The 67,456-nt window shown below is 38.4% G+C and overlaps 4 protein-coding genes across 4 annotated transcripts; all 4 read right to left on the bottom strand.

The window, feature by feature from the left end:
• Window positions 1-1,216: 1,216 nt before the first annotated feature.
• On the bottom strand, window positions 1,217-25,514 carry tacr3a (tachykinin receptor 3a). Its single transcript, XM_079338128.1, has 5 exons — window positions 24,912-25,514; window positions 21,293-21,481; window positions 18,706-18,856; window positions 2,985-3,181; window positions 1,217-2,169 (listed from the first exon to the last, which is right to left on the bottom strand). The coding sequence occupies exons 1-5, from the start codon at window positions 25,277-25,279 to the stop codon at window positions 1,836-1,838; spliced, it is 1,239 nt and encodes a 412-aa protein (XP_079194254.1). The 5' UTR covers window positions 25,280-25,514; the 3' UTR covers window positions 1,217-1,835.
• An 11,774-nt stretch (window positions 25,515-37,288) lies between these two features.
• On the bottom strand, window positions 37,289-44,279 carry cnga1a (cyclic nucleotide gated channel subunit alpha 1a). Its single transcript, XM_079334416.1, has 8 exons — window positions 44,146-44,279; window positions 42,814-42,912; window positions 42,647-42,706; window positions 42,271-42,411; window positions 42,077-42,181; window positions 41,638-41,744; window positions 38,901-39,511; window positions 37,289-38,248 (listed from the first exon to the last, which is right to left on the bottom strand). Exons 2-8 carry the CDS (start codon window positions 42,888-42,890, stop codon window positions 37,304-37,306), a joined length of 2,046 nt encoding a protein of 681 aa, XP_079190542.1. The 5' UTR covers window positions 42,891-42,912; window positions 44,146-44,279; the 3' UTR covers window positions 37,289-37,303.
• Window positions 44,280-45,553: 1,274 nt separating this feature from the next.
• enam (enamelin) lies at window positions 45,554-48,332 on the bottom strand. The gene is made up of 8 exons (XM_079337622.1): window positions 48,287-48,332; window positions 48,082-48,147; window positions 47,931-47,954; window positions 47,707-47,772; window positions 47,546-47,587; window positions 47,411-47,434; window positions 47,245-47,328; window positions 45,554-46,251 (listed from the first exon to the last, which is right to left on the bottom strand). Exons 2-8 carry the CDS (start codon window positions 48,136-48,138, stop codon window positions 45,808-45,810), a joined length of 741 nt encoding a protein of 246 aa, XP_079193748.1. The 5' UTR covers window positions 48,139-48,147; window positions 48,287-48,332; the 3' UTR covers window positions 45,554-45,807.
• A 7,654-nt stretch (window positions 48,333-55,986) lies between these two features.
• scpp7 (secretory calcium-binding phosphoprotein 7) lies at window positions 55,987-58,327 on the bottom strand. Its single transcript, XM_079334375.1, has 9 exons — window positions 58,291-58,327; window positions 58,096-58,175; window positions 57,748-57,792; window positions 57,492-57,539; window positions 57,361-57,402; window positions 57,061-57,120; window positions 56,779-56,985; window positions 56,301-56,377; window positions 55,987-56,167 (listed from the first exon to the last, which is right to left on the bottom strand). Exons 2-8 carry the CDS (start codon window positions 58,162-58,164, stop codon window positions 56,333-56,335), a joined length of 516 nt encoding a protein of 171 aa, XP_079190501.1. The 5' UTR covers window positions 58,165-58,175; window positions 58,291-58,327; the 3' UTR covers window positions 55,987-56,167; window positions 56,301-56,332.
• Window positions 58,328-67,456: the final 9,129 nt, after the last annotated feature.

Genomic DNA, 67,456 nt, shown 5'->3' on the forward strand with positions numbered 1-67,456 from the left:
GGGTGGTCGCGTTCCTGTGATGTCACACTCCAGTGTGGGAAGCTTAAATGTCATGTCTTTGTTCAGTCTCTTTCACAGAAGCAGTTTCATTTCACAGCTTCCAAAAGGAATACAACAACCCAAACAGTCAATGCTGAACATCTGGATGGACCCAGGGTCAACGTGATAACCAAGCGGCAACCTCTGGTCTGGAAAAATGAATCCAATGCGGAAGTGTCAAATCCTGCAGTTCCTCGAGTGTCTGATCAAGGCTGGCTCCAGGAACACTCAAAATCATATAAACATGACAAGCAAAAAAAGCCGTTTTACAGCATAAATTAACATTTTTATAACCCAGCACAAAAAAACTAGGTCTGATTAGTTAGTCATCACTTGAAAACACTTTACAGGGGTGATTTCTTTCTTCTTCTTTTTTTTAAACAGCTTTGTTTTGATTTTGAAAACTATACTTGTTATCCATAGTTAGGCGCGGAGCTGACACAATTGACAGGCAGAGAAATGTAACAGTTCCTGAAGAGGCTGAAACCCCACCTCAGCTAAGCCTGTTGTTAAGCTAACTGGAAGTTATAGGCTGTGACTGCATTTCCAGCATGGCGGTGGCTGCCGATGAGCCTCAGGTTCCCCCTGCTGTAACTGACGGCTGATGTCACTCAGGTTTCGTCCATTAATATTAACAGTCTATGGTGACAACCAATCAGAAGGCAAAAGAACACAGCTAACATGTATTGAGCCACTTCAGGGCTAAACATTTAAAAAGCATGGATACGAAATAAAGAGGATATATTAAATCTGGCATCTTGAACACATCAGAAGCCAGAAGGGAATGTCTTGTATTTTAAACTTTTAACCCTTCCCTTCTAACCCTAACCACCAAATATAAACTTAGCTCTCTCTAAGCTCCTCTGTTATTATCATTGCTGGGTAATAAAACAGTGTAGTAATGCAGTGTAGTACAATAATATTGTCAAGTTGATTTTAATGTTTGTACAAGCACATGTCTGTTTTATTAGCTGGCTTCTGAAGCTGTGCCTAGATTTTGTTTCTGATTATTGAGAACATTGCCGCTGTGTCATCGTGGTCCATATATAGTTCAATAAATTGAGATTCTGCATTTTCAATGTTTGTTCATGCTGGAAGTGTAAAGTGGCTTTATGAGTGTTTACCAAAGCACCCAGTTAAAATAAAAGCACTATCTTACCACATTTGCAAAAGTCAAGCTTTAGTTTGCAGCCACTAGATAAATTCTTCTCACGATTATAATTCTTTTTTATATTCAAAGCAAAACATTGTTGTTGCCAATGCACGAGGACAGAGGGGCCCTGAAGGAGTCAGAAATCTATCCAGAATATGCAAGCAACAGTCCTCCTGACGCTGCTGTCGTTTCCAATCTGCATGTTAACACTGCTCGTAAAAAAAAAACAACAACTAAAAAGCATTTATACTCGTCACATCAAAAATCACCAAAACACTTTTTATATTACATATTTGCCTCTGTGCAATGTGTTATGATAGAAAATTCACAATTTAAATACATTTGTATTTCACTCTGTATAAATAAAATAAACTGTCCTCACAAAAATATAAAATGACAAAGTGAATTTTGATGAAAACTGCTGAAACATTTGCTCTCCTTGGGGCCTCTGCGCACTAATCCTGCTCAGTAATCCATCTTTGACTTTATCCATGTGGCCCCTCTGTGTATGTTAAAGCATCCACACATCTGATTACTATGCACCTAAGTCTAAATTAAGCACACATGACATGCACTGTTTGTATGTACACCGGATTATGCATGAGAACACCTTTGCACGAGTGAAAGTCAACAGGATCAACCTTCAGGAGAACTCTTCTGATTGAGAGCTCGGAGCCTCTCCGTTTTGCATTTTTGCACTGCTGCCGTTGCATTTGCTGATCTCACTGTTGCGAGACGTGACGTAACTTATCTTCCTGGATGACTGAGAGTGCTTCCTTGAAGAGCCGCCACCAGCACTGCCGTCGCCCTCGGCCGGATCATAAACCACCATCACGGTGGTATCCATTCTTGACAGTGTATACATACTGCTCTGTTGTGTCGGGTGTAGCCGTGTGGAGCGTAGTTCCATCTCGTCATAGCTGGACACTTTGATGAATGGGCACCAGCGAAACGCTCGCTTGAAGCCTGCACGAAACCTGTGGTCATGTCGAGAAGAGGAAGAGGTAGAAGAGAGACAAACAGAGGGCAGAGCAGGAAAATAAGAAGTGGGGAATTACCACAAAGAAACCTGTCTTTACCTTCAGTTGTCTTTTTATAACCTTGAATGTTCTGTTAATGCTACTGCTTTTCTTTTCCAAGAATCAGATTGCATCTCTCTGGAATGTTCCTTCGAAAATGAGCTCTTTAAGTGAAAAAGGTGTCCTTGAAGGTTTTTCAAACCACATTACAAAATTCAGTGTTTCACACAGTGAAAAGTTAAGTGATTGAAGTACAATAATTATATGAGTTTTAACATCAGTTTAAAGTATTTCACACGATGTTGGTAGTTTGCTGGCTTGTTCTGGCTGGCTAAATGCATTAAGGGCTGCATTCACTGAAAGGCCACACAACTGGACAAGAGCAATATGTATTCAATAATGAATCAATTCCATTTTCACCGGTGACACAGACCAAAACATAAAATAGTTCCATAAAAAATGAAATTAACAGTAACATGCAAATAAGCTTAATAAACATGTATCTTCTAAAATGTCACATATATTGAACTTTTTATTATCTCTGCTTGGATTAAATCCCCACTGATGATTTGACCAGCTTTGACATGCCCACCTCTTTATCTCTTTTTACTCGAGGAGATAATCCAGTGCAAAGCATTATGGTCCTTAGACTTGCTGATGTAATGTGATGTAATAATGCAATTAAGTCAATCTTAGCTGCCTCGTTAAATACCAGCGTCAGAGTAAAGACGTTTTGGGGCAACTGGATCAGCGCCGGTCCTGATGGCACTCACCTGCTGTTGAGGCAGCAGTAGATGATGGGGTTGTACATGGTGGAGCTCATGGCCAGCCACATCACTGACAGGTAAACCTGCTGGATGTACTTCCACCTGCTCAGACTCTTGTTGAGACCCATTACGATGAAGTAGACGTGATAAGGCAGCCAGCAGAGGGCAAAGGTCACCACCACGATGATCATCATCTTCACCACCTGCAGCAGAGAGAGTCAATCATGATCACAGACATTCATGAGCTGTCAGAGAAGGACAGCTGTGTTTAATTTAGGAGGGAATTACAGAGAAAGGAAACAATATGGCTAACCCGTCATCACTGTGAAAGTGATGAATATTTTCGTGGTGGAGCGTGGTGTGTATAATTTCAGTCCTTTTCTTTATTCCATCATTTTGCACACACCTGCTGCCTCAGACCGAAAATAAGGGATTGCTTTGCAACAAGACGCTGTCTGAAGCCCCTTTCACGAGCGCATTCCCGACAACTTCGAGAAGATTTAAAAAAAAATCTCAGATAATAAAACATGTCTAATACAGGAGAATTACTTTGTTAAGTAGGAGCATCAAACATTAAAGAATGCTTTTTTACTCCAATTTTCTTAAAGTTAGTCTGTACTATAAAGTGGAGCTGATCAGAACACAACAGGGGATACAAGCTAGCATAGTGGACAACAAGTAATTTTCGGGTGAGTTAGATATTAATTTCAGTTGATATCAAAAAATCCTCTTGTGTCAAGCAGGAGCCATCTGAAAGCCAAATCATTGTGTAATCTTGGCAAAAAAAAGGAAAGTCCCCGGAGAAAGTCCTGCTGAGTCGGTTGTGTTTGACATTGAGAGGAAGAAGACTGTTTTTTAACTTGTTTTTTTTTTTTTTACTTTCTATTTCATGTGCTCAGTGATTGCTTTAAAAGTTGTATTAACTTTGTGGAGGTCGCAACCTTGAGAGTTTAGTGTCCTAACAGAAAACCTATAGCTTGGAACTGAAGGACAGCAAACTGTGTTCAGTTAAAATTACTTTAACAACTTTTTCTGAAAAGTGTCATGAATTCAATAGTTCAATCTCTCTGTCTGTTTGAGAGTGAACTGACTGAACTGCTGAGGATTTCCTCTGGGAACACAGTCCAGTTCACTGTGTGCGTCTTCTCAGGGAACAGGCCGAGGAGAGACATGCAAACAGAGACAAAACAGACCCGTACCCCTTTCTGAAATCCAAACACAGGTCCTTGCAATCCTTTGTGCTGAGTCCATGTTTCAAGTAAGTTTATGGTACATTGCAAGCTGTGCTGTAAACTTAGCTAGGTGGCTGCAAAGCAATGATGTGAAAATAACTTTCCTTGATACCATTGAGGGCTAAAATAAAGACTGTAATTCTCCTAGGAAGATACACTTCAAACTTTAAAAAGGATGTGACAGAACTAATTTAAGATGTAAATACCAGAGCAGTTTTCCTAAGTACTCTGTAAATGTTTCCTTGAATGTGACTTGCTCTATTGTCAGAGAGTCTTTCAGAGTATTACAGCAGTAAAAAGGGACAAAAGGGGAAGGTAAAGAGTCTAGTTTTGTGTTTTAATTTCCATATAAACACTCCTCAGACATCTGGCTACAGTTCAGAAGAAATGCAACTGAAATTCAGCTGCTATAACTCAAGTTTCAGGGATGTATAGCAACTTTTTTTTGTGCCATTTTGGAATTCTGGTCTGCGTCTTTTATTTCCAGTTGGTATTAAACAGCATTGTCTTGATATTTCTCACTTATTAATTTTTTACTAATATACATAAAAGTAAATATTCTTTGAATGTTACAGAAATGCCGTTTGCTGTTCTCATGTTATTGTTTGTAATAAAATAATCAAATCAATAGTACGTAAGTCAGTGCATCTCTTTGAAGTCTCTATGAAGTCGGCATTGAGTCAGAGACTAAAGACTTCATTTACATGATATGATAATACTACCACTTGGAAATACTCACCTCACCATTTAAGTTAACACTCTTTATACTGAGGAAACTCGTCTCTGCCTGTTGGACATCTCTGTCTTACTTATTATCCCAAATGTTCTTCCATCTAAGCGCAGCCATGAGCAGCTGTGCAGTTACACACGTCACACGAGAACTACAAGATCACGCGGGAATAAAGAAAAAAAAACATCGGACAACACGTTGCTGTGTCTTGATTTACTGTAACTCCCTTCTTTACTGTACATTCGGTGCCGGTTTTTGACCCAATGTTGAAAAAAAGTTATGGAAAATATTTAGTTGGTTTTTTTTAACTGACTGCGTTTACTAGTCTGACTTTCTGTCCGGCTCAATCAATTCAGTCTAGCTTGACGTGAGCTTTCAGCTAGCCACATTGCAAACAGACCCATAGCTTGTTTGAAACAGAGCAGAGCGCTGCTGGCACACTCGGAAGTTAGACCTCAGAGATCTCTGTGATCTGGCAGTGAACGGTGGTGGTAGTGGTTGTGAAAATTGGCAGTTCTTGATTACTTTGGGTTGCATGCTGTGATGCATGAGAGGTGCTATATGAATGCAGTTAAAGTGAGTTGAGTTATTGAGGTTAGTGGACTATATTCTGGGTATTAATGCACATTTGTTTGCATATGGCAGCAGGCAGCAGGATGGTGTATGTGAGAGTGACTCAAAATAAACTTCCAGGTTTCTCAACAACAACAAAAGGTCTTTGGCACACAGGGGTAAAGCCATAATGCATCTGCTTTTTGCACTTTCATGTTTGTGGGATCAACTTGAGTTCGACAAAGAAAGTGTTTGACATCCACTTATAGTCCTTGGTGTCCTATTAGCAAATATTTGAAAGGCTAAGCTGTCCTATTATTATAAAGGATGTCTCGTTTCTCAATAGGCTGGAAAGAGAAATAAACAAAAGGTGGAGAAACACTTTTCTATAGTGCTCTCGGGTCTTGTGCAGCCCATATTTGGACTGAATCTGAAACAATCCATACATTTTATTATGTAAACATTCACGATATATAAAGCTGACTTTAGAAACGTTTAAAGCACGGTCTGCTTTACAACAGTCTATATGGGACCTTTCAATTCGGCATATGCCCCAAGAACTATGAAAACAAAAACAGAGAAAGTACATCTATTTCTAAACTATCAAAAAAAAATAATCAATGAACCCTCTTAACTCTGAAACTGTGAACATGTCACCCTTCTTTGAAGATGTTGGTGCCTCAAACCAATTATTAAACGTTATTGTGACTGTGTTGTTAGCCAAACAATTCTACAATGAACACTCTCGGTGTTTTATGAAGGACGCATTATTTAAAGAAGATGACAGGTATGAGCGAAAACTTCTAAAGCACAAAACTGTGTTTTTTTGGCAGGGACAGATGGAGAGCTGAACAACAATTTTACAATGCACTGCACCACAGCATTTCTAATGCTAATTTCCAATGGCTGTCCCTAAAAGAGTTTAATCAATTTAGATAATGTATATATGGAGAGCTTGCTCACAAAAACCTAACAAGTTACATCTGGTTGACAGCTAATAGCACAAACAGGTACAAAACCGACACCGATGCCGTCATACACACATACACTCACATGTACAATACACATACAGTACATACATATACAGTAAAAATCTATACCCCCCCGACCCAATACACACACATGACTAAATAATTCACTTGGGTTTTTTTTAAATTCTTTCAATTCAATTTTTCCACCGTTCGCTGAGAAATGTGCACCTCAAGTCTTAAAAAAGTAGTGACACATCTTGATGTTCTGTGCAGTGATGACACACAGTTTAATTGGTGCTGTAGGGCAATCTTTATGGTTATATTTAAATCTACTCATCAGCAAAGCAAAAATTAGAGGTTGGCATCCAATCCATTTCTGAATCTACAGAGGCAACTTGTATTGTCCACTTTTCACCAAAACCAGACTAGGAAATAATATTAGCGTTTGACATTTGATAGGCATCGATGGTTTGAGAGACAAGAGAACACTTCAAAGGCACTGAATACACATCTATTTAGGACCCTGTAAGGTCATAAAGTGTAGTTTTGAAATATAAAAAAAGTACCAGTCAGTGTACTATACAGTTTGTGGGGGCTGTGACTCATCAAATGACAGAGAGACAGGGTTACACAGCTACATAAACAACACTGAAAGTATATCCTGCAAAGCACAGGAGGTTTAGGAAAAGCTGTGCAGTGGTTTATGTTAACATCATTGGACTCTTTTCATGGCTGTAAGCACACGCACACGCACACACACACACACACACACACACACACACACACACACACAAGCACACAAACACACACATTAAGACACAAAAACACTCAGATGTGGAAAGACTGACTGCGTGGCACTCACAGCATTTTCATTATGAGGGATAATGAAAAAGTCAGAGCCTATTATTAAAGAATTCCCATTTTCAACAATGATTACCTAATGTATATTATAATGGAATGTCTGCATGTAGTCAGTCCTCAACAGAACAAAGTGTGCGCTGACAACTAAAAAAACATTGGTGCAGTTATGTCTGTCGGCTGAAAAATGAAAAATGACTTCATTTTCACATTAAGATGTTGTGCAATGAGAGTGGTGCAAAAATATATTAATAATAATAATAATAATTGCTATATGGAATCCACAGCAACGAAAAGGAAGCCAAGTGAACTGAAAGAAGAATATAAAGACAGGAAACTGCATGCAATGGTCGTCCTTATTAGACAGTAATGAACAAACAAAGGAGAGTTGGAAGTTTCCAAAGGCAATGTTGTTCAAGAATTCAAATTGTTAAGTTATAAACATATTTTATATTTCCAAGTTTTTTTTTTACTGTTGGGTAGAACCATAGAAATCATTAAAGTGGTGTAAATGAGTATATTGAGAACCATTGATTACTACTTCCTTTTCTGTTTGCGCTTCTTTGTCTATTGTCCGCACCGTAACTTGAGCAGAGAGATGACCTCTAAGTGTGGATTGTTAGCTAGGTCATTTTGTTATCGCCTTTCAAAAATATCTAAGACTGTTAAAGCAGCTTTAATTATTCCCAAAACATTTCCAGCACGAAGAAAATGTCAAGGGTGCGTTTTAATATAAAGCAATATGTCCCTGAAGGTTGACACTTTGATTGAAATATATCAATATATTAATATACTGGGTCAATCTTAAAGGTCACATAGCCGATTATGCAAAACATGTGTGCCTAGTCTGTCTGCAAACAGCCTCGACCAACGCACATTTATAATATTTTATGATCTATTGGTGAACTTGCTGATATCCATCATTCAACAAGCAAGACTTGAGGAGTTCAATTAATCAATAAATAAATCATTTGTTGTGTGTGTGTGTGTGTGTGTGTGTGTGTGTGTAGCGCCAAATCCTCAGTATGGTGCAGGACACATCACAAAAAGAGCAGGTCTGGACCGTATTCTACTATTGAATTATCTAAAGAGAGAGCCAATATTTAGCCACCATGAGAAAGCACTTAGCAACAGTTGCAGTTTAAACTTTCTTTAACAAGCACAAGACTCGAGCAGAACCGAACTCATTAGTAAACAGCCATCTGCCCGACTGGATCCATGGTTCACTGTTATACACTTAAGAGATTTTGGGGGGCGGTAAATTTTTAACTACTTGAAATTCATTAAAAGAATATGAGGCAAGTTTGGTAGTTAAAAAGGTGCTCTCAAATATGACACATTCACATTATTCTGACTGAAACCATATGAAAGGTTCTTTCATTTTAAACATTCACAATGTCTTCTATTATTTCTACCTTTTGCCACGGCGCACTGACTACTGTTTTCTGAGGACACTGAGACCAGAGTAATTCCCTCTATATTTAATCAATGTTTGTAAGGTTGAAGGTTATTTTCCAGGGGGCAAGGCAGAAAGAAAAGGTCTGGCTACTTAAGGAAAACATACGATTGCATGTCACGTACAGAGACAATATCTTCCGTCTGCCTATGAAAAGGTATGCAGGTGCGGGACTGGAATAACAACTACCGTAAATTCCGGACTATAAGCCGCTACTTTTTTCTCACACTTCGAGCACTGCGGCTTCTACTCCGGTGCGGCTAATGCATGGATTTTTTATGGGGGACAATGAGCTTCTGCCGCAAAAACATTTGACTTCGTCACGTCGGATCTTAATATCAGTCATTTTGCGCTTCATGCACGCACCCTCATGATGGAAAACACACGGAGAAATACATATGATGCAGCTTTCAAGTTAAAGGCGATCGACCTGGCTGTCAAAGAAGCTAACAGAGCTGCTGCACGTTAAGATGACACTGACAGCGACAACAGAGACTGAGGAAGTGAGTAATGAAGTCATTCTGAGGCAGTGAATGGATGGACTTTTTCTTGTGAAATATATTACGGTCATCTTTTTCATCAGCCGTGTTACAGACACCGTCGGCTAGGCTTCGTATTGTAACGGTTCATGTTGTAAAGTCAGTAGTTGATAATGTGTTCATAATTCCGATTATGTGGAGAGTCAGTGAATGCACCAGCGAGAACGTGTTGAGTGGCTGTATGAGAGAACGCTGGGGGAGAGTATTTGCGGATGTTACTGGTAGCCTACGTCTGTGTAAATAGCTCTTGTTATAGCGTGGACACCTGCGGCTTATAATCAAGTGCGGCTTATATATGTACAAATACATTTATTTACTTATTTTTAGCCGGTGCGGCTTATATCCAGGTGCGCTCAATAGTACGGAATTTACGGTACAATAGAGCAACTGTGAGCAAAACAAAAAGCCTTTTTGAGTTTTCTTCTTGTACCTTTATGTCCTGAGCACTTTTGAGAAATGTGAAGTAAGGTTATGAAAAATTTATCTTGGCTGAGGTTTCTCTCCAGTCTGTTGGAGGACAGAGCTGTATTGATTGCAAGCAACAATCAAATAGTGTATCTAATGCTAGTGAATGATTATAGACTGAGATAAATTGAAAGAGAGTTACAAGATTTTTAAAAATTTGAAATATAAAATTTGTTCACCAATGCTTTTAAAAAAAGATTTAATGGGGGAATGAGACTCACAGAAAATAAGGACAAAAAAAATGCTCCATTAACCATATAATGGATTTCAAAATGGGTTCAGTGCAGAACCAGATGTACATTTTCATCAGGTGTTTAGGTTAATATGCTATGAAATATGTGGTTTTTCAAGTTTGTGTAATTGCATACTCAGAGAGACTTTGATGTTTATTGCATGGACTACCCTCAGAAATGGAATATAACAATGGCTCCACAATAGAAAAAGATGAGTAAAGATGAAATATGGACCATTCACTTAGAGCAGAGCAGAACAGACCTCAAAGGGAGGATATCTCACCGCTTTGGTGTTTCATAATTGCTGCTATATAAAAAAACAGTAAACCAACAACACACAAAGAAGAGAATCAGGGATGTGAACATAGGGGTGGTATGGGTCCCACTTAAAATCTGTTTGGCCACCCCAGGTGCTACCCCAAAATCCCAATCTATGATTGACTATTTGCTAAGTCGGAGGCAGGACTAAAGTACCACTTTACTATCCTGGCTGTTTTCAACAGGTCAATGGTAAATACTTTCAATTGTAAATAAATACGTTGCTCTTTTCATAGATAGACCTTATTGCCAAATTTGCAAGTTAGCCTGGCTAGCTAACCAGAGAGTGACTCCACACTAACTCTGACACTGACTCCACTCTCATATCTTTCTGTTTAATTTGCACTTGCAGGTAGCAACTGGTTTGCGTGGCTTATCAAGACAGGACAGGAAGATGTGAAATAAAAAGCTTATATCTAGCTTACGCCATCACTCAACTGGCACATCTAAAGTATAGAAATGAACACATCTACAAACAACAAAGGATTTTAATACATTATAATACTGTACATTTTTTCTGAGCTGAGCCTGGGGCAGAAGCCTAACTTACAGTGATCAAGCAGATAGTTGAGCACATTGCCAGGTGTAAAACAACTTGTGACATAAGATAGCGTTTCAAAAACTTCTCTGATAATTGAACGTGGAGAATCTAATTTACCATACAACTTTTTTTTAAAAACCCCATCTCAATTTCATCCTTTTTTGATCAACTTTGTATGTTGTTGCAAATTAAAGCAGGTCTCAATAAGGTCTCAATACGAATTCTAAGAAGTTTACACAACTCTATTGTCCGGGAGAGCACTCACATTAGTGATCATAGCAACAGATTCTTCTCTCCCTCCCCCACAGTTGTTGGCATAGTTTTGCAAAGCAAGATTGACTTATTCATTTGTATTTCAATTTGAATTGATTTTGTGAATGATTATATTGTTTTTTTGTAATAGCTTAAATTTACAATAATAATAAAATATTTATTTTCTTTCTTTTCACCGGTCCCACAAAAAGGCAGTTTATAGATTCAGCTTCATAAAAGCCTGGGCTATTCATCCAAGTTTCACAATATGCACATTTGATAAAAAGAAAACATATCTTACTCGTAAACTGGTTTAAGAAAGTAGAAAGAATGGACATAGATTCTCTGGAGCTCATTTTGATTTTCATCTACAATTATTTTAAGACAGAATACAAAACAAAATATTGTCTGTTTCGGCAAAGTGACAGCTGACTTTTCCTGCTGTAGTGTCATCAACCCGTGACACGGTTATTATTTTGCATATTTACTTGCAACAATCTGCAGCCATACTGTTACATTTGAATCATTTTCACTGCAATGGGAATTTACTTAACAGGGGCGTAATGTTGCTTCTGGGAGAATATCTCTGGAAGAGGGCATAATTCCATGTCTTCAAATTCGAAGAGGCAAATGTTCACAGGTGTTTTTTTGTCCTGTTAGAAGATACCAATATTAACCAGGACAGAGAAGCACAAGTAATTGGCTGAGCCCTGCAGTGACTTTTGTTAAAGAGGTTTCATAAGGGTTTGAGAGCAGAATGTGAAGTGCCTCCATGCACTCCCATTTAATACAAAAGCCTATCTGCACCAAACTGGCCCATGGAAACATGTCTGTGTAATTTAAAGGCTATTTCAGATCAATTTTCTGGCATGGGAGAAGGTGGAATAAAAGGAGAGGTTTTTTTGCAAACAAAATGTCAACTGGATTCAAGGGATTGTCTTGGTGCCTGGTTGGCAGGAAGCTTACAGGACGAGAAATGTGTGAAAGGCAGAAAATACCTCACTGACGCATGTGAAGGGCTGCCTGAAAGCACAATGTCACGCCTGAAAAACATCCTGCGAATCCTTAGATGTACAATACAGTATGCACAGGCTACAGTACTGGGAAACACTCGGTCTTGGTTCTAAGTGTTAATCATTTAAATGTTGATAATAGTGCTTTCACACTTGCACAAAATCCTGAAGTTTAAGGGTGAGCTGCATGTAAATGTATATCTGATCAAGAGTTTCACCTGCAGGCCCGCAACTATTTTAGGAAGAGAGAGAGCTGATGTGAGAAATACGCCGCAGAATCTAATTCTCCTCGAGCAAGCGTATGTGTGCGAGGTGATGACATTTTACTTGCAAGTCTCTAAAGACTCTTCAAGTGGTCCAAAATGCTACAGCTCATGTACTGACTAGAACAGGGGAAAGGGACCACATAACTCATGTATGGACAGTGCTCTGCACTGGCTCTCTATAAAATCCACTTAAGAATAGAAGTTAAATGAAGCGTTGTGTTTACATGAAGTCAACTATTGTAGATTAAATACATTTTGCAGATAAACTGAACAGGATGTTATGAAAAATGCAACCACCAAAAAGTATTTTCCGGCATTCTGATGAATTTCAGCGTTTCAATGTGTGCCTTATACTGCACCATTCGATACTCCTGTTTTAGTATTATGTCCTCTTTTGCTACTTTTGAAATTTCCTTGACTACATTTGGACTTTGGTTCTCATGTTTCAGCACTATTTTAGCGCTTCGATATAGCTATAGTTACTTACCTATGTCAAAGTAGCACATGTTCATTTGTGTGACATTGTGTGAGATTTGCTTTAGATGGCGAAAGATATGCACACAGTAAAGCAAAACCGAGGATGAGATTAAATCTGTGACACAGTCATGCAGTGAAGAATTTACATTTATTTTATTTTACTGGAATTGTGATTGTAATTTAAGGTTGTTGGGACAAAGTTTTAATGACAAACACCGAGCGTCCTCCTAGTGTTAGTAACTCACTCCCACCTGCACTGACAGAGAGAGAGAAGTGATGATGGAGACCACTTCAAAAACCATCCCAAGAATTACTTTACACAACCCTGATTATACTGTTAAATACATAAATTATAACCAAGGTCCAGTCTTTCCATCGTCACCTCGTTCTATTTTCTCTGTCTGTATTGTTCTGCTCCTTGACAATCTCCGTCAGCAGTAAGTTTTATATAGTCACCCACAAAAAACAAATCCCATTTTACAAAGTTCACTCAACAGGTGAGCATTGAGTAAGGCCATAAAGTCAATAAAGCATGTAGGTCAAGCAGTGTTATTTACATGTGCTGAAGTCAAAGTACAAGAAGAAGTGGTAGGAAAGCAGTATTAATAAGAAGTCTTTTAATAATAATAAATAAAACATTTTATTTATAAGGCACTTTACATTTTTAAAATCTCAAAGTGCTACAGAAGAAAGAAAGCTCAAATTATTATCAAGTAATACAGATGTTGAACATAGATACAATTAAAAGGGCTGAATGCTTGGTATCATTAAAACAATTAAAAAAAAAAAGCTGAAGTTCACTTTGCCAAGAGAATCACCTTCGGCATAGTGTTTTACTTACAAATATAAATGAACTGAGGGAAATAAATCCGAGAAGACGAGGGACACATTAGTTTGATGCTGATTTGCTTGTTGAAAAAAAACAACACAAAAAAGATGGTAATGGAACTCACATGCTAATGAGCTTTTTAATAGACAAAATGGATATCGAGTTAAATTCTAACCAACCACAACAGTCTTGGGGCTAAAGCACCAGAATTATGTCTCTTCATTAATCCAGTAAATGACTCCCCATTAGTTAGCTTGAAGAAAGAATGAGTGCCACTAACCATTTTTTAATGCGAGACAAAGATGACATCCCTCAGCAAGCTTCCTGCGAGAAACAGATTTGATCATTTTGCACCTAATGCTTTGGCAAAAGTATTCCTCACCCTTTAATGACTACAAAGCCCATGGGAAGAGAACTGAATTGAATTTGAACCTACCCTGACTCATGTAAATTATATAAATACAGCAATATAAGTGAATAAGTTCTGTGAACGCTGTATTACTAAGAAAAATGGGGCAGAGATACACACAGCATGTAGGTGCAGGGCAGTGCAGAAACAGCACTGAACGTTTAAAACTGATCACTTGAAGAACACCTCTGGTCGAAACAATAGACTGTGAATATTAATGGACAAAGCCTGAGGGATGTCAGCATCTGTAACAGCAGCGGACGACAGACGGTCATGGAAATACTAACTAAGCCTTTCAGTCAACCTCATGACAGACTGAGAGCTGGAGCTGAGGCCGACAAACCGTTACATCGCGCCTACTTGTTGATCCTGTTAGCAACGCGCCTAACTATGACTAGCACATGCCATTCATAAAATCAAGCCAGAACCTTTATTTATTTATTTTTTATTCACCACACGTTAAGTGTGTGCCAGTGATGACAGTACCTATTCAGACCGATTTTGTTGTTTGTACCAGGCTGTGAACATGTTGTATGTGACTTTAGGGGCTCCTGGAGCCAGCTTCAAGTGGACACCGGACAAACTGCAGGATTTTGCACTTTCGGTTACATTTTTGCAGATCGGAGGTTGCCGCTTGGTCGAAACTTTGTGACTATGTTGTAAAAGCTCTGTGTCTTCTTCAACACTGTGTAGCTGCCCATCTTTTTCAAAGCCAACATGCAAACACATTCAGCGCACGTTTTTTTCTGGATTAAGACAGGATGAGAGATGTATGCCAATAAGTGAAGGAACACATTGACAATAATGAAGTATCATGTAAGTGTCTTTATCAACCACCATAAATCAAATAGATGGGACTATTTTTCTAAAGCTCTGACTGTAAAGATTTAACTTCCTTTCTTCTTCTTTTAAAACAACTGAATATGAACCAGATGTACTGTAGGGCCATCTCATTGAATTTTAAATTTAAGGCCCTATTCATACTGCTCAAAATTCCATTTTATCCCAGACAGGCCTCATTGGAATAAAACAAGAGCTACCACATTATAAAAAACAGATTTTTTTATGCTTTAGTGCTGCATACGATAGTTTATAATGATATAATTAACCCAATTAGCATATAGCCGACTTGGATGAGAGATAGAAGCCGATAGCTGTATGAACTCTCTGAGAATTTATGAATCCAAGATGGAGTTTATGTAAGTGCCCCTATAGACCCATTAGAGATACACATTGTCTAACAGTTATGAGCCCTGATTGTGCAGTTTGAAATAATTATATAAGATATATAGCGATAATAATCTGCACACACATCCCACCATCAATACGATCCCATATTAATTTACTAGTGTGTCTCTCGACAGTCACTTCTAATAAAGTATTTTTGGCTCCGTTGTACGAGTTTAATTCAGTTGACTTGAACAAACTTTAGATTCATTAGCACACTAAAACCACTGGTTGGAAGCCTTTTTTATGCATTAAGTCACACTGCTTTAAGGCCATAGCATTGCTTAGTGATAGAAAGTGTTCTTTGCAGTCAGTAAGAAATCTGTTTAAACGCATGGCATAATAATTCTTTATTGGAAGACTCAAGGTCCATACTGTACACTTCAGTTGTTTCAGCAAGAGCCCTTTTCATGGTGTGAGCAGGATAGAGATTAGATTTTTTTTTAAGGATCAACTCTCACAGGAGGTTTTGGGACTAAAGCCACAATACTTGGGACTAGAACTCACTCCCTAAAGAAGGAAGTGGTCTCCTTCTGTTTTTAGTGGCTTTATGGACAATTCCTGAAAAACAAAGACACACCAATTCTCATCCCAATTTTTGCCCAGTCTAGTATACAAAATACATCTTCTCTGGAGGTTAATATTACACTTCATATCAACCACAGCTCAACGATGTGGAGCTTTTTTCTGCAAAAATCACGTTTTGTAGAGGTAATCCATTTCAATCCTTACACCTGCACACCTAAAGGGACATCCACACATAGTATGGTTTGTCTTCAGCTAAAAAGAACAATGGAATCGATGGTTATTACGACACAAATCGAACACAGACTGTCTTTAAGAGTCAGACTTATGACAGGCCATTAGTGTTGCACTTCAGCTGCTTCAGGCACGAGCTGAAAATAGAAGACCTTTGGCTCAGTGCTTGTTGAAACATGATTCACTCACAACTATGAACTGGTGAATATTTCTTTCAACAAAGATGTTGACAAGTCTAAGTAAGATGGAACTTTTTATCGATTCCCATCATCTCAAAGATCTTGGATTTTGATCTTTAAAAAAAGACCATGAGGAAGGATCAAACTCATCAAAGGCTAGTTTTGTTTAGGAACTGAGCATTTTCATTGCTTCATTTTACATATTAATTTCTTTGGTTGCCTTTGCCACTGCATCTTGATTGAAATCCATCTATTTACCAGACAGTAAATCCTAAATACCTTGGAGATCTCTTGACAGTTCTTGTAACTCCTACTTCCTGTAACCTTCTCCAATGAGAGCCTGTGAACTCAATGAAATCAACCCCCACAAAATACCACCGTGTGGCAGCTACACCACTTGCACAACAAAAAGCAGATTGGCAGAAATATAACAGTGAAACAGTTGGATAAACACGGAATTTTCACAAACACACAGATGCTGTAAACATATTCATTTTCACTGATCCTTCACAGTCAAGCTGTAAGGAATCCCCATAGACCCATTTTCTGGTCGTAATATGATAAACAGCGAGGTAAGGCCGATACAGTTTCAGGAAAACTGTGAAGCGCTTAAAATGGATTTTTTTTGAGCATAGAAACAGCTGCATGTGAAGAAACAAAAAAACAATCAACTGGGATCTGAAGTGTGTATAGTGTTAGCTATCTTGGCATCATCTAATTTGCTTCTGTGTGGGTTTAAAAGTCTAAACAGTTTTATACGGCGCTGTTGCACCTTCTTGAACAACTTTCAATGCAAAGTGTGTCGGCCAGTAACACATCCCTTCCATCCACAACCAGTGCTTGGAATCAATATGTATCTATTTTTCTTCATTAAAGAGGAGCAGTTAGTTGTTGCAGCTGGCAGTGACCAGACTCCACCCATCAGTCTTCACACATGGAGATTGATTTTATATTGACGGTTGTAACACAGAAGTATGATTAAAGCTAGTTTATGTTTGACTGCGATATTTGTCTCACATTGTGTCTCAAATGAGTGTGTGCGTGCATGTATGTGTAGGTGTGTATGTGTGTGTGTGTGTGTGTGTGTGTGTGTCACACTGATGGTGTGTTCTGGTTACCATCGAATCACAAGCTCCTGTTCAATCACACCTGCTGTCTCCCGAGCTCATCACTCTGCAGCAATTTCCAATAGCTCATCTCCAGATTGTCGTTGACACTGCATTTGGGTATATTCTCGCTCAAGGCCCATCCTTATCCGCGTAGACAACCATATACATGTGTTTGCATTTTGATTTGGTCCTTTAAGTTTTTTTTATGAAACTTTATTTTCCTCCTTTGCTTCAATATTCGCTGCCCATCTTGTAATTCTTCCCGTCTGCTCGCTCACCTGTTTTCTAACCGCACGAGATGTTTTTTTCTCTTTTTTATTTACTCCTTGATTTAGCAGTAAACGCACTGCAAAGTCGTGTCATGACTGTGTACTGACTCCTGAGACAGAAAGGCCTTGGCCTCAGATACAAAGCACAGATAACACCTAATACTAAGAGACACGGCTGTTTTCAAAGAGTATGCCTGCCTGGATGAATGAACAAACTGTTGATGTAGGCAAAGTGACAACCACAAAGGTTGTGTTCTCAGAAATGTTTTATGTGCAGTATATCCACCAGCTTCACACACAAAGAGATAAAGAGTGTTTTTTACTTTCACTGCATTATGCCCGGTGGAAATCTTTATCCACTGAAGAAACCAACGACTCCTATTGTGAAGCTTGAAACCGTGCTAATGACCTTAAGATTCCTTTTCCTTTTATCTCTCTAAGTAGTGGAGTTATCTCATTGTAGTGAAAATAATGGCTATCTTTGTTGTCGATTTACAGCTGCTCGTGCACGACTTCGTTGTGAAAAAAATAGATTAAATAAAAAATGAAATATTAGGCCCAAAGATGCTCTAAATAATTACCTCTTTATGTTTTATCTCCTCCAAAAATGTTTTGTTTTCACAACATTCTTTTAATTCAGTGTGTTGGTGATCTAGGATCACACATCAGACAAGAAAGGCTTTTACCACGGCAGCAAAATCAATAGAGACGGAGGCTTGAAGCACATTTTAAAGGCAACAGAAAATGGAAAACTTCCCTGGCAGATTATGAATGCCTTCTACTCTTGCAAAAAGAGCAGAAAAACTGTCTACTTTTAAAATTGACACATTTCTTAAAACTGTCCTTTTCTTTGTCAGTTCAGAGTATACATTCTAAATGAGGTAGTCATTACCTGGAGCCAGCAGCCTCTCAGTGGCAGACATTTACAAATGGTTCTTCTCTGATTTCTAGTTTAAAGATCATCATGTTCACAGCTACTAATTGCGACGCCCCAGGTTATGAAGGTAATGAATGTTGTACTATTTCCTCTTAAGCATGCTTACCTTCCGTTTAGCCCTGAGCTGTCCATGATAGTTATCGGATGAGTCACCTGGGATCTCCCCTCCCCACAGAGTCACCCCCACGATGGTGTAAGTGATGCCCATCACCACGAGAGGCAGCATGTATACCAGAACTGTCACTATGATATGGTACCTAGAAAAGAGAAAAAGGGGACAGGATTTAGTGTCATTTTAGTGTTTTATTCTTCAACCAACCAAGTGGCTGCTTTAAATATTTTGGGCCTGATTCACAGAAGCATTGTGCATCAGCTTTTGTGCCCACTAAACCTGTACTAGTAAGTAAAAAAAAAGATTTCACAAAACACACACCCCTAACTGGCCTGCAGAACAAACGGTGTGTCTGTGGATCAATACTGTTTGCTTGTGTTATTTTTTCTTTTAGTTTTCCTTGCTTTCTCCATTCAGACAGGAGGCTTTGTTTCAAACATGGAGACTCATATTACATTTCCATATCTCGCTTCTCAACAAACTTTAAAAGGAGTCCCTTTCCTTGAAGCTCGTCATCTTTATGTGGACCAAAATGAGCTTGGTCAACGTAACAGCACAGTAAACGTGCAGATGGCTTCCCACCACATATACAGAAGCAACTTGCACGGAGCAGGACAACCTTTTGGGTCCGTTTGGGCCTGAATATCATGAGCAGTGGGAGAACATGATGTACCATATTTGGGGCTTTAAGTGGCTGCAATCCGTTCTACAAGCTCTCGCATTGGTGCTCTACACCAATGTTTACATACAAATTTGAGACTGTCCTTCTAAGGAATGGCATGGTAGTCTATTTCTACGAATGCCTTAAATCAATACAGTATATAATTCAGCTACAAGGCTTCCACCATGGATAGTCAACACACATAACAGGATTTAATGGATGGATGGGTCAACAAAACATCAACTGACGCACAGGAGACAGCTGTTCACTTTTTGTCAATAGTAGAATGTGTTTTTGGTTTTTTAACTCAAACACTTGTGCCTTGTATTTTAACCACTACAACAAAAGACACCACGTTTAATGCTTCTAAACCAAACAGAACAAGAAGAACAACTTGATTTTTAATGCAGGCTGCATCATTTGCTTTAAAATAAGAATCAATAATGAAGTATTGTAATTCTTACAGACAGGAAAATAGTAGGACCCTGTAATCCTCTTAAGAAGCATGGTGTCCATTACAAGCACATAACGCGTTGGACCATCCTCGATAACAAGGTTTACAATTATTTTCATGTCGCTGCAGTATTGGCCTTCACTCCATTTATCCTGTTAATGAAAAGTTTCACTCTTTGGCTTCTAATTTCTGTATTGATTGTATTTTTTTTTTTACAAAACAGTGTTTAGCTTATTAGATCTTAACGTGGATTGAATGTCTGCCTCGAGAGCACTATCCTATTTTCTCATTATATCCCTTAAATTTGCCCTTGAGAGTCCGCTTCTGGCCAAATTAAGTTTGAATAGCTTTTTTCAAATGCTGTGTGTCTCTGACTGAATGACTACAGTTCCTCAGGTATTCGTTCAATCAGAGTCAGAATCAGCGTTACTGGCCAGGTGTGTTTGTGCAAACAAGGAATATGACTCAGATTAACTTTGCTCTCTATGGACAAATATCAAAGGCTACATATTATGCAAAATACATTTCACCATGATTTTTTTTAAACTTATATGTGTCCTGTCTGTCTAAGCCTGTCCAAAAACTCCCAAAATAGGAAATAAGTCCATACTCTCTGTCATTTCCCCACTCAATGTTTCACAAAATGTGTGCTCAAATAGGCCATTTCGAGTTGTTCCCCTCATGACATCACAAAAAGCAGCAACCTCTCCCCCAGATGGGTGACAATCCAAAAGCTAGGTGTTATTCTGTTGTCTGAATCCACCTCCTCATCCATGATCTGAACTGAAAACAGGTGCATGGTGCAAGAAAAGCAGAGCCTCCCAAGCCCTTCCAGATGAACAGAGTGGTCAGGCGGAGTTCATTTGCATTTAAAGGTATAGACACAAAAACAGCCTGTTCTAAACAGAGTTTATAGGCATGATAAAAAAAGGGATGATAATGCAGGATCATAGCGTTGTTTTAACTAGAAACTTCACAGATGTGTTTTGGGGGACTCCAAGACTTATTTAAACTAGTTGAAAAGGACCTTAAAAAATTAAATATCAAAATATTAAAAATATATGCCTACATAAAATAGTTCAAAATTAGCATAGATATTTAAAAAAAATAATAATCGTAAAGCTAACTAACTAATAAATTAAGATCTGTCATATCTGACTTTTTATTGCACACACAATAATAATCAATAATAATAATAATAATAAATCAACAACAATTCAGCTTTGTTTCAAAAAGGTGGCTGCTAACTGCAGTATCGGAAGGCATCTAAGGAGACAGTCCAACATTGTGAGCAATTCACTCTTGAGTTTATTATTAAGAACCACTGGACCTCATTGCACCTTTTCTCTTTCATATTGAACAACATGGTCCCCCTTATCAGATAAGATCTGGCTGAGCTACCCTGCCTGGTTTCAAATGATATCAAAGTCTTTTATCAAATGACATTACAAAATGTTTCTTCTCACATGAAGGAGTCGTCTGCCATGCGGGGCCAGGCCACGTAGCAGAGGGTCCTGTGGGGCAGCGTTCGGATGGTGGAGAAATAGCAGAGAGGGAAGGCCAGAACCACAGCCAGGCTCCAGATACACACGATGACTCCTATGGTAGCCTTCGCTGATAGACGAGGCTTCAGAGGATGGATGATGGCCATGTACCTGCAGATCAGAGGTGAGCAGGTTACAAAGACATGGTTGATGTATTTATTTGGACCTTGCTAAACCAGAGAGTTGTTCAACAATGCTGAGAGTAATTTAGCTTCCTTGAGCGGATGACTAAAAAGTTTACGAAGAGGTGTTATTAAATAGTGTTTCAACAAGGTAGGAAGTAATTCAAAAAGGGTATGGAAAGTAAAGTAACCTGTATGATTTAGAAAGACACTCTTACCTTAAAAGCATGAGTGATTACTAACTGTGATCAAACTTTCTCTTTAAACTTGTTTTTTTTTCCCTCAAGCGATATTAAACTTCATGTTCTGCAAGTCACTCTTCAAGAGTCCAATTACTGCTGTGTTTGATTTTCAGGGAAATGATAGATGACTCACTTTAAAAGGCTCGGTGTGATGAGATTTGGCTTGAACCGTACAGAGAACCACTCAGAAGTGGCAGGAGATTAACCTGCTGAACATGAACACACCTCAGGATTTTCAATTGCTTGTAACAAAAGGCTTCAAGTCACTAATTTAATCTTCATAAGATAGTAAAGAAAGGGACTACTTGGCTGGCCAATTCTGGGGCTGAAACTCTCTCTGGAACAAAGATGCCCCCGTCTATTCACCCGTAAATTAGGCGGCATTTATTCTGAGCGTGTCCCGCTGTTTTTAAGTGAAGTTAGACATTGAATCAGGTTTGTGCCACAGCTGTCTGGACATATTTGTGATCTCCTGACCTCGTGCAGGGGTGGTGGATCTGACAGACTGAACAGTTACCATGATGAAACAGCAGAAACACTTGACCGTTAACAGGATTACACATCAAAGAACATTCACAGAGGCGTCAACATCGCCTGGACTTGATCACGGCACAACATGAATAAACCATTTCATCTTTTGTAATTCAACCTTGGAGTTGGTTGTGCCTTGAGCTGCACAAATCGTTTTTTGGACAGCATATATTTTCGAAGCCTTGTCATCGTGTGCCTGCCTGTTTAACAAGCAGAGACGACCTCAGATATGAGACTCCCCGCTGCAGAAGTCAAACATTATGCAAACAGATGAATGTGAAGTGTTGACCTAATATCTTAAGAGGAGAGGAGTACGTTGAAGGTTTCAGCTAAACTCTATTTCAGAGAGTAATAAATACTTTAAGGACAGGTTTCTTAAAGGTAACACCTACAACAGATTACGAAACTGTAACCAACCATGCAGATAGTTCTGGTACTATAAAGTTAAGGTTTTCGAGAACACACCTGTGAAATGTCTGATTCAGTATTGGAACATGACTCTTTTAACACAGCCACAGAACCTCGTTCCAGGAAGAAAACTGCAGATACTCTGCAAAAGTCTTTGTCAGCCTTTACTATTGTGTCTCCTGAGCGAGGTTCCTTTAGACTGTCAACATCAAATAAGAATTATCCAGAGTAACCAGAGCCTTTCTCTTGGAAGACAGTTATTATGCCAGACTTTAAAGAAGTAATCTTTCAACGCCCTTGGCACAGAGGGACAATTCCATTAATCTAATGTATATTGCATACAGGTAGAGGCACACATCTCAGCGTTGTACTTCTGAAACAAAGAATAAATTGAATTGGAAAACAGCTCTTGTAATTCTCCAGGAGGCGCTTCCACCACTCTAGTTCTCCCTACACACGTAACACGAAGATGTATATAAATTGCTTCAAGTGAGGAACTAATAATATGGCTGCATTCTTCACAGCCAAGTCTTCAACACTAGAAAATAAAGTTTGTGAGGAATGGAGAGGAAAAGTATGCAGTCTTATCGTCACAAAGGGCTTCTAAAGCTTTGCAAGTTATTTCACACAGCAACTTGCGATTGTTTAGCTGCAGTGCCTGAGGAAACATGCCTGGCAGCACAAACAGCGAACAGGAAGGACAAACTCACAGAGGATCAAGAACTGTGGCCTTGTGCCATTTCAAGACATCAGAGCGGAGACAGCACGGCATATTAGGGTTAGGAAAAGCATGGCCTGAGGTTACATCTGCATCAAGTAGGTCGAGCCAATGCTTTTATTCTCAGAACACAGCTGACAGAATCAAATGGATGCTGCAAACCAAGTGTACAAATGCATAGAAAAAGCTGTGGAGGTGATTTAAAGAGTAAAAGAGCAGGGACTCAGGACAAGCAGTGTCCCTTTTGTGTGTTAAATAGAAGAACTGGTGGAGAAATACACCTTGCACAGTATCACAACATGATGGATGTTTCTGCATGATGAGTCGACAGGCTCTCCGTTTTCATTATGTTCAGTCTGTGACTTTACCCTCCTCATCAGTCTAATCCTTTTATTCCAACATTAGGACGCTGGACGGTCCACTGATCGGTATCAAAGCCCGGCTGATAGTAATGATTGCATCATCACATTACTGGAAAACCACAGAAGCGAGCATGAGCATAAAGACAGAAGAGAATAGGAAGAAACAGGTGTTAAGCAGCAGCAGAAGAAGAAATGATGTGATCACATGTGGCAAAATAGAGAGTCAGAGAGCGTTAAGGCAATGAGAAAGGAGGGATGGTGTGTGTGTGTTTCAGGGATGCTGGCACACTAATAATCATTGACTGCAGAGAAAACTATTCTGATTTTAATGGCTGTGAAAATTAAAAATAGATGTGTGGTGTATGCAAGAAGGCAGTCGCCCTGCTGGTAAACTATGACTTTCCTGTGTAATAATGCACGTCACAAACAAGTAATTACTCACTCCTCCTCTGGCAGCTAAAATAAATGTATCTCAGCGGGAGGGCAACTAAAGCCTAATGAGATAGTGTAAGAACAGAGCGCACATTAGATACAATCATTTTACTCTACATCAAAGTGATGTGCACTGCCAATAAGTTATTTTAAAAGCTGCTCCATCAGGAGGTTTTATTGCCACTCTATTAGAAATGGAGAGCAGTTCTTTAAAGCTCCCATGAGAAACTTCCAATTTCATGTTTTGTTGATGTTGCCACTCATGAAGAACACAGCTCTTTTTTTCTGATGTTTTCCTTTACATGTTAAAGCAGTATTCCCGAACACAAAAGATGCCCTCCTGCTGCATTTTAACAGTCAAATGTTTTACTCAGTAGCACAAACTGACGTAAATAATAGCTATATGGAAATATAAATCTTACTTCTGATGGTCATGTTTGCTTTTGTAGGTTTAAAAAAAAAAAATCATTCTTAATTTATGTGTTTCATTACAAGTTGAAAATCTTCACAGGAGCTTTAAGCGGTACCACACACTGATTTGAGTTACTGTATTAAGGCTGCAAGATTCCCTCATAGAGGCTTAAGTCATCGCACTTTTAATAAAGAACAAGTATTTTTTTTATTTTTTTTACCATAGGCTAACTAATCACCTAAAAAGAAAAGGGATTTTGGGGGTGAATGGGAAGAATTTACTAGCATTGTTTTGGCCACATTTCATTAGCCCACCTGTCCACAGCTATCGCAGTCATGGAGTAGATGCTCGCAAACACCGATGTAACAGGAAAGAAGTTGTGGAATTTGCAGTACGCCTCCCCGAAGTACCAGTCCCCATGTGCAGCGTAAACAAAGTTTATCAAAGTATTAAATGCCGCCATGGACGCATCCGAAAACGCCAAGTTCAGGAGAAAGAAGTTAGTCACAGTTCTCATGCGCTTATGAGCGAGGATGATCCATATCACGATGAGGTTTCCAAACACCGCCACAGCCAGCACCACGCTGTAGGCGACGGACCATAGAGCCACGCGCCACGGCGGCTGCACAAACGGGTTGGTATGGTTTCCCGTCATGTTGGATCCGTTATGTGAAGCTGCCATCCTCTTCTCCTTAAATCGCAATATGTCAAAAAAGGTTGCTGTTTTAACGAATCACGTCTAACTACTGAGGAACAAAGCTATATAGGAGAGGATGTGCGTATATATATGCACCATAGCGCGCGCGACTTAAATACAACACCATCCCTCAAAAAGACGCGTTTCCATAACAAATTTATGCAGGGTAATCCTACAGTCACACCACATAAGAACACAAGCTGAATCTGTACATGGAGCAAGTATATTGAGAGCCTGTTGAATGTGGGTGTGAGCGTTCAGCCTCTCCTCTCAAGCGGCAGGTCTCTGTGCGCACTCAGTGACGCGCAAGTGGCACACATGGTGGAAAAATACATTGATGGATAGTTATGGCTGCTGTTTTACACAGCATGGACAACAGCCGGGGAAGGCTGTGTCTCCTCTGGATATGTAATCAGTTGTCATTGCGTGTTTTTATCGTCACATGATCTTCTGCACATGGGGATGGGGCAGTAAACAGGATATTGAAATGTTGCAGACAGTGTTTGCATAATGGCATACTCTTTTCAGCCCAAAGGTGCAGTCAAGAGTTGACACAGATCACTGCTCTCTACCTGTGTTCAGTCTTGCAACACTCAGTGTCTTGTAACCCACAGGTTTTTCTTTTTTGGATTGGCCTCTCTGCCTTAATGCTTCTATTTTTAAAGTTGTAAATAACCCTCACTGCATAGAAGAGAATAGAAATGTACAATGCTGTGTGCTGCGAGTCTCCCCTTTCCTGTCACATCAGCATTCACAACAATCAGGCTGAAGTCCCCTGCAGACATCCAGCTGTTCACATCGGATAAACCTCCTTCATCTGCCTACAGAGCCTTTTAGTGTTAGCCTCTACTCGAATACATTTACATGTCACCCATGGCTGATTAACTTTAGTCTAGTAAAGCTTTCGAGCAGATGCATAGTTTTCCAGTGATTGAGCTCCTTAAAATGAGACATTATGATTTAAATAAAAAGGGGTGTGGAAAGATCCAGTGCTCCCGTGTAATTTAATGAAAACCTCGGGTGTTGTTTTTATCAGTGCTTGAAGATAATAAAAAAAAAGAGTTGAACTGAATACTGAATTGGGATACTGTGATACTGCATATGCAATACTGCATTTCAATATAAGAGAGAAGTCTTTGCTGCACACTGCGGATGAATGTAGACACTACTGTCTGTTTAGCTCTCAACTGGGATGCCATGCATATGTATTGAACTGTGGCACAACACAGAAAGAGCACTGTGTTAATCCCCTTTAGACTTCTGATATTAATTCATTTAAAGAGAGATGTAAAATAAAATTCTGCAAAAGTTTTGCAAACCATGTGAGTATGCAGATTAAGACAGCTTCACATTCTTATCTAAATCTTTTTTTTTTTTTAATCGTATTTGTTACAGTGGAGGTATGCTTGAGTAATGGAGAGGGCTTTGTGCTGCAAGCACAAAACATAAATTACCCATAATTAAGAAATCAGTGAATCATCAGAGGTGTTGTGAAAGTGATTGTAAACTTGATGAGGTTTATATACATCTGCTATATCTGCTTCGCAGTCCTGCATTTGAAATTCATGACACATCGTCATTTTTCAAAAGTATCTCCTTCAATGATGAGTTAATAAAAGTAATAGGATGGAGATTCGGTTTAATATATTAAATGATTGGCAGCAATTTAAGTAAAGGTTACATATTCTCATTCATGCAAATTTAAATAAGATATAAGAGAGGGATTTGAGGATTGTAAATCAGCTTCAGATTTAAGTCTACCGTGCAAGTTCATATTGTGTGAACTCTAATTACAGCTGCAATTTCCTGATATAGGGTCAGGCCAATAGGTGAATGAGAAAAAAAATCGAATACAAAAGGCTTTCACCATGGTCTCTTGTATAGAAATACCCATGTAGAGAATATGTGTGCGTGTACCTCATATCCGTGGCTTTCTTTCTAGTCTTTGATCCCTATCAAAAACTCTCAAGGGGTGATCCAGATGTCAATCTGACCTTTTATTAAAGCCTCGTGTGGGCAACATTGTCACTGTGTTATTACAAGGGTGATGCATATGGCAACACGTGCAGGGAGTAACCAGTTGAAAGTTAGCTCGTCCTACATGGTGAATCCAGTTTGCAGAAATACTGTACTGTACATGATATAGAGGATTGTACTGTGTTTCATTCAAATTAATCTGTCTGGGAATTCCTTTTATAGATTTGATATTTGATTTTGATGACAAGATTACATTGCAAAAGCTCCAATCATAGCAATTTAATTTGTCTCTTTTCTAGTCAATGATATGTCATCCATTACAAGCCACATTTACCCGATCAGTCCAGATAAACAAATCGAGGAAAACTGTTACTTCCTCCAGATCCTTTGAAGTTCCTGAACAATTTAGTTTCCTCCGTTAGCTCTGCAAACTCACACTGCAGATCAATGTGATGTATGATTAAAGCAGTAACCACTGCAGTGTGTGGAATTTTGTTATCTTTTAGGATACCACTTTCTGAAAGTCACATTTAATGTTCATGAACACCTTATTATGTTTATCTTATGTAAGGAATGAGTTACTTAAAAAAAAACAGCAAAATAATCATCCACTCTTTGATACACCAAAAGTAAATAATATAAATGTGGAAATAATACTATTAAAACATTGGGGGGGAAAAAAGAGAATGTAAACCTTTTTTCCAGCCTTGCTAGCGCTTTTTTGACATAATGCTGACACAATAGAATCTTTTCAAGAGAGTCTTGGGGGATAGACAATAAAAGTTTTGCACAAAAATTATTGGCATAACACACGTCTTGAAGAAAGCCTCTAAGATAATGGCTTGCAAGGCGAAAAAAGAAGATAATGATAAAGGTTTGAGGGCAAAAAAGTAAACTTCAGTTCAGTAGATGATACAATGAGACCCTTGGGGCCCTCATTAGATGTGTGGTGTCCGTGTCATTAAACAGCATCTGATTTAGAGTCATAGCTGTCAGAGAACACAGCAACACTGGCATTCAATGCATACATTCAGACCAGTGTTGACCCTCATCTACTCTGACTGGCAGCTTAATGAGGAGCTGTGGACTCACGCTCAGCCTTTGTCACTGTACGTATGTGTCATAGCTCTTGATTGTCAATAGATAATTGGATTTTTTTTAACAGTAAATGTCATTTTGTCAAATCTTGGCATATTTCTGGTCAAGAAAAATATCATGCCAGCATAATGTGTAAAGTTCAGCTGCAGATTTGTCACCAGCTCATTCTGCAACATGCGTCAGGTGCTCGTGGTCCTTTGTTCTGATCAATTCAGAATGAAACCAGAGAGAGAGTAATTTATTCACTAATGAAACAGCATTGCTTCCTGATTATGTTTTAATGAATCTTTAACTCAGAAATTCAGCTGAACATTATAGGTTCTAGAGAAGATTTCTGCCATGTAGAAGCATTACTGTCAGGTCGAGGCAGCAAAGCAAATACAGTCTGTTATACAGCAATCAATTCAAGGCTATTACTGTCTGGGGCCATGCTTGTGTTACTAAAACATTATTGACGACAAATTGAGAGGTTGTCAATAAAGCCTTAAAACATTAGCACTAAGGGGCTCTGCGTGGAAATAACCATATATTGTCTTGCCTCGAAAGCTTCACCTCCTGCATATAAAAGCAGGACAAGAGTGGAGTATTTTTGTCACAGACAGCCTTAAGAAAACTACCCTATAATTTTCTATGAATATCAATTGCTACTCTCACAAGGAGAAATTCACTCCCGTCCCCAACAGGCTTCCAGTATGACAATAGTGACAAGTTGCTACATGCTACATAAAAGAGGTTGGACGACCATAGTGCTTCCCTTTAATCTATTAAAGCAGGGTAACTAGTAAATAAGCACAGCACATTAACACTGACAGAAATGGACAGAGCAATATGTTTCCCTTCATTTAATACAAGTATTTACTGAGCTGGGGGACCCGTGGGGCTGGGCAGAGTATTGGCAGATTTGTCAATACAGCCCCATTAAATAAATCACAGGAGTGTGGCTTTTATGTGCAGCTGGTTTTTGCTCTTTGTTTGAAGGACTGGGAGTAGCATAGTATATATTCAGATCTAAGTATCTGAATATCCTATGAAAATGCACCCCCTCTGAGATCTTGGACCCCAGGTTGGTAACCACTGTCCTGTGAGTTAGATATAGGTGAATTGCTAGCACTGCTTCTGTTGAGAGATTCATTCCTACTTTCATAGCTGTATACGTGTTTCAATTAAGACTGAAAACTTCTAGCAATCAAAGCAGGAAAAACCCTTATAGGCAATGCTTAAATGTTCCAGCCTAATCTGATTGTCTCTATTTGACTTGAAAACACAAACACATGCCTTCCATTAAAGCAAACCCATGAACAGACTCTCATTCAACAACGCTCCCTCAGTGACCCTCCACTACTCCCTGCTGTCACTATAAACAACTATGAAACTATCCAGATCATTAAAAAGAGATGATTTTATTTAACAGAATAAACATGACTGCGTTCTGTTGACTGGATTTTTGTTCATCAACATTCATAGCAATAACTAAATAAAGAGAATAATTAACTTGAATGTCAATGAAAATGTGAAAAGTTGGCAGAAATTAAAAGCTGTTTTGGTATCATAAATGTTTGAGAATGCATTCAAAGCCAGCTCTTTGAAAGTAGCCTATAGAATAGAGAATAAGACAGGGAAATAGTATGACATGTGCCAGTCAACATGCTTGAGCTAAGGATGTATTTTTCTCTTTAAATTAATTTTACTTAATGTATACAAAATCCAGTTTCAGTTAATCATTTGTTGTAAACCTTTGTTTCATTGACTTTTATAACCTTGGTGCAGATGCCGATATGTGTTGGAGTTCAACATCTTCTCACCTCCATGGATTCTTTCTATGTTATGGAGAAATTACAGAGGCATCTAGCACACAGGTTTCCTTGCTCATCAGGTGCTATTGACTGCACCTGCGATATTCTTCCTCAGCTGATGACAATCTGCTTGGAGCCTCTATGCTGTGTAGATGTGAAAGTTTCCCTGCTTCCGTGTATCCAGAGAGTCAACACCATCAGTTGGCTCTCTGTGCTTTTGAATGAAGGTCTCGGCTGTATTTTCCATATTTTCTCCTTCCATAACCCCTTTTTGGCCTTAGCCTGTTTAAATGCTGTTGGCCTGTGGGGAAAAAAGCTCAATCAACAGCTCCATGATGAATGATCTTCATTCTCATTGTGTTCAAAACTGTTCAAAACTTTTAAGTTTAAGTTTAAGTTTACCTCTTAAGTCTGATCTGGAAAATATTGCCCAGAATGCAAATCTTCAATTTGTTTATTAAGTGTAGCCCGATAAATCACAAAGGATACCTGAGGCCAGCACCTTTTGTTTTCATGTAATGCTTTTTGTTTTTCAATGGAGTTAGAACCGAGAGACAAGTACAACCCAATTGTTAGCTACACCAATCAGCAATAACATTATTTCTTTAATATTGTGTAGTCACCCCTCTCCTTAGGTCAAGGACATGGGCTGCAGTGGAAGTCTTGACAGTGTGATGTTTTACCTGGCACTGAAATGTAAGTTGTGAGGTGGTCCTTTATGTCCAGGACAATTAATATATGCTTGGTTGGACTGAGGCGTGGGGAACACTTTGAAGTCAATGGTCTGTTCCTCCAAGCCACATTGCTAGTCGTCCATGTCCAATGCAGGCCCTTTTGTTGGTAGGAAGTGGTCAGCACAGGCACCCTAATTTGTCTCAATCTATGCAGCCCGATAAACATCCAACTCGGATGCACTTTGTGTTCCAACACCTTGCTATCAGAACCAGCATACCATTTTCATCAGTTTTAGCTCTGTTGCACTGATGTCAGTTCACTGGTTTTCCGACCTTTGACTGCTTTTGGTATTTATTGAGTGGCCTCTGCGGACCACAAGAGCTGCAGCTTTGGAGATACTCTGACCAAGTCATGTAGCCATCACAATTTGGCCCTTGTCAAAGTCACTCTCGTCCTTACCCTTGCCCATGTTTCCTGCGTCCAACACAACTTTGAGGAGAAAATGTTGTATGCAGAATCAGTAAATAGAGATTAAAAGGTGTTTAGCTTTCATGCCTTCAAGGGGAAGATTAAAAGCTGCTGAAAGATCACATTGCTAAGTAGAAATTGAATTGTGTTGAGCACCTTATAAATATTTGGCTGATTTAGTGTTTTGGGTGTCTGGGAAAACTTCTATCTTGTCTGCCCTCAAAAAAATGTTTACTCATCTGTTAAAGGGATAATTCAACCTTTCACATTAAGCTTTGTATCATTAGAAACCAGTTAGTATTTTTAAATACTACCGTGCATGCCGTTTCCCTCAATAACATTAACCGTGCAAAAATCATCATTTTGCATTATCAGAGGTTGTTTTGGTTTCTAGGGGTTAAACTACATCACTCGTTCCTCATATCTTCAACCACTGAAGTTGCAGACATATTTCAGATCCGTTTGTGGTCCTCACTCCTAGAATCAAAACTTAACGTTTGCCATAAGACTTGGACGCTTTGCTAACAGGCTCTATGGAGAAAGACAAAAAATGTTCCAACTTCAAAGAAGAAGATTTTGAAGGTCTAAAAGATATTTTCTGCCTTTTCTCAGCCAAGAAGGCACCAACTTAAAAAATGATTTCATATTTCTACGATATACTGTATATAACCCAATGTCAATACAGATGTATGTTTCAATAGGTAAAGTATTCTTGAATATTTTCAAAATACTAACATATTATAATAATTAATAACAACAATAATAATAATAATAATAATAATAACAATTATTATTATTATATTTGATTAAATGTTTTACAGTAAACCAATACAAGCAAACAAATTAACTGTAACTCCGATATATAGATACTTGATGAAAAAGTTCCTTTGTAATGTTTAAGAGATAATGTTTCTTTAAAGAGAAACAAGAACAAGAACCTCAGAATTTTAATTAAGATAGTAGCCTAGTCAAAGTGAGTCCAAAAGATTAATGGTGATATTTTAGCTTTCTTCAAAAAATTAGACCCACAAAATGTGGACAGTGCATCCATCCATTGACTGCCGTACTATATTTTATTCCTATGTACAACATAGACCTTTATTTATGACCAGAAACCAATAGGAACTGATACATGAGCCACACTGTTGCTTGGGGTGTGATGCATCGCCATTATAATAAACAGTATACTTCATATTAAGTTGTTTTTGTTGATGGAGAAATTTATAAAGAAAGCATTAAATATGAATTGAAGCTAAACACAGTCCTGGGGGAATATAGATTTAATAGGCATGCCTGCTGTTGCCATGGTGATTTCAGACACTGTCTGTCAATTTGTGCAAGTAAAAAAGTCAGAGAGTCAGGGAATTGACCCGTTGCTCTCACTCTGAGTGAGCGTTGTATGACAAAGTTATCAAACATGCCCCAAATTCCTCCGACCAGCAGCTGATCAGGCCATGAACAGCCACCCTACATAAATGTATACTATGTGAATACTGAGTATAAGATAAGATAAGATAAGATAATCCTCTATTCATCTCGCAAGCGGAGAAATTTACAGTGTTACGGCAGCAAAGCAATAACTTAAATGGAGTCAAACGACTCAAAAATGGGGGCTAAAGAGGGCTGAACTCGCACAGTGTACACTGGACTTTATTAGGTCATTACGTCTCCAGTCAGAACTAATGAAATTGGACCGAGAAACCACAGACATTGATGTTGTTGAGAGAAGGATTGGAGACTGTTGTTTCTGGTCTTTGCATGACATTTCACAATATAAACAATATATAAAATTAACACATACAAACGCACACACACAAACACAGCTGCTGCAACATCTGTGATTTATTTCCAACAGAGAGCACTTGCCAACATCCCCTCTTTCCTCAGTTTAGTTATGAATACTTTTTTTAAAATACAGTTTGAGTCAATGTAGGCTAATTACACTAGAGAACATCCAGCTGCATTACTTTGAATTAATTCACCAGTAATAAGATGTATTTATTATTTATATCATAACCATTCATTTGACCACTTCCCTTAAAATGATTGCTTACACAGCTCTATGGCTTGGTTACATGTCTTTAACAGCAGATAATAGTCCTCTTACTCTTCTTTTGATGTTTGTCCTGCTCATTCGATTCAACACAGTTAAGAACCCTTAGGCTTTGAATCCCACAGAGAAATGTCTCCTCGGGGAAATCAGCCTTGTGTAGCAATTTCCACTGGAGAAAATGACATGTGCTCCATCAATTCAACATGCTGGTTCTGATCTGCCAAGACAATTGAGTTCACAAAGAATATGTGGCATTAATATTCATTCAGTGTAGACCGTGCTCTATACTGTTTCAGACAAAAAGGAAAGGAGTTTAAAAGATCAGAGCGGGAATAAAAAAAAAAAAAAAAAAAAAAAAAAAGGAAACCTGTTGCACATATGTTGCTGGTCAAAATTTGGTCAACAACATACATGCAGTTTATGTAACAAAGGAACGTGAAATAAATGACAGGGCCTTTTCTGTGAAAATAAGGTAACTCAGTTCACTGTCTTTAAGTAATTGAAATTTATTATAACTGACAGCAGCACAGGGTTTGATTGTATTTTTCTTTATGTTGTGCCTTTGTTGATTTTTTTAGATTCATCCTCAGTTTGATTACCAACATTAACCTGAGCTCAACACTTATTTTAATCCAGACACATTTCACCTGGCATACTCTAAAAACATTAGTTCAGAGTAAAGTATACAATAAATAAAGACAACAATGTCTCCTTTTATGTTTCAGTAAGTGACCTTTTTTTGCTTTTATACAAGTTATTTGCAAAAACAATGATTGTTTGAAGGGGAAAAAAAGCTGTCTGTTTGACAAAACAGGGAAATGTAACGTCCATTAATGTCTCTCAGTGCATCGATACTGAACTAATTTAAAATATGCAACATCAGCAAAGTATTATTAGACCTTAAATTGAGCATTATGCATTCACATTGTTTAAGTATTTGCTTTTTTCCCTCAACAACATTAACTTTGACATCTCAATAATGTGCACCTCCTGAAGTTAGTGCTCATCAGGCTGAAAGACTGGCAATTTTTTTTTTACATAGGAAAGGATAAGAATAGAGTTCATTTATTGCTGAAGTGCAGCAATCTATAACACTCTGCTGTAACAGTCTCCACTTCAATTAACACATTATGTTTCATATTTAAGAATGTACCATTCTGACAATGGCTAAATCAGACAAATTAACATAGGAGGCAAGGTGATGCATGCAGCTCTTTTAAGAACAGCATCAAATCACCAATATCACAATCATTGGATAGTGCAAGTTATCACAAATTGCTTTTTTTCTTCTTGGTCAGGTTTATCAGGGGCTTGTTTAAAACATTAGAGCTCTGAGTGTGACTCTGTGCTGCTGCCACACAGTCACAGAGGATGATCAATAGCCACTCGATCAGCTACTCTCAAGCCATCATGAAGAGGTAGAAGCACGTTTATTTTAAACTGCCAGGTGTCGGGCTTTGAGCATAAGCTTTTCAGCTAAGCTAACATGTAAAACAAGGCAATGCTTAATAAACATTAAGTGAGAAAGTTTTGTGAGCTTCTTGTGAGTAAAGTATTGGTTTTAAACCCAGCATGTGATGTGCCACGTTCAATAAATCTTTTTTTAATTCTTGAGAAATTATTGAGGAGGTGCTCTTGTTTTCAAAGATGCTGAAAGTACTTTTAACATTATCAGATTGTCACTCATCTCATAGATGCTCTTGCAGTCATTTTTTAACCAATTTAGATTAAAGTCCCTTCAAACAAGAATTTGTTACATATTGTACTAAGAAAATAAGTCTGGTAATTCATTGAATTCATAAGAGGCAGCTCTGTAAACACCCGCCATGGTCATGGAAATGTTGCTTTAGACATGAATTTTCTAATATTTAGATGTGTAAAACACAGGCCTTTTCTTTTAAGAGTCACAAGAGGGGCATTGGCAGATGGAAAACTAGACCAGTCTGTGTTTTATAGTTATTATTATATTATCAGACTTAAAAAAAAAACTTGGAGAGGAAAGAGGCAGACAGTGTGGTGCTTGTGTAAACCATCAATAATGTGCTGTGAACAGGGCTTAAGTGACATTGCAGGAGAAAAAGTTGCTTAATTTTATGCTTTTATGCATAATGGCAAAAAATGATTGTTAAGTAGCTTGCACATCTTGATTTTGATTTGAGCATGGCGAGGTAGATAATTAATTTGTTAGAAGAGCAGAGTCGCTTGTTTTGGGCTTATTTCCATAGATCTGGCAACACTATCTTTGGGTGACATTATTTGAGTTGACATCGGCGATAATAGGACGAGGTGGGATTTGCTAAACCACTGGCAACAGGAAAGCAACACATTGTGGCTGTATATATATAAGATATAATCACCTGTAACCAGTTTGGCCTTCGTGGGAAGGAGCTCTTGAGGTCTGTTTTAGAAGAGGTACCAACCAAGCAACAATCTGTTTGTAGCTGGATTGTCAGAATTTGAATGAACTTTTTCTCCTGTTCTATTTTTGTGACAACCTGGAAGATGAAAAAAATATAATCCAATGCAAAGTGTAAATCACTGCTGTTCCTTAAATAATCACTTAAGACTGGTTCTAAAATAATTACAGTCAGCAAGCTGTAAAATGATTGTAGTTTTTCTTTAGAAACCTTATATTAAAAAGACAACAAAACAAAAATTCAAACCTGCTGGTCCACAATGGCCTCATTCTGTTGAGCTTATTTATCAGATTGTGAGGCACTCTCAGTGCTCACTGAGGGAATCAAGTCAGTGCAGAGTCAGCTGCGTGTGTGGCTGATTGACCTTGATTAAGATCAAGTGTGGAGAGCTTGTATACTCTTGGGATCCAGCGCTCTGTTCTGACTTACTGATTCACCATCAGTGATAGTGACAGGTTCTTCCAGCAATTTCACTTGTTGTATAGGGTATTGTGTGTAAATTGAAGCACCATTTGCAACTGTCTGTGAGCCTTATTTACCTTTGTAGTGTCTTAGAGTGTGAGCACTAAGTAGTTGTTTTCTGCTGCAGTCTTTGGAGTTTCAGCTCAGCAAACATTGTGTTTAGTTGAGGATTGTTTCCCTGAGTCTCCCTGAGAGACAAGTCAGCTGCTTAGTGGTAAATGTTTACTTTCCCCTTTCAAAGTTTTGGATGAAGGGAGCTTGATTTTATTTTCATAGGTTGTATATTTTGATAATTCCCCTTTACCAATGGAATACTTCAGATTTCAGTGGTTATCTATCTGGAGTAACTTTCAGACACCCCTCCTGGCTTACAGTTATGTCCCTCTTCCATTCTCCCTGACACCGAATGATCACAATATGAAGAGAGGTTATAGATTGTTATATAGCTTCCATTTAAATTACATGGAGGCTACCAAGCTATCTGTCAGGCATCTTCTCAGTGGATTTGGGACACTCAATTTGAAATCTTTGGTATTTATCCTTGAGTTAAAATGTGGACACTTACAGCATCGAAACACAAAATGGCCATTGACAAAATTACAATCTAAAGACTTCAAAGCTGTTGTCAGCAAACCGATGTTGTTGTTTGAAATGCCATCTCAGCAGGGAACGCTACTCTCAAAGCTTCAACAATTACTATGTCTGTAATGATGTATGGTTGCCATTAGAAGAGGGTTTGCAATCTGCTCTGTATATACAGTAATAAGAGAAACTTACAAGAAATAAAAAGGCCACCAAAGCCGATTTACTTGGGTTAAATGTCAGTATTGTCAAAAGCCATATTTTTTTTTGACATGCTGGGTTTTTGTAGCACAGACACAATAGCAGTACATTTTGAAGGTGGGACTTTTGAAGATGAGTTGCCAGTTTCTAAGAGTTTTTTTTTTAATTTATTACATTTAATTAATTAAATGTCAAGGCTTTGTGCCGCTAAAAAGAAAGAAAAAAAAAACAATATATAGTGGCAAATTAGAAAAGTGCTTTGAGTTTAACAGAAACAATGGGTCTATTTTTTCTCCTCTGTGGTTCCCTCATCCTTTTGCTCTGCTGATTGTGCCTCTTCAGCTTGCAATTCTTCATCTTTTTTCTCATCATCCTTTTCTCCCACATCTCCTTCCCTCTCCTCCAATATTTCATCTTCTTTTTCCTCCCCTTCAACATGTTTCTCTTCCTTTCTCATCTCTTCCCCTTCCTCATCTTCATCCTCCACCTCCTCTCCTGTCAGGTGCTCCAGATCGACAATGCGATGTCTGAGAGTCTTATCAGTATTCTTGTAATTTCCAAGAATTTTCTTCAACTTGGTCTGCATCATCTCCATTGAGTTGTACAATTTGTTAACCTTCTCCTCCAGTTCCTTTGCCTCTGGCATGATGTTAGCCGGGTCCAAGTCAATTAGACCATCTTTCATCAGGATCTGCCGGCCTTTGTCCTCTAGCATCCCTTTGGCATCTGGATACTCTGTCAGTGACTCCATCAGATCATCCTTGGACAGACAGAAGAGATCTGAGTATCCAACACTGCGGATGTTGGCTGTTCGTCGATTGCCTGCTTTGCTGCCTTTGATGTTGAGGATGCTTATTTCACCAAAATAGCTCCCACTTCCTAGCACAACAAACTGTGTGACGCCATCATCAGCAACAACTGCAAGTTTTCCATCTTTGATGATGTACATCTCCCGACCAATGTCACCCTTTTTGCAGATATAATCTCCAGGGCTGAATACTTGTGGCCTTAGCTTGAGCACCAGCTCAATCAGAAGACCTGCCTCACAGTCTGCAAAAATACGAACTTTCTTCAGTGTCTCCATGTGGACTTGGATGGCAATCTCAGCCTTTAGTTTGTCTGGAAGGTACCGCAGCACCTCTCTTTCATCCTGTGCCTTTCCGTTATTCCACAAGTAGTCAAACCACTTGATCACTCGCAGCTCCAGTTCCTTGCTGACCTTTCGAACCTATAAAGGAAATGAAGATACAAACTTAAAAAATATATGCAAAAATGATTGTGCTCATACTTGCAAAAACCTTTTAACAGGAAATCAAAGGTCCGAGTTCCATTTGCCAATTTTATACTTTTTAATTATAATTTTCCTTTAAGTGCATTGGTGTTCCTGTCTGTTAAATTATGATTTTGCCGCAGCACTTTCGCACAATAAAGCAAAAAGAAATTAATTTTGAGAAAGAGAATCAATAAGCCTTTCTCTCAAAAAATTGTAAAACATTTGTATAAAAGTAAGAAGTTGACCAAGGTAATGCTGTGATTTTACATTTTGTTCTCACCACCTTGGCTTTTAGCTAGAAGAGGCTTTATATAAAACTCTTAGCATTGTCTATCACACATTACCATATCCAAAACTCTGACAGCTGTATCATTTTCTTCCATGGAATTTGATCATTGTATACAAAATCAACATCATGCTGAACGTCATGTAAACAAGGCAAAATTGTGATTGAGAACATGTTAACTGAGGTAATTAATCAATTTGGAAGTGGGGTCATTTTTGTTCTGCTTCTTTAGTATACAACGATTTGAACTCCAACTAAAAAATAAAACCCATGGAAGAAAAATTTAGAATCAGGACTTTTTATATACGGACTATGATCTACCTGCATGTACTGCTTGATGTTGTCAATCCTGGTTTGAAACTGAGCTTGGGCAGCGTTCATATTGGAGATCATGGTGGCAATGTTTCCTACAATGGTGGCAAAGATCAGAACTCCAACTAAAAAATCCATCACATGGAAGAAAAATTCAGAATCAAGGGCCGGTGGTGGAGTTTCTCCAATAGTTGTCAGGGTCAGTGTGGACCAGTAGAGGCTGAACGCATACTTCCTCATGGGCTGCCCAAATGCAGGCTCCTCAGGATCATCCAAAGCTGGGTAAACCCAGTCGTCAGCACCGAAGCCAATATATTTAGAAAAGGAGAAATAGAAGCAAGCATTCCAGTGGATGATAATGAGGATGTACATTATCAGGTTTGCAATACGGAAGATATTGGGGTAGTTGGTTTTAGTCTCTGTCTTTGTGAAGAACTCCATCATGCGTCCAATTCTGAGCAGCTTGTTGATGCGGATCTCTGGGTAGTCCAGGCCAAAGTACAAATACAGGATGTCGGTGGGCAGCATGGAGACAGCATCAAGATAAAACTGGAAGCTGCTTATGTAGCGATCCTTAAGCAGCTTCTCGTCTTTTATCATCAAGCCTTGCTCAAGATAACCTGCATTTCAAGAAGAAGAAAGGTCATAAAGGCGATAAGGTACAATCTGCATAATGGTTCCAGGTAAATGTTTGAATGTAAGTGTTTTCTATTACTGCTGACACGTCCAATTTAAGCACACATTCTTTGGTCTACAATAAGAAAATAGTAGGCTACAGCTTTAAAGAACAGATTGTTTCTAAGAAATATTGTCTGAACACAGATTCTAGCAGAATTGTTTTGGCCTTCTCTGGGTCAAAACAATAGAAACAAAAACTGCAGAAAAAGCACAACTGGGTTCAATTAAGTGCCACAGTGAGATGATGATAAAATAGCCACTATGAGCAGGCTGCAATTGCAGACAAACTTGTTTTGATTGAGAAAAGACCCCTCTGCTTTAAAACAGGCTCCTGCTCACCCTGTCCCATTCAAGTCTACAACCAACTGACTTTACGTTGCCCTTTACATAATTACCCCCTTTATTTCATGCAGATAGTTACCATTCATGTACAGATCAAAGGCAACCTTAAAAAAGAGTTGGCCCCAACAGGGATAATTTAGGCATCTCAAAGAAGAAGGGGTTGTCAGAGCTGCATTACAGTGAAACAATAATGCAGTTAAAAGTTTTTCATGTTTCTAGTTATTTCTACTTCTACTTATTTCTACTTATTTCTAGTTCTCTCACATTATTAGTCTTCATTGTTTGTTGCATTGGTGTCCCAAAAAGGCCTAATTAAAATCCACTTTGATTCACGTTTGTTATAAAATGAAACAAAGTCCAACACAGGTGAATACTCTTTACATAGCCACAAATCGTACACCATGGGCTTCAAATACAGACGTATACAGACATCTGCATTCCTTGCTGATGTATTTGGGAAGGGGACAAAACTCACAGCTGCCGTTACTTTTCCACGCCAAAATGCATTTCAAGTTCAGTGAAGTCAATTTGAATCTTCAGAAGACTAAATTAGTCAAATGAAATATAGCTCCCCGAGTTACTCATTTTTAAAGTAGAAAATGTCCTCTTATGAGACGACAGTTTCTTACAGGGGAAAAAACATCATGAGAAAATGTACTTACAAGACCAAAGCTCCAATATAATGTCCCAGTAGCTTTCATCCTGTAGCTTTCATCCTGAATTTCCCTCGGGATCAATAAAGTATCTATCTATCTATCTATCTATCTATCTATCTATCTATCTATCTATCTATCTATCTATCTATCTATCTATCTATCTATCTATCTATCTATCTATCTATCTATCTATCTATCTATCTATCTTCATAGCTCAGACTCTAGAGGATTCATGTTTCTTTGTATTATTGCCTTTCAAGTATTGAAAGGCATTTTTAAGCAGAACAATGTCTAAATTGGTTTTATTATTTAATCAAATGTATTCAAGTATTTAGTTCTCAACACTTAGTACATTCAACTCTAGTACATCTATAGTATATTCAAGCACTGTGCAACTTTTTGATCCAGTATTAAACCAAAAAGAATGTGTTTGAGCAAACCATCTGCTATTCTGAAGCCTCCGCTCTCAGCGTCACACCTCCAACAGCTTGTGTAGGAGTTATGAATTAGAATTAATTAAGCACCATTTGGAGGACAAAATTGTCCTTTGCTCAAGCTCCTCTTGCCAGTGGCCTGCATTTTTGTGTTAGCGGGCTAATGTTAGCACACTTTGGTTAACTTGTCGCTTCATTTTGGACATACTGTCCCAAAATGAGCATTTAAAAAAAACAAAACACTTACGTTACATCTAAATAAGCAGTGAGTTATGTATGTTATTCTTCCCTTTTCTGGTGCTTGACTAAAACAGATTTATAGGCAAAGCTGTCTCGTCTATATTTATGACATAAACACGGCTTCTACAACATTATAGCTGGTGGGACTCACGCTTCTTACTCACTGCAGGCAGCCATGACTCAGAGAGACATCTACAGAAGACATACCTGATTACTGCTGTATTTTTGTGTAAAATGTCACCTTTTTATGAAAAAAGAAACTTCCACAGCTGTTGATATTGTTTTGGTAAATAAAGCCATTCAGGGTTGTTTTAAACAGAACTAACAAACTTGAACTTTCGCTTCCACATGTTTTTAAAACCTTATGAGGTTTGAGACATTCGGGTCATACTTTACCTGTTCTGGTCCTGACAAACATGTCAGCCAGGTAGATTAAGTCTGAAGAGTAGTCCAGAATGATCCAGTAAATGATGTAGTTGTGCTGTAGCTCCTCAAAGCAGGCCCTGTATGCAGGAGCATTTGTGAAGTCAATTATTTATGTTGAGTATAGTCACCATTGTGTAAGATTGTGCTGCTCCAGCAGATCACTCACCAGTCTCTATTAATTCTGAAAAATTAATCATTAATTATTTACGTGTAATCAAATTAAACCAAGCTAGATTTACCACAAGCTCAGGAAAGAGCAAGGAGCTTTTTTGTTGTTGTACAAAGTCAGCCCACTGAGAAAATTAGATCTAATGAGTAGTATTAAATGGAGCTGAATGCAATTATAAGAACATCTTGTGTGTAGGAGACTTGTACAGCACGTACAGAACCAGTCTTTTCTAAAAGTCACCTGGCTATGATCATGGTCCAGTTGTACATGACAGGCAGTGTGATGACGAACAGCCAGTTGTAATACAAACTTCCTGCGGGATTAATCACAAATAACTCTTTTGGCCTATGAGAAGAAAGGAAATGCAAATTAAAATGTGTGGACACAGGTCTGAATAGTGGCCTTTAGAAAGTCAATCGAACTGATGCACATACCTGTCTTTGTCCTCTTGTTTTCCCTTCTCTTTTTCCTTTTCTTTCTCTTTTTCCTTTTCCTTCTCTTTTTCTTTTTCCTTTTCCTTCTCTTTTTCCTTTTCCTTCTCTTTTTCTTTTTCCTCTTCTGCCTTGTCCTTTTCTCTGCAATATGCATGAAGACATTGGAGAAAAATAAGGATCCAAAGCAGCATTTATACTAAAAGATTCATAATATAGCATGATAACTCTTTATTTTCCTTTGTGTCCTTCTTCTTTTTCTCCCTGGAAAAAGGATTAATTAGCACATGGACTGTAATGACATGAAGGAAAACCTTAAAGAGAAACTTTGTTGCAAAGGGCTTCACTTATCTTTTAATGACTCTCGAAACATACTCACTCTTCATTGTTGTTGCTGTGATTCATATTAAGCAGATGAGGAGGACTGGATGGAGGAACACTACTGAGACAAAGAGAGCATGTGAAACATCGAGCCAATTAACTGGCAAGTCTTACTTGCTATATTGTCATTGATGTATTGTAAGCTCTCTGTTTGAATTAACTTACAGGTCATCCTCTGTGTTGAGCTGTGCTGCAGTGTGAGGTTGCACTGTGAGGTGGGAGAGGATGGTTGAAGTGGTCATGGTAGCAGAGCTGCAGTTTATCCTGCAAGTAGACATCATCAGTTGAGATGTTGTGTCATGCTGTTGTTGACATAGTTCCTGATGTTGATTTTGAAGGCAACCTTGTGAAAAAGCTGCTAGAGCTGTTTAAAATAATGTACCGTCCTTATAATAATAATATTAATATTAATAATAATAATTATACATGTGTTTTACGTAGCGCTTTTCTAAATATCGACAGACAAAAAAACAAAAAAAAAACTATCAATGTAAGGGGGAAAGATGGGACTTATTGATTGTAGGTGATGTTGAAGAGTGCTAATGATGACCATAACTAATCAGACCTATTTTGTTTTTTTCTACCAGGCTGTAAACATGCTAATTTAAACAGTAAAAACTGGCTGTTGCGTATCTGTGAATTCAGAGGCTCTTGGAGCCAGACTAAAGCATACACTAGACAAACTGCAGGATTTTGCATTTGGCTTCATTTTTCTATACCGGAGGTTTCTGCGTGGGCTTGGAGGAAAAAAGCCCAAGAACCATTCCAGAGAGGGGTGTAGTCAAATGCAGCTCACTTGCCTTTAAAGGTACAGAGACATAAACAGCGTGTTTTGAGCAGGGCTGAAATTAGGGGTTTAAAGACATGGTACAAAAAAAACAGGATCATAGTGGATTTTTGACTAGAAACTTCACATACATGGTTTAGGAAGCATTACACTTGTTTAAACTTTTTGAGGATAAAGGATGACCTTGATAGTAAACAGAAACACTGAGATGCAACAACAATGGGGTTAGTTGGAACCTTTTTTAATTGACATGTTTAAGTTTCCTTCTGTTGATTGGACAAAACAAAACATGTTGACATCAGCCCTGTCTCTGAACCTGTGAGAGACATAAATGATAAACTACAGAACACTCTAGGAACAAAGTACTCATAAACCCAAGTCTTGAAATGTTTCTCTATACTTTTAGACTTATCATTAGTAAAATAAGACAGAATTTACATTTACATCAGATGTCCACAAATATTCTCCCTGGTCAGACTTTTGCAGTTCTAAAATGCTTGTTCAAGTCATAAGAGCCAAGAAACATAAAACATATAAACAAACGAGCTCATTTATGTTCATTACATCAGAATATTTGGATTCATATACACAGTTGAACAGATTTGCATCTAATTATATTGAAAAAACAACTGTCAAATGTTCCTACTGCAAAAACAAGCGATTAACAAGTACAAAATAATGAATGATCCATTCTCTTTAATTTATCTTACCTTTTACATGTGCTATTGTGAACTGAAGCCCATTCCTTTTATATCTGTAATCTTTCCACAGCTGCTAAGATTCTTTTTCCTGCACTAAATGAAGATGAAGTATGATAACAAAAAATAGAGATACTAGTATTCCCTGCAGGAGTTGAGTGTAACTGTGTCATTGAGTCTCAGTGACCCTGATAAGGATTTGTGGATTAGAGTTGGCTGAGAAGAGGAGAAGCAGAGTCACTCATCCGTCTTATTTGACCACTCTGCGGGGAGATGAGATACTTTAAAGTGAGTTTGGACAACCGTCAGTTACTCTGTTAGTGCTGAAAACCATTATGTTGACACCTTTTCTTGAAAAATGAAAAATCCAGGACAGGCTGTAATTTTCCTTGAACACTTGAGGAACATCAGTGAGGTTTAGTCTGCTTGGAAACATACTCTAGGATACACACACACACACACACACACACACACACACACACACACACACACACACACACACACACCTACACACACACACACACACACACACACACACACACACACACACGCATGCATACACACCACCAGCTTCTCCTGCTCACTCAGCACTCTCTGCCATAACCAACTCTGATCCTATTAAATCTATGCGGGTATTACAGATTGCAGAGCTGTGAGAGCAGGCTCCTTTTATATGAATGGAGAGCACTTCATTCAAACAGCAGGATAGTCTCCTCCTCCACCTTAATGCAGAGGAGACATCCTGCGGTTCAGTGGCACTCCCTGTTGGATGATTTGCTGTTTGCAGTTCCCATTCCCAGCACTAATGATCCACGAAGCTTCAATAGAAGTGCAATAACTTTGTTCGAGAACAACTTGGCACACATGATAAATCGTAACAGCATCATCATTTGTATATGATTTGATGGATTTAAATTGAAGGAAGGATGAAATCATTTGTCCCTCATATAATATGTAATTTATTTATAAGACTTAACATCACATATTTTCACATGTCACAGTTGGAAAAAGGCAGGTGAAATGATAAACATTCGTAATGACTGAATCAAATGTAAGTGAAGAAAGAAATGGAGCAACGATTAATGTTATTTGGGACACATGCTCTTCTCCTAACATAGCAAAATGTAATTGTAACTTTTTATTCCTAAAAGATATATTTATCTTGAGACTACATTTATATATATGGATCTTGTAATATGGATTATGGACAAAATCATGACTAATAACAAATGTTGAGCACACACACTAAACATTTTTTTAATAGTCCAACTCTGAACCAAAACCACACCATCTTGTTTTGCTTTAAATTGACAAACTTCCTGTTCATGGATTCATATTCTGCATGGACTGTATGAAAGAAGTGGACATCAACTTCAACTTTCAAGGCAAACTGTTTTTTTAAACAGTGAGGATCCTTAGCTCCTTAAAAAATGTTTATTGAGATAGTAAGCAGAAATTAAAACATTCTCAGACAGTCATTAAAGGCAAAATGGCAACATCCACATCTTTCATACAGTTTATGGAATTATTACACGTGTTTTATTCCATATCCCAGAAAAACACTGCAATCGTGTGTGCTGCAACTCCATCACCTGTTACTTTTCAAACTTTTACTGTAGCTATTACTGTAGCTATTAGCTTCTCGCAGAGAGCTGGCTAATTATTAAAAGATGACTACAGTGCAACAGGATCAGCTGGGGCAGCATCAGCAGCAGCAACATCAACTGGGGCTGCAGCATCAATAGCCACCTCTGGGGCAGCATCAACAGGAACTATATCAACGGGAGGAACATCTACAGCAGCAGCATCTACAGCAGCAGCATCCACAGGGGCATCAACCACAGCTGGCTCCACAGCTGCTGCGGGGTCTGCTGCTGGATCAGCTGCTGGATCGGCTGCTGGCTCTGCTGCGGGCTCAGCTGCTGGATCGGCTGCTGGCTCTGCTGCGGGCTCAGCTGCGGGCTCGGCTGCTGGCTCTGCTGCTGGCTCTGCTGGTGCAGCTTCAACCACAGCTGGTTCCGCTTCGGCTGCCTCAACCTCTTCTGCCTCCTCCTCCTCATCGGAATTCAGGGGGGCAGCAGCAGCAGGTGCTGCGGCTTTAGGTGCAGGGTTGCCATCCTGTGCAAAGAAGGGAGAGAAAAGGATTTGGAGTCTATTGGCAAACATTCTTGATATATTTAATACCCACTGAGACAAAAAAATTCAGTAGTGATGGATAGTATGAGTATCTCCCATACATTTTTTTATTAGGAAAAAAAACAATAAACTCTCCCAGATTTTTCACAGAGCTTACATTTAAGAAAAGTGTACATTTCAGGTTAAAAAAAAAGTAATAAAACATGCCAATGGTTTCATTGTCTGAAATGTTCCACCAAGGACTTAAAATAAGATATGATCTACAGGTCAAAAGATCCCAGACACAGAAACATTCAGTCTTTCATGTGCATACACTTCTAAACACAAGAAAATAGTTTATCTTTGTCAGCTCTTGAAGATCACTAAGAAAAGAAAAGATGCCAGAGGATCTATCAGGGAACCTAGTCAACTAATATATTGATTATTATTGGTTATGTCGGCCATTATCAGCAATGTACACATAAATACTATCAATGCAAACCACAGGAAAACAAGCCCAGGTTTAAATAACTTTTGGCTGATTTTCATTTAGCTGCCTCAATTTATTTGTCTTTCTGTTGGCTCATTGTCATTGTTTTATCGACAGTTGAATAGCTACCAGCGATGTAATACCTTTGTCTTTTTTTTTCTACTTTGTAAAAAACATAGCGCTCAACATTTGAGGTTATTCTCTGCTTTCCTTTGCACTGGAGGGATACCTTTTTTTCATGTATTTGTTTTTTGGAAGCAAAATCACTGCAGGCCTTTATTAAGCAGAGCTCCTGCTGAAATTCAGTTCTGGACTAGAGAAACTGTGTCCTTTTATAAAAAAGGTTAAGTGAATGCTACATTGCTGCCTGCGAGCTGTTTCAACAATATTTCCATGTAGCCTCCAAATACACACTAATAAACCTGTGAACAAATAAATGTTTTTACAAATCGAAACAAATGTGTCCTCATAGAGAGAGACACATTTCCTTTAACTTTGTTTCTTACCTCTGTCTCCTCTTCTGATGCGTCTCCAACAGCGATGGGAGCTGGAGGGGGAACATCGGCTCCCTGTGCAGGTGCAGCCTCAACCTGAATAAATAAAACAGATTTAGCTTCAGTGGCTTATTAAATTGCGGCTGGTTTGATGTTGTGGTGCTGTATGTGTGCCTACCACTGCTGCCCTGACTGGATCAGCCTAAACAAATGAATAATTCATGTTTAAGTATGAACTTAAGTTTTACATTGAAAGTTTTCTCATAACTTTGAAACTCAAGTGATGTTAGAGTCTACCAAGATGCAAACTTACAGGAGCATCAGCAGCAGGGAGGAAGGGGTTTCCAACTACTCCCTGAAAAATACAGATTCATCAGTAGAGTTAATGATTTATCCCGTTACTATCTGAATTGATTCGTATTTCTTTCTTCTTCTTTTTTTTTCTTAGTGAAGCTTTGATGAACCCCCTACTACCTGCTGCTGGTATAGCCTGTACATCTCCATCCACCTCAGGGCCTGATTAGCATGTGCCGCAACCTGCTGAAGAAATACCAGACATCTCCAGACATGAGCTGAATTCAGGTAATTATCCTCTTACTGTCAGACACATATCCGACTTTATGTTTGATGACATGACAGAAACATGGTAAGACATGCAAGCGCAGACAGACGCAGAAAAGCCAAAACTTGAATCTAACCTCGTTGCTCTCGCTCCCAGGAACCTGCAAAACCAAGCAAAAGAAATTAGAATGCAGTACCTTCTTTTTTATATAAAAGAAAGAAAAGTGTGTGACATATTGAAGAAGGGGTCAGTTGGTTTATGGAAAACTATGTTCAGGGAGGTCTTACAGGAGCAGCCAAGGTAGAGACCAGCAGGCACATCATGATCACAAAGAGCTTCATCATGATTTCTGTCTGGAGATACACAAATGACAAGATGTTAAAGTTTCTATGTTAAATTAGAGAAACCATCTTTTGAATTCAAATGAAGGGAAGACTTTAGACAACATCATCTACAGTGTTAAACGGTTTCCATGTGAAAAATCCTTCTTACCTGTTTGCGCTGGTGCTAAAAAGAAATTGAAGTCGTTTGTCCTCAGGGGTGGAAAGTGTTCTACTTCCTCGCTAACAAGAAGGCCATTTATATACTGGGACATCCTGCAACAGCCAATCACATCCAGTAAGACACGAAGAGCAATGTCTTTGAAGAAATCTCCTTAGATTTCAAAACAGAAAAACAGAGGCATGTAGGGTGAAGGCCCTCTTATAGTTAATTACATACTGGGTAAGAATACCTCGTTCACATGGCCTCCTCTTTACTGCCCTAAAACCAAAATGAGATGGAAGAATGGCGGTATGAAGACAGCATGTCATGAGAATGAAGCAATAATGACAGACACTGACTTTAATAAATGATGGAGGTATATAAAGAAGTGAAGGAGGTCTTTAAGCTGTTCAACACTTACAAATTGTATAGTGTATACCGTATAGAGCTTTAAATAAAAAACAAAGTATATATGCTATTAAAAAGATGTGAAAAAAAAGTCCATTCCCTGACTTTGACATAAAACATATAGTTTTGAGTTGCACACTTTTGGGTAGAACATAATTTATGGTGTCTGACTTTGCAAATCTCTGTGTATATTTTTGCTGGTGTGGTTGTACTCTGCAGGGATTTAGAACAGTGTAGGTTTTTAATGTTTATTTTCCTCAATCAGATAATGAAGGACGTACTCCGTAATTTGCAGCACTGTATTCTAGACATTCTGTATTCTAGACGCTAACCTGCTGAGCTAATGACTTTCCACACATGGATCACAATCTTTTCATTAGCCTTTCAAAAGGTTTACTGTCATTATCTTGGCACACAGTAGGATTGTTCTATGTTTACGTCCATTAAAACTCTACAGTGAGAAAGGTTATGAGGTTATAAACTGAATGTTTTCCAGACACACAAGAATGACTCAGTTTTGCCAGCTTTAAGGATATTCAGTTTTTTAGCTAATACGTCAGTGACCTGATACTGTAGCTATATAAGAGTTTGAGAACATACAATATTATATCGCTCTCCTGTCTTAAATAACAACAATGAGCAAAGGGTGTCTTAAAATATTGTCTTGTTCTGAAAGTGCAACATAATGGAAAAGGGCTTTAAGTGTTTTGTTCAGAATCTTGGGGTAAATCAGTCAAATAAAAGGATCAAGTCTATCACTTGGTGATAAACGAATCTATAAAGGAACAATGATTCTGAGCTATCTTTGATTTGTTCCATCACTTCAAAGAACCGTGAGAAGAACCCCACAGAAATCAAGCCAAATGTGTGGTTGTAATTAGAGCAAGCCTCTTGATATGGAACCTTCATCAAATGTTTAAAAATATCTTACCATCTGTCTCTTAGTTGCCAAAAACTTGTTTTCCTCTCTTAAATTCAGTTTATGAAAAGTTTGAAGATCAACTTTATTAAGACCCGAGACCAGTCCTCACTCTTCGTGCGCCTTGATAGACGGTGAAGTCTATCCCACTCATCTTCTTCAGTTTATGAAAAGTTCAACTGTCGTGCTCTGTCTTTTGACAGTCAGTATAATTATACTTCTGACTAACAAAGCTCTTTGGTCCAAGACTGTCTCATCTGAAAGAGATAAAAGTGCCATATTGCCAACCCCCAAGACCTTCAACAAAAGAAAGACATACTGTACACACTTTTCTTTTAAAGTACAATCTGTGTAAAAACGATTGCACTAAATGTGGACAACCTGAGAGCAGACAAAGCCTCAACGGTTTATAAATGGTGTTTGAGTCCCCTTTACCAACAGTAAACTCCAGTAAATCAACATGATTAATGTTGACATTTACTTGTCAGGAACACCATTTAAATAACTTACAACTTTATTTACCCAATTTGTTATCTCTGTTTAGGAAGTCTTGCACAGATTTATTGTTCGTCTGTGGTATAGCCAGGAGGAAAGCCTTCTGTATGGTTCCAGGATAAGCTAATACCAGTGGAAATGATCAGTCAACCTATGTGGGGGTCTGGGTTGGGGGAAGTCCCAGTTTTCAGTGTTTGTCTTTGCAACTCCTGCCAGTTTCATGGGTTTTATTTGTCTTTCTTTGTTATCACAAAAGCATTTGGGATCAAAACCCCATCACCTACAGTTGTCCCCTGCACGAGTTTATAATCTCTGATAAAGAGTTTCTTTAGTTTTCCATTACTCGTATTTGGTGTTTAAAAACGCCCTTGTGATTTAATACCTTTGCAGAAGTACTGTTCAAAGACCCCCATACTGTTGTTGTGACAAGTCAAATTAAGGTTATTATACCGGCTGTCGACATCTCGTCATGTGTGGGGGTAGGAGTTATAAATTCAAGTTACACAAAATAGAGCTTGTGGGCAAGACATAGTGATAGCGTGAGAAGATGGCACCTGTGCAATTCAAGGGTCTTTGAAGAGAAGTCATGTTCTGACAGGCCTCAGACCCTAAGGGATCAAGGGTCGGAAAAACGTTGTATTTTCCTTAGATGTAACTGTGGGAAAACCTGCTAATGTGAGCAAAAATGATGCAGTATAAGAGGTGTATACTGTGTCTGTTATTTTTACATCATGTTCAGTGGCCCCCTCAGTCTGCTACTATAGAAGCCCGTTCATGGACTTCATACGTATACCTCACCTGGAAATGGGCATGTTGTGGCAGGAGTTTTGTCCAACCTGCCACAGCATCACTCTGCAGAACACGTCTGTAGCTTTCATGTGTGTATCGGTCCTAGGTTTATGGGTACATGTTTCATTATGTGTCTTTCATGTGGTGTAAAATGTATGTAACCATGGTAATAAAATGGTTCTCTACAGCCTTTCACCGGAAAGGACAATGACCAGGTAATCTATCCAATACCTTTACCTCTTCAAATCTAGCAAAAGACTTTCATTTGGTCTTTCTTCATCTGGGATATATCCTGTTGTGTTGCATGGGAGTATATCGTCAATATTTGTCAATGTCTATGTTCAGAAAATTATAAATAACAACAATTTGAAAACTCAATACTTACTTCCTTTATTTTGTTCTTTTGTCTTGGCTAAAAAGTTTAACTTGCACTATAAGACGTCTGACAATATTCTTGGTGTGTCAGTGACTGATCACTCAAAACAAGGTAGATGCCATTTTTTTCATGATATCTCAAGGAGAACTTAGTGTTGGGAAATGTCTTGAATGCAGCCATTGAAAAATATATTCAATATATGCTGACATCTGTTTGGTTTTATTTTAAATGTGTTTTCTTGGAAGAGCTGCTGCCACTGGAATCAGTCAATATTTATCTCCAAGCTAATTCAAAAGTTAAAAGTTCATGTGCATGTCTCCATGTGGTAAAACTTCCTTTTTGTTATCATCCATTATGATAATTAAAGGAGCCATGGGGAGTTTTCTTGTCATCAAGCATTTAGTGTCACTCACCAAAATCATGATAGAATGATTCTGCAAGTTGTGTTTTGTACCAGTTGTTGAATGAATAGACGACTGTGGCTGCCCAGAACCGAAGACAATGATATCATTACTGAGCTGAAATAAAAGTCGATGATACAAAGTGGACAACGTGGACAGTGAACACGTGAAGTTATTAAAGTGAATTGTGATGAAAGGGAAATCAACTTCCAGAAATTGTGATAATCCATTAATTATCATCGAGTCATCTTTCCACGAAATGCCAAACTGGGATTCTACTGCAGAACATTTTTAAGGCAACACATCACCCATGGCCTTAGGAAATGTGTTAGCTTTATCTAGAGATGTACCGATGTACGCTTTTTTTCTCTGTTCTGATTCTATTCGACCTATTCTGATATTTTAATTGTTTTATTGTTTGTGTTTGGTAGTATGTGTAAGGCCACACAAAGCTGTAGTAAACAGCATTGCATCACATTGTGCTGACCTCACAAACAAACAGGAATCAGCAAGAGCTGTACGTTCTTTTAAATTAAATACTTTAAACTGAAATCTGAGAATTTACATATTACGTATTACATATTATATTTTGGAATATTACACATTTACATATAGAGGGAGCTGTTCCATCTCGTCTGAATGAATAATTATGGGCAATTCTCAGTTAATTTAGTTAATTTACAATCAAACCCAATTGGATCGGTCCCATCTATATTTTTATCTTAAGGTTCTTCGCTAATTAAAAATGAACTTCTCTTTACCTCTTTGTTTTAATAAAAGAAGTTATTCACAAATAATCAACCTTTGAGACTCTTAAAATTAAACACCAAAACAATGAAAATTGCTTGAAAATGTTGACTTTAATTCTTGATAAACATGACATACAAGTAAAGGTTCAAATTAGTTAACAAAGACATGCAGTACATACTTTTTATACTATGGTACTGCAGTATTACAAAGTGCTCCATTAAAACAAAATTATGATTTAAAGTAAAGCAGAAAAATTCTTCTGAGATATGTTTCCTTTTATGCAGATGACATTGTCATTTTTTAGTTTTATGTTATTTTCAAATAAAAACAGGATATTTTGTTAACATTTAAACAAGTTGTTTTGACTTGAGTACACACACACACAAATGTTGCGTAAAAAGATTCAGTGTGAAACTTTTGACATCCTTTGTTGAACTGCAGATTGCTGAATTGGAACAAACATGTTTCCTTTTCACATAAGTCATTCACTTTACACCTTCAATGGCACCTGTAAAGTCATTATAAAGAGTGTTATGACGTTATATACAGCATTCACAGAAAGTGACATTGTTAATGAGTTCATGACTTAAATGCATCCTATGTGATATAAAGACTTAAATGTGTACCTGGCTTGTCTGTGTGGGCTGGTCCTGCTGGAGAGGTTGCAGGGGATCCTGGGAAGGGATAGGACTGGCATCAAATGGGGAAATCTGAAAAGAGAGAAGTCATACTTTGAGAACAACTGGGTCAAGAAATACTGGCATTCAAACCATAAACCTTGACTCAATCTTCAGACAATATGTACAGGTAAATTAAATCTCTAATGATCTTCTCACGTTTGGGATTTGGGGGATATTTTGAGGTGGATGATCAAATGGCATCACCTGTGGAAGGAGAGTTAAGTGAAATTTGATTGTGAAATTATAAATGGATAAGTAAAATGATACCAATAATTGTTTTCTTACATTTGGTATCTGAGGGCGGTTTGTCATTGGAGGAATGTTTGTAAGTATCTAGAACAAAAGCAAACACAATCACATTATACTTAGAACCACATAAACTATTTTATACTAGATTTTTAAAAAAGTGTGAACTGTTTACCCTTTGTTGGTAGAAGTCATAGGGGTAGTACTGCAAGTAAAAAGCACAGAATGTCAATAAAAGTTGATTTAACAAAGGTTTTGAACAAAGCACGCTTATGAACATTAATCGAAGTTTTTCATTCCCATTAGTGTCTGAAATCTGACAGGAGGTAAGAAAATGTGAAAAAAAAAAACACTTACCACTTCCACACTCTGTCTGCCTGGTGGCTGAGGAATGGAGTACTTGATGAAACCATGGGAGGGAAAGGGCTGCAGAAGTCGAGAAAGGAAAAGAAAACAAAAAAACAGAGAAATCAATAGAAAGAAGGGAGTGGAGAGATGATGGATTCAATGTTTTTTTAAAGGTCCCATATTATGCCTTTTCTGGTTTTATATACTCTTTAGTGTTTTTCCAGGTCTCTTGTGAATGTTTTGGCTAATCTATGTGCAAAAATTCAAAGACCACGGAAACTCTGCTTCTCTTACCTACTCCTGTTAGCAGTAGCAATAGCCCCTTGTAACGCTCAGTCCCTATCCCCCTTGTTGAAAATGTGTGGAGTGGCATCGAAAGACAAAGACGTCACTGATCCAAGCCCATTTGTTCATTGTAGCATGCACAAGTTGCCCTAAATTGTAGCATTCCCAACCCGGTCTGAGTCTGATCTGATTTGCCAACCAATCAGATCAAACAGTCAGATGAGAGAGCCTGCATGGAGCGGCAGTACAGGAAAATAGACACTTTTTTCGAACATTAGCATTTGTGAAAGTACTTTCGTCGATGCATAAATGAAACAGAAGAACCCCAAAAAGGGCATAATATTTGACCTTTAAAGAGTAACGGCTTCTGTAAAGTGTGTTCACCTGTGCAGTGTTTGATCCTCCTGCACCACCAACAGGCTGGTGTGGATAGAGCTGAGAACAGAGCGAAATAAACAGAAATGAACAGTAAGCTTTTGAATGCATCATATTTTAATAAACAGTGAGAAAATAAATAATGCGACTTACAAACTCCACACTGTAGGCACCAGGTAATCCAGGCTGTGGCAGACCCTGACCAGCTGTGTAGGGGATTTTCACCTAAATGAATAAAAACAAAAAACAGAAAAGAAATGAATTGAATGTAGCATAGTTCTTCATGTATCACACAGTGAAGAAAAACTGTTTTTTCTCTGTTGTGTACTGTACACTTTTTTTCACGTTCAAAGAAACCCTTTGACTCAGAAAGTAAACAGAACACATCATGATTACCTGTGAGGGGGGTACCTGTGGTCTAGAACCTGCGTAATGGGGGAGGTAATGAAAGAAGGACTGAAAGTGAAAAAAGAAAGAGAAATCAATCGTCTTACTTCGTTTGAATTGAAGATATAAAGAAAGTCCTGTGAGACAATGTTCTTTTAAACTTACAGGTGCAGCTGAGACTGTGCCAGCCAGACACAGGCAGAGGATTGCCAACATCATTTTTGCAGATAAAGTAAGACCTACAGACACATTCATCGTAACGTTAATGCAGGTCAAATTCACACTGGACGGTTGATATCTTGTTCTCGGCCATGTTGAAGTTGCATAACTCACCTTCTATGATGAAACCAAGCAGGAGAGGACGATGGATGTGGTTGTTGGAGGGTGATGCCAGTCGTTCGTATCTTCCACAGAACTTCTCTTGACTTTTATATTGGAGCAGCTCACCTGAGAGCCAATCCCAGTGGGTGGCAGTGATGTTACCCAATGAGTGGGTGCAGTGCAGATGTCTAGTCTCCAGCTTTACTAAATGACCAGTGGTCAAATCCACTTTCTGTGTAATAGCAGACTCTGTCAGATTACACTGTCTAGAGCAGTGCAAACCTTCTCTCTGCTGGCTCATCATCCTGCCATCAAAACATTTATTGGTTCTGTTTGACCTCAGCATATAAGCAATATCTAAAACAGCACTGTTACGCAGGTTGTTTTTGTAAATATGGTTCAAATGTTTTACTTTTTTGAGTTGCACAGTAGAATCCAGAGAAATCAGGAGGTCACTATCTTCAATGTACAGTACATGTGAAGAGTTTAGATGCTAATATCGAACAGCCCCTTATGTTTCATTATATTTCGTGCATGTAATCACAAATGAAATTGAAAGCGTATAGAGGTTTTTGTTTTTTGTAAATAAAACATTCAGGATTTTGTTCACTTATCTGAAACCGAGTACAAGAACTGAATGTATAAATGTTTTTGGACCAAACTGTTCTGGGGACTTCCTCAAGTGCTACATGTAATGGCAACTTTTTGTCTTTGTATTTGCACCACCATGGTTCTAATACATGAGCTTAACATGTTCTAGGAACCAAATAAATAAAAAGGGAGGAGAGTTTCCAACTGTTACTAGAACTATGAAGAAGTTCCTTTAGTCCCAAAACACATTTTGAGTTCCTTTATATTTTGAAATAGAACATTTGGTTGCAAAACCAAACCATAGGAACTTCCAGGAAACTGGAATAATAGCACACTGATGCGTTGCTGCAGAGCATTTTATTCAGATTTTATTTTGAAGCACAGCACTTTTTCCACTTTATCTTTTTGAAAAGCAAAGCAATAATGACATGATATCCCCATATTTGTCATATTTTTGGAAACAGCAGTATGGGGTCCGATTTCTGCAAGGCAGACTGCTGGTCTTATTGCAGTATCGACCTATGAGAGCAAGAGAGAAAACACATTGTTGTTTTCATGAATACTGTCAAAACATATTCCCTCACTATAAAGCACCTTTCTTTAAGAAATTAAAGCCTGAATTGTATACAGTGCATTATCTGTCCGCATTTACCTGAACAAACGTGCATTTCCTGCCGACGTTTTTTAGTCTTCTTCCTCCTCGTCATCATCTCCAGCCTTTTTAACAGCCTGAAATAACAGAGGATTTCTGATGAGCTGATCAGAAAGCAGTGTTGTCTCTCAGGTGTCTATTAATGAGTAACTGATTCAGAGCTCGTGCAAAAATATCAAACAGCACATACATCTGAGAAAAAAAAAAAAAAATCCAAAGACGGAGAAAGACTAATTCTGAACACTAGAAGCTGCGCCAATTAAATTTGAATGGTACTTATCACCACATGTAAGATTTCAGGCCCTCGTCCCCCCCTCCCCCTCTCCCAATTTAATTGGAGCTGCATAATCAGGAGGAACCTGCTGCTTTCATTTGAAGCAAAAGTTACAATTTAAAGACAAACTTTTTGCATGGTCTGCAAGAGAAACTGCTTCTTTAATGACAACATATCAACATGCACATTTATAGTCATTCTTACAGGGCCATTTGTAGCAACGACCGGTAAAAGAGGGCCAGCAGGAGCATCAGGAGCAACAGGGGCAGCTGGAGCAACAGGGGCAACTGGAGCAACAGGAGCAGCAGGGGCAGCTGGAGCAACAGGGGCAACGGGGGCAACAGGAGCAACAGGAGCCACAGGGGCAACGGGGGCAACAGGAGCAGGCACTTCGAAACCAAAGGGGATGTACTAAAGTGAGAAAAAGATCATTAGTTGGATCAAATCTCCCAACGCCAAAGTAAAGAACATCAGCAGTCATCTTACCAGATCCTTCGACCCTTGGCCCTTTGGTCGGGGGATCTCCTGCTTGATGAAGCCTCGAACCTTCAATGAAAAGACATGCTGGCTCACACAAGTACTTAAAAATGACGTTCAGGTGTAATCTGGCTGAACTCAAGGGCCCCTGACATCACATCATGTTGACATGTATGCTAAGTATTGAAGTTTTGGAAGGTATGTAAAGAAAACATCTATCTCTCATACAGAAGCTAATGTTAGCTTTGGATTGAGTCCAAACAAAAAGCCTCCATGCAGACGAAAATCAAAATACATGCTGTCACTCACAGGTCCTGCAATAGGTCTTCCCTTGGCATCAACTGGGAGCAGCTGGGAAGGAAAAACAAGAATTTTGTACAAAAGAGTGTTCATGAATTACAGAAAAAAACAAGGAATAAACTATTTAAATAAGCTCTTACAACATCCAGACTTCCGACTGGGGCTCCAGCAGGAATATAATCAAGTGCCTGTAAAAATGAAATCATTTTGTTCCTTAAGAAACACAGAAGTATTTAAGTGAAAGAGCCAGTGCAGACTCAAATAGATACAATGGCTTTAGCGATGATAGCATTCCTTTTGTTAAGTATGCAATAGTGCCTATGTAATGTGTCTTTTGCTGTGTTTTTTTTTAAGCGTATGACAGGAAAATGATCTTCGAGCTGGGTCTTACTGTACCTCAGACGGAGCGTGAATGATGTCAAACTCCATGTAGGCCTGATGCTGTAAAGTGGAGATTAATGGCATGAAGCTCAGTCTGAGATCTATAACTCTGACAAACATAGGTACAAAAAGGTTCACTCTGACATAGTTACATATTTCCTGAGCAGTAACATAACTGAGAGCGTCTCAAAAAGCTGAAAAAAAGTGATATTTAAAAAGAACTACAATGAAAAGGACAATTCATCTACAGATAAGATCAGGTAACATTATTCAAAGCTCATCACCAGCTAAGGACATTGACTTAACAGTATTTTTCAAATATGTATTGACCACAGTGCTAAATAGATTTTTGAGATCTTTTACTTTTTTTTTCCTTGCAGGAGCACAGACAGCCACCCCCAGGATGCAGGCAACAATCAGGAGGGATTTCATTTTTCAAGAAGCTGTCAAATAGAGAACATTTTTTTGAGGTACAGTATTCACCTCATCATTTTGAATGTCATTTAAATAAACCATATATGTTTTAAATTATAATATGATATTAGTTATCAGTATTACCTTTCCTTTATTTCAGCACACGAGCACCGGAGGGTTGTTGAGGAGGGGTGTGATTGCCACAGAGAGATTTACTCCTATTTATTAGCTCAAGAGAGTAAGGGCGAGCAAACCCATGACAGGAGCTGGCAAAGTGCCAGAGATTTCACTTTTTTCACGACTGGAAAAACTGTCAGTTACAGGACTCACATGTGGTACTTTTTTTTTTTGGCTTGCATTGAAATGCTTATTAATCCTATTTAATCCCTCAGTGATGTGTTTTATCAGGTTCCTCCTTGTAATATCATAAAACTCTGAAAGGACACCTGCTCAGCAAAGGGCGCAGATTTACTCAGAAGTGTTTATAAGGTGGCATGCTGTGATTATTTTTAATTGATTCATTCTTTCTTTTTAGAGCAAAAGCGAATTGAAATAGACAGGGCATAAATATCTAGCAAGGCAAAGATTTGAAAACAACCACAAACATTTTAAAACTTGGCATTAATTTAAAAGAACTATGCAAGACTTTTAGAGGAATTTTAAAAAGTACAATTCAAGTCAAATCAGGAGAGGCTCGCTGTTTCAAGAAGGGATTTAAAAGAGACAGGTCGTTCCACAGTTTTGGAGACCTCACAGCAAACTCTCTATCCTCCTTGATTTCAGTCTGGAATTTGGAGCAACCAGAACACCTCTGCCTGAGGATCTTATTGAACGCATTGTCTCATACAATTTTAAAAGGTCTGATCCGTTGTAGCTGTAGAACCTTGACATATTGACGTATTGCTTCTTTTGTCCAGCTCAACTCTGCATTCATTAACCGATGTTCTGGAAGAGCAAATGTTTGACACTGTATCACAAGAAATGATCCAAACATTCATCAAATTATCAAAAACAATTAATTTATTTTCTTCCATTAATGTAACTATTTTGGTATCAATTTTAACAATCTTAAATACCCAATCCCAGATCTTCTTTTCTCTTGTTTTGTTTGATGAAGACAAACACATTTGAGAGGGTTAAACTTTCATCTTTCAAACAAACTCATTCACCTTTTGTTGGACACCGATGGACTGAATGTCTCTGATGGAACTGTAATTCTGAGACAGCCTGAAAGTACAGGATTCCAACAATCACTCCAGTGTGAGCCTGTGGGGACTCATAAGTGCTGCACTTTGGTCAAAATCCATTAACTGTGAAGAAAAGATAGCTCAGCATGATGGTAAGACAAGCTCTTACATTATGCCGTCACTGGGCAGAAAAACACTACAATTGCAGACGTTTAAATGACAGAAATTGTTATTCTTAAACACAGGAAAGTAACGATGTGTTCACACAATAAGTGCAACCTCAACGGGCTGAAAGATGAAGCCAGTTAAGACACACACACACACACACACACACACACACACACACACACACACACACAAAAACGTGCAGTAACAAGAAAGGTCACTTGAGGCTGGTTCTTAAAAACAGAACCGTTTGTCCTTCTTCCAAGCACATTTAAATTTGCACACAGCCTGCCAAGGCAAATTATGTATTTACAATAAACCAGTGAGTTGTATGCATTTTAATTCACGTGAAGTTTTCATTGATCGGGAAATTATCTAATCTATTCTGTTGTTTGTAACACAGTGTTTCATTCTACTGATGGAGTATTTAAATACTGGAACTATTCCAATCTGGCCACTTGAGGGACTGCAGTTCGTTTTATATTTTCAAAATCTAAAGATGTCATTAGAAATGATCTTAACAAACAACAAGTATGTTAATAATAGTGTTGCGCAAAATAATAAATCCATTGATATCTACTTCAGTGGTAGCTCTTAGCAGTGTAATGAGTTTTAACTTGTTTAGTTTCTTTTTACAGCTCATAACTTTTAAGTTTGGTTCAGACTCATTGTGTCATCTATCCTGTTTTTTTGGAAGCAGAAGGCAGCTGCTGTCAGCATTTAAAAACCTGCTGTGCTCCAAAACACCAGCAAGGCAGACAAAGTTAGCAACTATCTGTTAAACGTAATGAAGCGTTCAGCAGCTACAGAAGCAGACATTCAACACTGGAGTCAGAGGAATCGGAAAAAAAAACACGTAAAAAAGTGACGCATAGGGTAACAAGAAGTTTATTGTTCGGGTGGACATAAAAATGACATCACATCAATATTCAAATTCCTCAGTCTCTGCTGTGTTGTCTTTGCAGCCTGTTTTTAGGGGTCAGGAGAGTTAAAAAGAAAACAAACAAAAAAATTAATGTAGGATGTAAAATAAGATCTTTTATATTTAAATAGTGAAAACTAACAAAGAAACAATGTGACTTTAAACAGGGAAACAATTCCAGTTTTAGCAGTTTTGGTTAAATGTGAATTAATCAAAAATCAAAAAATGTGCACTATTAGTAAATGATATGATTATAAGATGCTAAATGAAGAGATACTCTGACTGCTTGTTAGTCTCCGTGTTTCATCACTGATGAAAGTTTAATTATCAGCATGTTATGACTGTTTTCTTTTGCTGCTGGCTGCTTGCTCAGACCAGGATTCCCTGTGTGGGTTGGAGTTCAGTTTGAACAGGTGTCTGGACTGTGGCTGCCACATGCGTTGGTCCCTCCAAACCTGCAGGGATGCCGTTTGTGTTCGGCTGCAGGCTCTGTGTCGCTGTCGCTCCAGACGACGAGGTCTCAACAGATGGCACTGTGTTTTGCTGTCCTTGGTTTTTCAGTCCTGTGGCTTGGTTCACAGTCTGAACAGCTCCAGCAGATGGGCTTTTGAGCACAGAGGTTAGGTACACACCCAGCCGACCTGTGTTGGCAACCATCTGTAACAGAGAAGAGAGGTACTGTAAGAGGCGAAGGAAACAATCGGATCACTGAGTTCACTGTGCCGATTGTTTAAACAAGCTGACAGAGTTATTAAAACGCTGGCTCTGTCATACCTCAAGTTCTTCTGAGCTAAGACTGCCAACAGGAGTGTTCTGGAAAAGATTATCAGCAAATGTCAAATAAAACATGATCAGAGAAAGAAATATGAAGACAACGTTTGTGTTGCTTTTACCATGGATCGCTGGAGCACGTAAACAATTTGGGAATTCTGTGAAAGAAAATAAAGCCGGCTTAGAAAAAAAAGACAACTTTCAATGAGCTTTTTGGTAAATCAGTTCTGCTGTTGGATTCAACGTTAGATGAATCCAACAGATGGAGACACCTGTTGAGTTTGCTGTTGCTGTAGTTGCTGTTGTAGTTGCTGTTGCTGTTGTAGTTGCTGTTGTAGTTGTAGTTGCTGTTGTAGTTGCTGTTGCTGTTGTAGTTGCTGTTGCTGTTGTTGCTGCTCTTGTAGTTGTTGCTGTTGCAGCTGCAGTTGCTGTTGTTGCTGCATTGGCTGAGGTGTGTTTACTGAGGGAGAAGCTCCAGAGGGATTTTGGACAGGTAACACTGGACTGTTCTGAGGTTGATTTGTTACAGTTTGTGGAATCATCTGGAGTCCATACTGGGAAAACTTGAGGAAAGACAACAACACAATATACATTTTAAACTTTGTCCACACTTTCTGCCCTAACACAAGTCAAAACTGCCATTCTACTTCTCTCCTACTGCAAACATTAGACAGTTAAATGTAATGGCTATACCTTGAGGCAGAATAACATGTTCAGGCAAAAGCAGGATCTATGTATCCATATCAGAGTCATAAATCAAGTGATAGATTACGACTAAGTACAGATTTCTTAATTGCCAAAAACACTGTGTGTGTTTTGGCTGTTGTAATGAAATCCTTTACGGTGTGTGATGACAGCTAATCATGAAGAAATATTTGCAGAAAGACCCCCAAGGTGAAATCTTTCAAGTACTGGTTGGTTTGAAAAAAGTTTTGCGAAGAAAAGTACATTCAGCAACATCTGCAATGCAAATGCTGGTGTTAAAAAAAAAAAACCTATGTAAACACAGATTTATTTATTTGAACTAACCTGTTGATTCATATATGGGGATGGAAAAAGAGGTAAGTAGCTATAAGGAGAGAACATCTGAGGAGAAAGGACAAACATATCTTAGAAACTAGTTTTAAACAATCTGTAAGTGTCTCTCAAGTGTCTGTGTCCTTATGTCCTACCATTGGCTGCTGTGGGACTGCAGGCTGGTTAACAGTAGTTCCTTGGACACTGGGCTGCAGAGGGATAAACATTGGACTGCCCCCTAGAGGATACCAGGTGTAGAACTGCGTAGGAGGCAGAAACTGAGGGCCACCCTGGGCCTGGGCCTGTGCTTGGGCCTGGGCCTCTGGCTGCAGGGGGCCACCAGGCTGTTGTTTCTCCACTTGATGAGAGGGCGTCCGAGTGTCAGGCATTGGGTTTGTCACTTGAACAGGTTGAACTGTTTGAGCTGTTTGAGTGGTTCCTCCTTGGGACATTTGGGAAGGAAGATCATCAGGAAGGACCTGGAAATACAAGATATAAAACATGCGAAAGCAGGTTAAACGAAATGTTAGAATCATTAACGATAACATCTCATATATCTATGTTGAAGTTTCTTCTGTAAACGAGTGACTTACTGGTACAGCAGAGCCCATTATGGTCCAACATGACAGCAGGATTATGATGAGCATTTCCAAAAGCAAAACCAACAGAAAAATCGATGCAGTTTTGAAATGATTCCCACGAGATCAATGAGCTGAAAGAAATGTCCACTGGGAGCACTTAGAGGGAATTCAGTGAAACATTGTGGAAGGGGGCATTGACTTATGCACGGCGCAAAGAGCGAAACAACCAATGACAGGACAGATATGACAGACGTGTCAGAAAAAAAAAGTCAGACAAATTCAGCCTAATTTTCTCGCTCAAATGAAGTAATGAGGTGTAATAGCCTAAACCGTCTGTTTTCCTTTAATTACAATGCTGTAATGTCTAAAGAAATGAATAAACAAACCCACAAGAAAGTAGGACTTTAGGTTTTCCTGTTACTCAGAGCATTTCTGGGTGCGGCTGATGTGTCAGTGTCTCACTCTGTAATTATGGTCAAAATATGCTAGATCTGCAATGAAACTATAAGCAAAAAATATGTATGAGGAAGCAGTACAGTGGTGCAGTGATTAGCATGTGGCCAAACTGAAAGAAGGTTCTGGGTTTGTGGGCCTTTCTGAAATTTGCATTTTATCCCTGTGTGGTTTTTTGGTAGGTCAGCTATCCTTGTATTCCACAGACATACAATTCAATTCAAAAATGTATTTAGTTCCTGGGGGGGATTCAAAGAACAGAACACACAGAACAGTAAATGAACGACTAAATGTTTCACCAAAGATAAAGTGTCAACAAAAGAATGGTCAAGAAGAGTCAAGGTGTAAGTACAAAGTTAAAATACAAAATTACAAAGTTAAATACAAAAGAAGGTATAAGTGGACAGTAATCAGACTAAACATATATGCAGTTGTGAAGAGATCTAAACAGAACTATAGTGCATAAGTAGGAAATAAATCTAAATATATAGAAACATATAGAGGTATGAGCAAGGAGGCTGATACCAAATAATGAAGTGACATATTCATGGAAGATAATAGAACAACAGACTAAATACATACTAGAGCTACATAAAATAGATTTACACTGAAAGAATAAAGTGACCGTAGTGCTATGATGAATAAGATATGAGAACTTATATCATACAGAATAAAGTGGAGGAGTGTATGAAGACCAATATAAGCATAATATAAAGCATTAGGGGGTTATGGTGAAGGCTTGAGGAAAAAATAAAAAATAAAGGAGGTGGATAAGAAAAGCAAGTTGGTAATTCTTATTTAACCACGAATGTGAATGTAAGTGTAAATGGTTGTTCTGTCTTATGGGTGTGAGTGCAAATGATGGAGGGATGAGTAAGGCACTGATTTAAGAAGTGTTAGAAATATACATATGATCCGAGGCATTCCAAAAGTGACATTATAGGAGCACAACACCACTAGCTTGTATCACTCCTCCTACGCTAGGTGTTCTGATGCTTTGAATTTACATTTATAGCTAAACGTGTTTTTCTTAATTAATCTGACAGATATCATAATAGAATACATTTTGTAACTACTAAATGTTGATACTACAAAGTAGCTGCTCTGTGGTGACCATGGACACAAACAGAAGAAGCAAGACTGTTGGAGAATGTTTGGAGTTACATTTGGCATCAATCACAAACAACCACGAAGGGGAGCTACATAAATTGTCATTTTATCTCCCTGAAAAGTGAATCCATGACAGAAACATCCCTTTAATAATTTAAATGACATTAAGGGAAGGCACTAAGGGGAAGTATTAGCCATCATTTAAGGATATCAATGCTGATTAGTGGGACAGTCAACATTCCATTTATCAATAATCTGGACTGAATATCCAGTTGTGGTCACTCGGGGTGGGAGTTGATACACCTAGGGTAACAAAGGCCTTGGGCAGGTCCCTTATAAATCACAGGGTAATACATTGTGGATGTTGCATGTCATCATAAACATTTTTATTACCTTACAACTCGGTTCTGATTTTGTGGTGTATACTGACATTGGTATGTATTTGCACAAGAACACAGGTGTAGGCCCAGAAGGATCGGTGTGGTTACAATAATTCTTCTGAACTGGATCCAGTTGATTTTTACAAGTATAAACAAGTGCACGTTGAAGCTGAAGGCTAAATGAAAACAACAGTTTTTCTGCTGTCAGTCAAAAATCTCAAACTCATCCAAGAAATACTTTAAATATTGTAACAGCTGGAGGTTTCTTTTGATAGACCCGGACATTCTGAATGTTAACATATGTCTAGCCAAGATATCAAATTCTGCTCATCAATCAACATAAATCAAATGTAACATGATTTTCATGCCAGCAGACCTGAACTGTAGCTGAGGTGGCATCAAGGACAGGTTGTAAACTCAATGAAAGGGCGCAAGGAAAAAGACAGGCACGTTAAAAAAAATTAGATACTAATTATGTAATAATGCTCTCTTTCAATTGTGCTTAAATTGCACGGAAAAAAGGAAACCTAGAACATTTGTTTGAAATTCATCACATTTGCATTTTGAGTGATTCTGGTTGATGTAGCTGTTATTGAACACCAGCCATCTAGGACCAACTTCAAACTACACCTTAATATACGTAATTGAAATCTCTTTTTATACAATTGTTACATAGACATAAAGAGTGTTGATTTATATATGGACACAGAAAAGTTGTGTGATGTAAAGTTTTGCAATGACAACTATAACAATAAAGTGAAAAAAAAATATGGTGAATGGTTGATCAATTTATCCTCACAGCATTAATATTAATACCAGGGAGGGTGCTTCTTTTATTACTGCAGGGTTCATAAATGAAAAGACAAAGGGTGCCACTGCACTTCAGGATTACAATACATCACATAGCAAAGATTAATCCTTGGTCATGTTTGAAAATCGTTTTATTTATGAAAACCCAAAGGAAATCAAAAGTGTTATTATTCAGTGCATGATGCCCCAGTCCGTATCCTCTTTAGTGAAGCATCTGGGGATTAATGTTAATTTCCATTTAAAACTTTATGGCACACACAAGAGCCATGACATCTATACACCGCTGTTGTTGCAGCTGTTAACATTTTTTTCATACAACAGAGAGTTTTCAGCTATATTTTAATACTATGCAGTGTGCTAGTTTTGTGGAAACACAAAACTGTTGAGTTGGACAGCAACACACATAAGCGTCTGGAAAGCCAGACATAAAGGATTGGGTAACCCTGTGGTTTGAACATATAGTTAGGCTTCTTAGTTCAACCCAGTCCAGATTGCAACACAAGTGCAGACTGAAGCTGACACTTAAAAGAAGTTTTTTTGTTTTTTTTTCTCTTTAACTGTCAATCAAGGATCTAAAACGTATCCAAGAAATACTGTAAATATCGCAGCGGTTGGATGGTTTTGGCGTGTTTAAGAAGACCGGGATGGTTTGGAACGCTACAGTGGAAAACAAGAATGTAACAGCTGTCAATTTAAAAAAGACATTTTTATTTATACATGTTTTCTGGGGTTCTATAGGGTTCTACAAGCAATGTCATTTGCCAGCGAGCAACATAAACTGCGGGTGAGAAAAGGTCATACAGTTGTTGAATGTTCAACGATAACAGCTTTGACGCTTAAATCCAAAAGACAGAAATCTGAAAAAAGGTTAGTTGTTGATGTTCAGATTATTGCCAAGCTATAGTGTGTCTCATGCATAGTCCTGGGTATAAATACTATAATGTATGGAAAAGAGAATCAAAATACTATTTTTACACATGAACAACATTTAGGTCTATCTCAAACCTACTTTAATCCTCAATATATATATATATATATTCGATTGCACAGCAGTGTAACAAACTGGGTTGGACCGAATTCTAACGACCAAATAAAACAAATCTCAATTTGTTTAAATTCTATTAAACAACGTACAAAGTTGATCAGGCCATAACAGCCACACAGCAGCAATACTTTATCCAGGGAAGGTGCTTTTCACATAACACTTCTGACAGGCTTGAGTCAATACTGGGTTCATAAATGAGAGACAAAGGCTGCCTCTGAACCTTTGGATTAAAATACAATCACAACAAATATTCCTCTCTGGGCCGTGTTTTGAAGAAAATGTAACTTTTAAACTCTGAAAAATAAAGAAAGATTAGACAGTTATTCAGTGCAGGAATATCCTTTATCCATCAGCCGCAGCCTGTTGTCCAGCAGGATTAATTTCTCTTTTAGATATAGTTTCAGAGGTTTTTTTTAGATATATTTAGAGTTGAATACTTTTATTTGAGAGGTTAGTGCACAGAGTAGGAAATTGGTTAGATAGAGTGAGGAATAACATGCTGAAAAGGAACCACAGGTCCAGGAGCCAAGGAGTGCATTTTAAATCAGTGTCTGAAATGAGTGAATAGACGTTCAGACAAACTGGGAAACAAGATTACATTCATAATGATCGGCTGTGCTAAGATCTATCTATTTATTAAACTGACACAATTTGTCATAAACAAATTCAGCCAAGAGTTTTCATTGCATTGCTATGTACTATATGGTAAAATTAGTTAAAATGCTGAGTCATGGTAAAAAAGAGTGGGAGAGACTTCACTGATAAAGCAAACAGTCAGGTATCATCGGCTCAACACTCATCCCTGTCTTAAGCTGTGTTGATCCAGGGATGGGATGTGTGAGTGGATATTACCCTGACGTGTCGTCAGC

Source organism: Symphodus melops (assembly GCF_947650265.1).
Source record: "Symphodus melops genome assembly, chromosome: 2".
NCBI classification, from domain to species: Eukaryota; Metazoa; Chordata; class Actinopteri; order Labriformes; family Labridae; genus Symphodus; species Symphodus melops.

Coding starts and splice junctions, on each gene's coding strand:
- tacr3a (XM_079338128.1), bottom strand. CDS start 25,279: ATGGCAGCTTCACATAACGGATCCAACATGACGGGAAACCATACCAAC. Junction 18,857..21,292: donor ATGGCAGACGACTCCTTCAT/GTGAGAAGAAAC, acceptor TCTCTTTTCTAG/GTACCATATCATAGTGACAG. Junction 2,170..2,984: donor TACTGCTGCCTCAACAGCAG/GTGAGTGCCATC, acceptor ACATGACCACAG/GTTTCGTGCAGGCTTCAAGC.
- cnga1a (XM_079334416.1), bottom strand. CDS start 42,890: ATGACCACTTCAACCATCCTCTCCCACCTCACAGTGCAACCTCACACT. Junction 42,707..42,813: donor CTCAACACAGAGGATGACCT/GTAAGTTAATTC, acceptor TTGTCTCAGTAG/TGTTCCTCCATCCAGTCCTC. Junction 38,249..38,900: donor ACATCAAGCAGTACATGCAG/GTAGATCATAGT, acceptor TTTCCTTTATAG/GTTCGAAAGGTCAGCAAGGA.
- enam (XM_079337622.1), bottom strand. CDS start 48,138: ATGATGAAGCTCTTTGTGATCATGATGTGCCTGCTGGTCTCTACCTTG. Junction 47,955..48,081: donor TCTCTACCTTGGCTGCTCCT/GTAAGACCTCCC, acceptor TTGGTTTTGCAG/GTTCCTGGGAGCGAGAGCAA. Junction 47,435..47,545: donor TCCCTGCTGCTGATGCTCCT/GTAAGTTTGCAT, acceptor TCATTTGTTTAG/GCTGATCCAGTCAGGGCAGC.
- scpp7 (XM_079334375.1), bottom strand. CDS start 58,164: ATGAAATCCCTCCTGATTGTTGCCTGCATCCTGGGGGTGGCTGTCTGT. Junction 57,793..58,095: donor CTCCTGCAAGGAAAAAAAAA/GTAAAAGATCTC, acceptor TCCACTTTACAG/CATCAGGCCTACATGGAGTT. Junction 56,378..56,778: donor TCGTTGCTACAAATGGCCCT/GTAAGAATGACT, acceptor CTGTTATTTCAG/GCTGTTAAAAAGGCTGGAGA.